The following is a 72,089-nucleotide window of genomic DNA, read 5'->3' on the forward strand; positions in this document are numbered from 1 at the left end:
CTTCAATAAGAGTTCTATTATTTCTTTCAACAACTCCATTTTGCTGTGGAGTTCCAAGAGCATAAAATTCCTGCTTGATTCCTCCATTTGGCTTTTGTTTAACAACTATAGGCTTAATATCTACAGTTCCTTTTATCATTCTTATCATCTCCATAACCTAAGCCCTCTTTCCAGTTTCCACTACTTAATAAATTCTGAGTTGTTCTACCAGAGTTAGTCCAAGTCCTGATAATCTCTCTTTCCTTTTCTAACTCAGTTTTTAGAGATTCATTTTAAGTACTCCATCCCTAACATAGAAAGCATCATCTCTATCTTTCTGAGTTTGATGGAACATGACTAACTCTTTTTCTAAATAATCATTCCTCTTTTTACAAGCAAGATTTTCAGAAGTTAATCTTTCACATGTTAATGTTTGATCTCTATAGCTAATGAATATGGTTTTAAGATATCTTCTCAACTCATTAATATCATCAGTATGAAAGGCATAAGTAGTTTGATGTACCTTTAACTCAGCAGCTTCAGTACTGCTTTCAGCATTTGCCATCAAGGCATAGTTCTCCTCACTTTCAGAATCTGAGGTGTCTGTCCAGCTTTTCTTCTTTGTGACAAGAGCCTTGCCTTTATCACTCTTCACTTTCTTGCAATCAGGAGATATGTGGCCTTTCTCACCACAGTTGTAGCATTTGACATTTGTGTAATCTCCTCTGTCAGACTTTCCTCCTTTGCCTTAAGATTTTCTGAAATTCTTCTTATCAGAACTTGCACCTTTCCTAGAAAACTTCTTTCCCTTCCTGAACTTCCTGTATGCAATCTTTGTGATTCCTTTCACCATAAGAGCACACAACTTCATCATCTCTTCATCAGCATTCGTCCCAGGCAAGCTTTCAGATTCTGAGTCATCATCACTATCAGAACTTGATGACTCAGTATCAGACTTTGTGAAGAGCGCTTTACCCTTGACTTTCCTTGAGGTGGCTGCCTTGGGAGATTCTTCTTCAGCCTTAAGAGCAACTGTTCTTGACTTTCCTCCTTTCCTCTTGCTTCTTTGTTCCGTCTCAAGTTCATGAGTCTTGAGCATCCCATAGATTTCATCAAGAGTCATTTCATCAAGATTATAATTGTCTCTTATAGTTGTTGCCTTCAAATCCTAGCTTTCAAGAAGAGCTAACAGGAATTTAAGGTTTGAATCTTCAAGATCATACTCCTTATCAGCCAGTGATAAATCATTCAAGAGTTTGACAAATCTATCATATAAATCAGTCAATGACCCATTAGCCTTTAAGTCAAAGTGTTCATACTCTTGAGTGAGTATTGTCTTCCTGTTCTTCATAATCGTATCAGTTCCCTGACATCTTGTTTCCAAGGCATCCCATATCTGCTTTGCAGTTTTACAGTTTATTACCCTGTTTGACATTACATTATCAATGGTACTATGCAGTAAGTGTCGTACCTTAGCATCCTTAGCAATTGATGCGATATCTTCAGCAGTGTAATCACTCTTCTCCTTTGGTACATACTTTGCTGCTTCACCTGCAACTGCAACAGCGAGTTTTGTTGGATTGTGAGGTCCTTCCTTGATTCTATCAAGATATTCTGGATCTTTAGCTTCCAGAAATATAGTCATCCTCACCTTCCATATGGGATATTCAGATGGTTTCAATATGGGAACTCTAATAGCCTCATATCGGCTATGGATTTGTGTCTTTGGAGGTTCTTCAGTTTTCATGGGCTTAGTTGGAGTTTCTACTTCAGACATGATTATTTTTGGATCTTAAACTTTTGTGTGTTAACAGATAGGCTCTGATACCACTTGTTAGGTCACACACACTGTAAAAGGGGGTTGAATACAGTGTATAGCACAATCAAATCGAATTCTAATAACACAAGTAACAGAAAAACAGACTTTATTCAAAGCAATAAACTATGTTACAATGCGGAACTGTCCTCTCTCAGTGATGAACAAATATCACGAGAGCTGCTAGGGTTACAAAGAATAATATTCTCGATAATGATAACACTTATAGTGTAAATCCTATGTCTGTGTTTATATACTACACAGTTACAAGATAATCGCTAATTGATATGGAATATAATTCTGCTTCCTAAAATATATCAATCAGATATCTTTTCTTCCAAGTATTTCATTCTTCATAGAATTTCTTCTTCATGCATAACTCTTCTTATGTTTGTCTTGATCTTCTTTCCTTTCAATAAGCCGCCTTCCTTATCGGAACATATCCTTTAAGTCCTGATATTATCTTCTGATAAATATCTCCTGAATCTTAAGTACTGATAACTTAAGTTCTGACTTCAGTATAAGTGTTGATTTCAGTTAAGTACTGATTTGTCCTGTTTAAGTAAGGTCTGAAAACTAAACATAAATCATATTAGTCATGACATTATCAAATATATCTAACAATTTCAACGAGCGGAAGGTGGACCGTGAGTCCTAAAATTTTAAAATTTTAATGCAGTTCTTAAATTATTTTTTAAATGTAAAAGTTGTATCATTAATTGGGTGGTGAATTGTAATTGTTGGGTTATGACTGCATTAATTTGTAATTATGATTGTGTTATGAGCTTGCGTTTATTGGATTGATTGTGGGATTAGTTGTTGATTGAGACGTCGATTTTTGTTTCGACGGGTAGGCCGACGAACAAAGTTGACGCTGCCCGATTTTTTGGAAAATTAGATTCGAAAAATACGGGAACGTATCTTGTAATTTTCCGTAGATACCAGTCGATTGCATATACTTATATATTAATAAATAAGTATTGTACGAAATGTACTCGCATATCGTGACAAATGTTTTGTAATATACCTGACAACCTGTTTTCTAAAATGACGAGTATATGTATCTTCCGAAAACGAACACCAGACCGATTTTCGAGAATGCAAACCCTAATTGTTGCGTGTGATATTATAATATGTATAGCTATGAGTCAGGATTGTTATCGTTTGGGTAGGATTGATATCGAGGATATGTCAAGCATACCTGGTCGTCTAACGTAGGGTATTTCGACTCTGTAGGTTCTAGTCGAAGGACTCAAGAATTGAAATCAAACTAAAGATAACCTAGTCATCAGTCGACAAGTATAGAGAGGTTCCAAGCGAAGGACCTTAGTGTTGAAGTCGGATCCAGGATAATCTGATAGTAAGGCGATAAAGCCGAGCGCCCAAATCAGTCCAAGGTCAATCAGAGATAGTCCTAAGCTCTACAAGGCAAGTACCCCTGACCATTCTTTTATGGTTCAGTATATGTGAATAGCTAATGTTTTAATCTCATAATGGAACAGAAACGTTTTAAGTTACATATCCCATGTAGTTATAAATCACTACTTTAAACCTGTTTTGGGGAAAAGTAACTTCAAAGGGTACCTATCTCGAATGAAAATGATTTGTGAACTGGATTTTCTACGTGTGCTATTAAAATGAATGGTTTTGAAATGAGATAGGTGCAAGTGTTTTGAAAACTGGATAAAATGATCAGATATGGGATATATTGGGGCCAGTGGGCCTATTGAGGTGGCGTAAGAGGCTAATTCGGTTGCACGAATATTTATAAGCGATTAGTCCAGCAGGTCAGAGACTTAGCTAGTCTCTGAGTTCTAGAACAGGTTTATGGGATGGCAGAGGGAGCCGTCTAGTGTTGATAGCTTGATCAGCTATCTTCACATATCCGTACGTATCTGATTTGGCTTAGTGGGTCCCGTAACGGAACAAGTGATTTATACAATGGATTTGGAAATGAAAATGGCATGGTAGAATTATACCCTGGTATTTGAACACAGCACACTACTGAAGTTATTTTTTTACAGAGCATGCTAGTTTTGATATCCAGTTTACACATGTTTTACTTGTTTTCTAACGAGTTACGAATTCAATTCCTATAACTGCTTTACTGTAAATTGTTTTACTTGTTATTCATATAGTGGTACTGCTGAGCAATTGATTTCTCACTCTTGCAGAATGTTTTGTATATGTATTACAGACGCCTAGGAGATTCTTTCTTGGTAGTCAGGCATAGTTCCAGTTCTTTCCATGTCAGGCTCCTCTGAGGTAGTTGTGCTGGACCAAGGATGGTCTGTTGAAATTTTGTACTAAGTTAGCTGTGTCAGGATGGTTTGTTGTAAGTTAGTCTTGTAATAGCTGTAACCTAAGTCATACTTAAACCTGGAAAAGGTATTGGTAAAGGGGTCGTAGTTATGTATTATTAATAATTAGGATTGTTATTATTGTTGTTTGTGATGTCAACTCCTGACCCCGGGGTTGAGGCCATCACATATAGGCCTCATCTTGGGAAAGAAAATGTAGGTGCATCTTCACCCTCCAGTGGTGATAGTTGTCTTTGTCCAGAAATGGAATTTTTACTCCAACATCCTTTTTGTTCATCTTTTTGTTTGTTGTGATCTTTAAACTCTTTGTATTTCAAGAGCTTCCTCTGATACCAATTGTTATTCCCTAACAATACAACAAGAATTACAAGGAGGGGGTTGAATATAATTCTGGCTTATTTTTTGATTTTAAAAAAAATGTTACAAATTAATACATATAACAGTATTTGATTTGATGAAGTGCGGAATAAACAGATAATTCAAATCAAAACACTTAGTAATAAAATACAAGGCTTTAAAACTTTCTGGTGGATTTGAATGTATCCACCAGATATATATATATATATTTATATATATATATATATATATATATATATATATATATCAGAATGAGAACTCTGTGAAGCTTTGAATAGCTCACAGCTGCTTTACAAGTTGAATAAACAAACTACAGAGAAATTATTGAAGAATACAGCTTGATATGTTTCTCTGAAAATAAAATTGCTTCGTTAAAAATGTTCTACTTTCTACTCTTGGTTTATATATCACCAAGTCACATGATAGTAGGACAAGATAATAAAACAAAATATATCTAGCCTAACTCCATGCTGCTTCACTACTCTATTCCAGCATCTTTGAATATCTTCCCATTTGCATGGAAATGGCAATGCTTCTTTTTTCTCAAAATCCTGCTTAACAGGATGCCACATTCCTTTTGCAAACACCCAACCCATGTGACAGTGTTGTCACTGTCAACAGCTATTTTAAATTTGATCATCCATCGGGACTATGTTGGTCATCTGTCGGGAACTTTGTTGATCATCCATCGGGAGTCTTGTAGATCATCTATCGGGAGTCTATCTGCCACCTGACTGTATTTCACTTATACAGAATTACAAGACATCTCATATTTACAATTAGTCAACCTATTCTGCATATCAATCTAGTAGACAATATGACTCAGAGAAGCCTACACAATCTACCAGACTAAAACATGTTGTTTGCAGAAATGTGCTACAGTACTTATTTGTTACATAAGCTACACTCTCGATGGATGTCAAGTTGTCATCCGTCGGGACTATAAAGTTCATCTGTCGGGACTATATTAGATCATCCGTCGAGGGCTACAAAATTTTACTAAGTTAAATCTACTAAGGTGTTTTGTTTGACTTATCATCAAGTTCATAATATATTCCCTAACATGAAGCACTACATTTTGATTTTTCAGGTTCTCCAATAGATATCTGCACTCATCCATAACTCGTTCTAAGTAATCATAACTTGAGAAAGAGCTATGAATTAACTGGATTACCTAGAGACAATCAGACTCGACTATGACATTCGAAACAATATTGTTTTTATCCAACTAAGGGCTTCTCTAATGCCCAAAACCTCTGCTAATTTTAGACATATTTTGTCAAGTGAACACTTCGACATGGCTTGAACAAGATGGGAATAATGATCTTGAACAAAAATGGCATGGATGTGATGGGATGGATCCTTGAATAAAGCTGCATCGACGTTCACCTTAACACTATTTATCAATGGGGGCACCACTACTCTAGACCATCTTCTGGAGTTGTGAAACTCAAGGAGAAATCAAAATTCTTGTCTTGAGTATCCTTCCATTGGTTAAGGAAAGACAACGCTGCATGAACTATTTCGGGAAAACCATTACCTCGTTTCCAGACTATATTATTACCATTCTTCCACAAAAATCAGCAAACTGTTACTTGGGTACAAATGTCCTTCTTTTTGTTCTGATCAAATCTAGTTGAAGCCATTCAACAAATTTCATCGAATGCTCAAGTAAATATATTATCATAAATTTAGATTTAAAATTATATTCTAGATTATTCATGACTATCGAATGTCATATATAATATTATAAATTTTTTAAAATTTATTATATTTTGTTCAAGAAATAAATAATAGTATATTCAAATAAAATAAGACATTTTTATTTTTAATATATATAAAATAATATAAGTAATTGTTTTATTATTCAAAATAAAAATTAAAAAATAGATGGATGCAGTGATCGAGGTGAAGATATTGGGCGGTAATATTTACCCCCCCCCCCGAAACCCCCTACTAAGACAAAAATAATGGAACACTCTCTCTTTTTCAAACACTCTCTCCACACAGCCGCTCTTCAAATACACTATCTCTTGATACAAAACTCATAATCGAAGAAAGAGAATGATATTTAAATACACAAACATACAAAATTTATCCAGATTAGGAATACTAACTTTTACATATTTTCAATTTTTAGGCGATTATGGTTTCATAATTTGGGGCTTCTGCTATTGCCTTAAATAAGTAATATATACTAAATACATATAGCTCTATTACTTTTCATATTTCTCTAATTATATGGTATATACATAAATATTTCTCTAATTAATTAGTTCTGTGTATATAGTTTAGGATCTTTCCATTTCAATGGATCTCTGCTGAAGGCGATTTGGTCTAAGGTGTTAGATCTTTGTTGGGAATAAAAGCTATTGAGGTAAAACTAGGCCTTGTTCTCTGTTTTCTTCTGGGTCTGGTGATGTATTTATGTATAATAATGTATTTGTATGTATGTTTTTGTCTTGGGTCTTTATGTACATAAATGCATATTAATATATTCGTATGTTATTATTATTTATTTATGTATCTGTATTTATATTCTTAATTTTCGAGTTCAATTTCGGGAATTAAGTCTAAACCCTTGATGGGATAGTATATCGGGATAGTTTAATATGACCGAGAGATATTCTTCTTTTCACGAGAATGATCAGGACATGTATTTGTATTTTACACAAAAATGAACACATTATCTAATAATTTCTAAACATAAATAATAGGAAATGATGAAATGATAAGTGAAGAAATGAGTTATAGTTGAAAGTGCAAAATCTACTCTCAAGTAAGTCCGTGTTACTTTTACATATTATTCTGGTATTAATTTTCTCTCATACTTATCCTTTTGTGTGATTAATCAAAATTATATTATGCACACCTTTTGTTTTATCATGTAGTTGGGAACATTTCTAAACTTTATCTCATCGATCTTCAGTATCAAATGTGTTTCAAAATTCATTTTCTCGGTAGCTGTATTATGCCATGTTCATCAGTTATTGTGAAATTGAAGATCATTTTCTTGTCTTTCTGTGATATTTTTCTTAAATAATCAAACTTCATGTACAATGTATCAATTAAGTGTGCTACAATCACACCTGGTATGCGTAATAAGATATAGAAGCAGTGTATTTAATTTTCTTGTATGACAGATTGTCTACAACTTGTTAGATTTTCCATAGTTAATAACAGTTCAATATCCTTGGTCCCATACTTAAGGAGTAGTCCACACATATACATATGAAATTAAATTAAGTGAAAACCAAATATCTAGCCGAGGACAATTTAATTTAGTCATTTATTCCAAGAAAAGATAGTAAATCATTTTTCATGAAATCTAATTAAGTCATTTCTCCTAAACCTTAATGTCTTTTGCCTCTGTCTTTCCTTATAACCATCAAATTTCAGTTGCAAAATAATTGAACGTTATTTTAGAACTAAAAATACTCTGTACATTTAACATGTGAACTGATAGATAATCCTGTCTTCTGGTTGATAGGTGAAAACCGTATAAAGGAGTTTGACTCGAAACAAATGTGAAAGAGTCTGAATAGGACTATTCGCAATATATTAAATGGTTAATGAATTTCCTGTTGAAGTCGAACCTTAATTCTTCTTTTTCCTGCAAATAGTTTAACTTTTTCATTTGTCATTTGTTGAACGATATCATTTTTATCAATTACAAGAACAGTTTTCTGCAAACCAATCACTTGAAAATATATACCTCAACTTGTTCAAAGTACGACAAAGCCAATTTCTTATTATGTGTAGAATTATTTGCAAGTTCCTTTGATAGAGAATGGTCAAGAAATATCTAACAAAAAGTGCTGCATGGAAAACAAACGATGGTCTTCCCAACCACATCTCTCTCTTGTCCATATTTTGAATTTAAAATTTATGTAAAATACGTCTTCATACCCGCTACAACAACAACAACAATTTCCTCGTGAAATTAACTTAGAATCTTACTATATTATACATTGTTACTTTTTTGCTCCTGTACTTTTGTATCAACTACTTTGGTCGATTATGTTTAGGTGATTATTGTGTAATAATTTTGATATATATATATATATTGGAGTTATGGTTGATGATTTGACGCGGCTATGTACTAAGTTGGATGTGAATTGGAGTTGTGGTTGTATTATTGGAGTTGTGTTTTAATATCATGTATTATGTTATGGGAATGTTGTGTATGGGATTGTTAATTGAACAAGGCAGATATTTCAAATTCTATATAATTAGTCGCTGCATTATTATATTCTAGTGTCACATATTTATATATCATAGTATTACATGAATAAAAGCTATTGTGGTACGATTAAAACACAATATTAAATTTACAATATAAAACATAGAGTGTTATATTAGTCTGTGTGGGTCCCACATATGGTTCCCATTTATGCAAAATAATTTCAACTTAATGTACCATTGACAAATTGTTACAATTAGCCATTACAGTGTTTCATCAGGGTTTTATGGTAATACTTTTCTCTCTATTAAAATAGACAGCCAAAGTGTTACATCATGGGGCCTGATGTAATGCCCACGGGTTTAATGCCCCCTAGTGTTACAATAGACCTATTATTATGCTTTTTTGGCCTATTATAAAAGTAGAGAGGCATTGCATCAGGCTACTTATGGTGTAGTGAGCAAACCATTATCTCAGTTGACTTCTTGTAAGTGGTGGAATATGAACTTAATGTGACTTTGGTGAATAACAAAATTTTAAAAATTTATTATGTAATGTTAAACCGATCCCATATAAGTAAAAATCCATGTTAAAAAGGACCAATATCGAGAAATATACTTTATAAGTGATGTTATTGGCTCGAAATCGTTTAAGTGGGCTTGACTCGCCTCCTTTAGTTTAACGAACTGAGTTCGGCCAAAGGTTTCGGCTCGTTTAACTAAATGAGCCTGCTCGACTTAACTCGTGGAATTAAACGATCTGAGTTCGGGTTGAGATTTATGCTCGATTAAGTATAAAATTACGAGCTGGCTCGCCCGACTCGTTAAAAACAGATCGTTTAGCTTAACAAGCCGACTCAACTCGGCTCGCGAAATTAAACGAGTCGAGTTCAAGGAGAGGCTTAGGCTCCATTAGTTAAATGAGCCGGCTTGGATCAATTCAATTAATATCGTCTAGAATAATACCCGACTAGAAAGTCGGCTTGCTCGGTCTGAATTACAGTCCTAAGCCCATGTATCTTCTATTCGTGTAAAAACTAATCTTATTATACGGGTTCACCGTTATGTTATTATAGTTTTTTTTTCTGAATAAAATTTTATTACTCATTTAGTCATTCAAAAAATTACAATTTTAAAAAAAAAAACATTATTCCTATACACTAAATATATGAAATTTTTTAAAAGAACAATGGAGTAGTAAATTGCATTAAGAAAAATTTAGCAATATTCTTATCTTGTGTCCATGAACACACATTTGAAAAATTAATTGAGATTGCAAGTAAACAACATTTTATATAGAAAACAAAACAGATAACGATGAAATAAACAAAGGATATTTGGATCTCACAATGTCTAAAATACAAAAATGCAACAACGAATTTCGCAAACTTAAAAAGGAAATAATTGTTATTTGTTCTCAAATCCGAAAATGCATATAAAATATTAGAGGGGAAATTTTAATTTTCGATCCTCATGACCGCGTTACATGTTTCCTTCAAGTTCTCCCAATGGCGAAGTTCTCAATTTTGATGACCCCAATTTTGAATGCTTGCACTGCCATCCACACACCCAACTCTCTGATTTTCATTATGATTCGAAGGCTGTAATATTCACAAAAATCAAACTATAAGTCTATCATACCTATAGAAGAGTGGTAAACTTAAAAAATATAGGGCATTTTAAAGTGTTAGAGGTTAATACTGTCAAAAAATGAAAACGGAAAATTTGCTACTTAGGTAAAAAAATAACATACCACTATGTTTTGGGAAATGGAGAAAGCATTATAATGAACCTCAGAATTGCTCAACAATTTTCCATATGTATTGATGTCTGAAACATATGACTCGAGACCATTTACGCTCACATTAAAGGGAAGTCCCCTGAAAATATTTAAAAAGTTATACAATATCACACAAAATAACATAAAGGTAAGTGAAATATACTTTGTAAAAACTGTAACTTACTGATCTATGCTAGCATTTGGACGTACGACTGAGTATCCATCTCCTTTGTTTTATTCATAACAGATTCATATAGAGTTTGAAATTTGTTAGGCAAGATTAATAAAAAACTAATATTTTTTCAATAAAAATTAAAATTAAATTTATATCAAAATTACTGGTCATGTATTGTTTGACTAATATCTGCACGAGGAAATAAATTGATGAAAAAAATTAATCGGGATCTCTTACTTGCAGTTTCTTCAGTCAATCTGTCAGATGACTTTTTTACCCTCACTTTCTGTATTAAAAATAAACTATGTCAAATAGAAAAATAACACAGCGAATTATAATTTATTAAAATTATCATTGAACAATTACGTCGTACATAAATTTTTTATGGTAATGGAGCCTAACCTGCAGGTGACTCTTTATTTGGTCCACATTCATCCCTCTGACATTCATTTCTTGCAAAATGCGACTTGGGGTGGCAACTACCAAAAAGTTATCGTTAAATAAACAAACATGAATGCCCTTTATTGATACATGTTTTACTAATTAAAAGAAGTAAAACATTATAATGAATTGTAATTATTATGTTCACATAAAAACATTCTAATCTCACAAACACATATTAGATTATTTGGTACATACCAGATAGTCCACCAAGTTTTGTAACTGCCTTGAGAAATCGTTCATGAAGCTCTACAGTCCAACGTATGCGTGGTTTGCCTCTATTGAATAAAGAAGGTTCCAATTCCACAACCAGAACATCGTGTCCCCTTATCCTTTGTTGTGCTTCTCGCAACTGTTGTTGGATATGATTTTGTTGAATAACCGAAGGTCTACACCCTTGAATCATTGGAATCATGTTTTGAGGATGATTGGAAGCATTTTCACTTGAATGCGACATTATTATTGATTTTTTTATAATAATTATATCTTTCATTGAGATTTTTGTTTATGCACCTTCTAGCCTACTTATATACATTGAAAAATTCAAGATGCTTAAGAGATAAGAAACACAACACAATGAATAATTATTGGCATTTTGTGGCCCACATGATATATACATATTATGGAATATCTGTTAGGAATTTATAATAAATGACTATATTTATTTTTCAAGGATCTTTTTCAATATTTCAAAAAGAAGAAAAACTTAATATACTTCTACCGAGGAAAACAAATTCTTTGAAATCCATGAAACTCATCGAAAAGAAGTGGATCTAATGATTGGTCCATAGACGTATACGAATTAGTGAGCTTTAACCAATATATATCATGAATATGAATTATTCGCTTTAACCAATATATATCATGATATTGCACATACGATAGGATCATCTCATACTGTACAAGCATCTAAACTACTAGATGTCCAGTCCAAGCCCATACTTTCACTTATAATTGACTAAATTTGAATCATATTAAAATCAAAAAAAAATGCATACCCGAAATACGTCTATGTTTAGGGTAGTATGTCAGAGACTCTAAAATTACCAATTCGATGTTGTTGAAATAATTCAATACTATAGTTGTAGGTTGTGTTCATAAAGATGAGGTCATGTGTTCCTTGAAGATCTACGAAATCTAGATGCAAGAATTGGTGAAAATTCGTAAAATGATTCCTAAAAAGAAGAAGGTTGTAGTTAACCCATAAAAGACAAAAAAATAGGAAGAATGTTGTGGTTGGAAAGACTAGTTGGTTTTAAAAAGAAGATATGAGAATCTTTCAATCTAGAAGTTAATAATGATTAGCAAAATATAAGACAAATTATCTCACCAACTTATAGAGAACAAAAGTTGTAGGTAATTAATATACATTTCCAGAGAGTCTAAACACATAAAATTATGATAACCAAAGCATCATATACATAGTTTATCAGAATTAGAACATATAAAAAAAAGGTACGAAGCACAACATCGGGTATAAAAGATAAAGAGATTATGCATAAGAACATATACAATGTTCAAATAAAAACAACTATTTGTATGTTCTTAGTACATGTCCTTGAAACATTGTAATAACCAAGTACTAAAAAAACTTAGTGGAAAATTATGATTTGACATTATTTGTCTTAGAGGTATGTATAAGTAATGGTGAAATCACACCACAATATTTTAATAACTGAGTTTGTATAATTAAGATAGTTCGAATAGATTCACATGACATATATATTTGCATACTTGTAGTTCAAACTAACACCAAAACTAATAAGGTAGTAAATTTCAACAAATTAATAAAAGAAATTTAAAGAAACTATGGATCAAGTCATTCGTTAATCCCAAAATTAAAAATTATCAGACACACACACGCATACACACACAAACATATATATAAATATATATATATATATTGATAAATATCGAACAAACACTTATATCTTGTAGAACCCATTAAAAAATTCAGTAAAATAATATAAAAAATTAAATGTAAGGTTGAGATAAATTTTATTACTTGATAGAACTCTAAATCTAGAAAAGGCCTACCAAAGAGATTTCATGTCACTAAAACAGAGAAATAGTTAACAAAAATCTTCAAAATAGCTAAAAAATATACAAATATCTATCATGGACACAATAATAAATTTATTACAAACGCAAAATTTATATTTAAAAACACCAAAAAAAGTCTTTTTAAAACAAATTTTTTAAACAAAAAAATTATTCGTAGAGGATAATAAAAAAACCTATTAAACAAGTGGTTAAATATCAAATAGGTGACTGACTATGACCAATAAAATCAAATAGGTCACTCATTGAAAATTTGACTCTAATTGATTATCAATTAACTTAATTTGGTCATTCTGCTAAAGACAAAAATTCAAGTTACCCACAATTGAAAAAGATTAACATAGGAGGGTAGAGTTCATACTGGGCAACAATATGGTTATTGAAACTTAGTATTTGCATAACATAATCATATTAAAATATGTTTTAACTCTTCGAAACCTCAAAAATAATTTAAGGTGGGATAACTAAAGTTTGTGTTCATCATGATTATGTGAACTAAATAGAAAAATTTAGTCATATTAAATTAATTGATGATGAGTTCGAGTCAAATTTGCGAGTGACCTACTTGATTTTTTTACGCACAGTCGGTCCCCTACTTGATATTTAACTATTAAATAATTAGCTTGTAATATTCAAATATTATACTAAAGACATGACACAAATTATCTATTCATGTTTTTAGTACATCTTTATAACCAAAAGAACCTCAATTCATTTTCAAACCTTACTACAAATCATATTACCCTTTTGAGAATTAAAACTAAAAATAACGAGAGAGTACTCGGACTCGACTTCTATCAAATAAACACATTACTATATTTGACATAAAATATAATAAGCCAAGTTCAATATTTAGTAAACATGATCAAGTAAAACAACTTATCACTTAACTCCTCTACTTTTGATAAATAAAAATTTATTATTGTTACCTCCTTACAAGAATTTGGCGTAATTGTTGATTCATCTTTTCGGTCTAAACAAGAAAATTTTGTAACACAAAATAAAGATACGTCTCAATATAAACCATAGTTCTACCAACTTCTTCCCCTACACCGGGAAGTCATCCGAGCCAACCAAAAGAAAAATCTAAAAATGCACCCCAAATTATTTAATGATAACTATAAAATTTCACTCAACATCACGACTAAGAAACAAAAACATACTAAATCAAAAAATTCTTAGATGGATAGAATTTTTATGTTTCTTAGCTTGCAAAAATACACAAATAAGCGTAAAAAAAATATGTTAGTCATTAGCAGTTGTAATTTAGACTAAACATAGAATTATGGACTAAGCAATTTAATAAGAAATTAAATTAATAAAATGTGATTTTGATAATTTGGATGAGTCATGTTAATCGGATGTCAATTCCTTAGCGCTACCTGCGATTCATTCTTTACCGTGCACGAACTAGAAGATAAAAGAACCTCAAATTTCTGGTGCTCGAAATCAATAAACTATAAGAATGTTTATTCTATTATTATAATATAAATCATAAATTGATCTACCAAGTTTGGGTAATGTAAATAGATTTTTGGGCTTGTCAATCAATATAAGAATGATATTATATATTGTAGATTATATCAAGAAGGGAAAGAAAATATTTGTCCATATATATTTACTTTAATTTTCACCTCATCGTTTACATGATGCAAGAATACGCTCCCAAATGATAATCAAAGTGCACTAGTATCAAACAAGTTAATATGGGTTTCAAGACAGGATTAGAATTAAAGGCCCAAAATATGAAACTGAAATATAGTAAGAAGCTATTAATTAGAAAATTTTCAATATAATTATTGAAAATTATTATATTTGACCATTCCTTTAGATTTCTAAAAAAATCATAAAATAATAATGGTGATCCCGATACTACATACTCGACACAATTATCTTTTGGATTGAACTTGTACCTGGTGACAATCATCTTAACATGAAAGATCATTAGTGGACTAATCATTGGACTAGGCTCTTTTGACCAAGTTTCAATGAAAGTACACAAAATATAGAAATTTTGATTGTCCGGGTTTGCCTTTTTAAGGCCATGCGCAACAAACTGATTCATGAGAGTAACTAGAGATCAACCAAAGTTCATAGTTACGAACAAACAACTACTCTCGTATAGGTAAATCCTCAAAGATACTTGTGACAGATGATGTCTGATAAATTATGCCTTTATACTTATTATAAGTATAAACTCGGCCTAACCATGCACGTTATTGATCACTTAGTCACCACGAGAATAAAGAAGAAGAATGTACGAAGTACATATTCTCGGAGTGAAACTCTAATATATAAATAAAGTTTCTTATGCAGACCACTAGTCCAGCTTGTTCATACCTTCATTTGAAGAAGGGTTCCTACTGTTGGTGACTACGTTATAGGTTTACAATCATTCCCTTGATAAATCTACCCAATGCTTTATGTACAAAATGTAAGAGTCAAATATTTTGATATCACAAGAATGCTTCCCAAATCTTCGGCTAGTCTTTAACAATTTCATGTGACAATGAGCACAAACACCAGAACTAAAACAATATTTTATGGTGATAGGTTTTCTTGTACCGCATTTACGATATGTTATTAAGAGCTGCAAAATTTAAGTACACCAAATATTTCCTAAACACTTTCATGTCTGAAGATATATAAATAACAAACCTATCATAATATTAGCAATAACGATAATGATTTTAATAGGAACATATTCTCTTTTACCATGTAACACACAATAAAGTTTAACAAATGAAAAAATCTACCAAAAATTTTATGTAGCTCAAGGAAATTTCACTTTATTCTAAACTTATGCATTTATACAGAACTCGATCTGAGCTGCATTGGTTAGTATCTTATCACAAATATATCATTAACAAGCCACAACATATAAATATTACACACCCAGGTTTCTTACGAATTACACTACACAAAAAAACAAAATCCGAATGTACAAAATCTAAAACATGTACATGATTTTGAGATTTTTCCAGAATGGTAAGATTCGTTAAACACAGATAAGCAATGAATAGAAAAAACTAATAAATGTGAGCTGCTAGAACAAAATCAGCCCTGATCACACTAGATTTAGACATTTAAGATATCAAGACACGGTAAATTAGTAGCACAAAACCAATTAACGCAGAGCTCGAAAATACCTTTCCATAATGATATTGCTCTTAATTATCCAAAAAATACTCAATACATTAAGAAATTTCAAAGTCTATATACATCTTATTAATCTTATTTTCCCAAATGGCGTGACACGATATTAATAAAGCTTGTTTTAATTTTTTGGCATATATGTACGCACGTGTGGTCTCATCTAATCATTAGAAAATTATTAGGAATGTTACTATTTATGTACGTTACACATAAGCAATTGGAAAAAAAATCAGGAAATAATATGAGATATCCAGCCTTTTTTTAGTTTACATATGAGTGGTGCTAGAGGAATCAAAATAACTCACAAAATAGTTCTAAAAAATGCACAGGGCTCGTATTTACACTTGTGGACGTGAGTTCTTTACATTTATAAGAAAATAACCAAAAAAATAAACACTTCATATTTTGAAAATTTATTTTTGGAATTTACTCTCTAATATTGCTTATTTTCGCAAAAAATGATGTATATATTGATGGTGAACATATTTTAAATTGAACAAATCATCGAACCTTACAAAAATTAATAAAGGGGTTAAATTTCAAAGTTCTCCCTGAAGTGAAGAGCTGATCTAGGAGGATTTCGATGTTAATTGATGGTGTAATTAAACTCGAGAACAACATATGAATAATCATGTCGAGCACTGTATGAACACGCTGTTGAGGAGATATAATGGCATGATCACGCTGCTGGATTACATGACCCTGCCAAAACAACAGTAGCTTTTTGGTGGCAAGATGGAAGATATTACATGCCCATGCTCAAAGCTGCATAATTATGCTGCTTTTAATTATTATTTATTTTAAATTAGGATTTATTATTATTTTATTTTAAGGTTATGTATTCTTATATAAACAATATCATGATATAACAAAAAATAATCTTTTATTGAAATCAAAAATTCTTAGGAGTTTCCTTTTTATCTTTGTTGTGGATATAAGAAAGCCCTAGTAAATATTTAAGGTTTTCCTTATAGTCCAAGGTATTAAAGGAATTTCGTGTAAGAGTTCTTGCGAGTATTAACGCTTGCTTTTTCTACCCTTCCGCGCTGCGTCACTTGGTATCAAAGCTAGCTTATATCATGTCTTTTAGTTACCTGATTCATTATGAGAAAATTAATTACCAAAGAAGATCTTTGAGAGCTGGTTACAATGGCTTTTACCACGACTCTCAAGGCTTTGACAGACAGGAAGACTATGATGACCGTCAACATGAATAACAATGACAAGCAACGTAGAGATGAAAGAGAAGATAGAAATCGAGTCCATCGGGGTGGGAAATATCACATTGGTGAGAATTCTGACTTGGCGTCAAATCTGGGTAATCGACTAATGATATTGTAAAGAAGGATATACCATTATTTTATGGGTCTTTTGGAGTTGATTAATTTATGAGTTGGTATATTGATGTCAATAAATTCTTTATGTTAAGGATGTTCCTTAGAGAAAGCAGGTGAAAATGGTGGTTATCGTGTTAAAGTGTGTTGCTTTATGTGATTTGGTGGGATAAGCTGGTTATCCATAGGAAGAGGCAATAAAACGAAACGATCAAAACATGGCGATGAATGAGACTTTCGATGATGAAGAAGTTTTTACTAGTGAATCATGATTATAAGATTCATAAAGAGCATAAACAGTTGAATGATACAGTTCAACTTCATGAACCCGATAATGCTTACAATGTGTTTGATATTTGTCCTCAACCAAAACTAGGTGCTTATTGGGTTGCAAACATGAGGATTATATAGTAGAGCATTATGGACTTAAAGATAATGTGTTTGATGAATTTTCTCAACTAAAAGAGGATAATCTATTGAATAAAGGTTGAAGAAGAAGGTGAGACAAGTAGTGAATATTTTGTGACCTCTCAAGTGGGCGTAAATGATACAGTGATAAAAGAAGATAAGAATGAAGATGTAGAAGTATACGTTAAAGTAAGACTTGAGAATGATAATGAAGATGAGAATGAGGGTGATGCTAAACATATTGTTAAAGGTGTGCAAATATTATCCTTGAACACTTATACATCACTGAAGGTAGATGATTTGTAACATTAGATCTTAACTCAATCATTATGTGAGGTGAGTCCCCAAACGCTCGACATTATGGTAGATTATAAAAATATGAGAAGTTGGACATGATGTGTGTGTTTCATGAAAATAAATTGCTTTCAAAAAGTTATGTAGCATCGTTTAATGTTTTTTGGGATAATCTATTAGTTGACATAAGCACAAGTACAAATTATGTGGCTGAGATTACTAGTTTGAAGTACAAAGATATTATTGTTTCTATTAATTTGATGTGGAAACATGTGAGTTTAAGTAGGTCGTATCAATGTAATCTAAATTTATGTCACAAAAGTAGAGAGAAAATAGTTGATTTCATAGATAATGATGAGAAATATGTTTTGTATCTGTTGGAAGAAAAGGATGTCTTGAAGCAACCATATGAATGTGTAGTGTCTTTTGATATAATGTGTGATTTTTCTAATGTCATTGTTCAATATTTGAATAGAAAGTTCATAGTGTACGACTAATTTTATCTTATTAGTTGTTATAATTTTTCTCAAATAAACCTTAATTTTATAGAATAATATTAAAGATCTCATCAAAAATTTACAACAGCTTGCCAGACAAAAGCTAAGAGAAAAAAGAACAAAGGCAAGTGAGTATACCTATAAATGGGATATGAACGATAGAAGCTACCTAACAACTCTACATATATAGTCTTTTTTCTATCCTTCTACCTGACCTGACATATAAAGAAATACTTCTAGGAGTTGGAGATCAACTATCTCTGATCAAAAGAAATGGAATTTCTTAGTTCTTAACTTTCGAACCTGGCACCGCTTCGCGTCTGTGGCATTTTCTCCAGGAAGCCTTTCCCAGTAGTGTCGTCCTCCCTACTAGTTATATAGGCTGGTTATCCCTTGCTACGATCGGTCATAAATCAGAACAAAGGACAAGTAATAAACATAAAACCATCCAATTTGGGTCAGTATTTGTTCGAAGAAAATGTTTCACTGATTCCACACATCTAACCAAAAAATCCTTTTATCTTTCAACTTTTTTATCTTCCCACTTCCCGACTAGCATCCCTTTCTACTATGCATTGATCGAACTCTAATTTTGTTCTTGAGATGGTTAATCATTGATAGTTTGGGTTGAGTTTTGTGATGATTTCATGTCAAAAAGTTATTTTGGACGAGAAAGTTAAGTACAACAGTTAAATAGGGAATTTACCTAAAAAGATTCTACCATGAAAAGATAAAAAAGAGACATATGATGCTTTGATTTTAGATGAGAACTCGGGGTCGAGTTTTTTTGACATAAATGAGTCTGATGTAAGAGGTTTTTTGGTGCACACCGAGGGTATAATGAGACGCGAGAAGAACAAAAGAATGATCATGTTGACGACTACATGATCACGCTACCGAGGATGCATGATGACCTGATCACACTGCTGGACTACATGATCATGCCAAATTGGTAAAAGTTTTTCTGGAAGATTAGAGATTGTGCATTATCACGCTTAAATACTTCAAGATCACGCTACTTTTCATTATTGTCTATTTTTAATTAGAGTTTGTTTTTATTTCATTTCAGGATTTTCTATCCATATATCACAATATTTTGATGTAACACATTATTTTGAAAATTTTGTTCTTGTTATGAAGAACGATATTAATAACGCCGCGCTGCCTTCCAATACTCACAATTTTTTTAATCTCGGAATAATTTTGAAAAAATAATATATACATTTTTATGTCAATAAAATATGTATTAATAATGATTATATATATAATTATCATTATCACTACAAATTTTATTGATATAAAAATGTATATATTACTTTCTCAAAATTATTCTGAGATAAAAAAATTGTTAAATGACGTCAGCATAAAAGAATTCAAATTGTGTGTGTATATATAGGGAGGGAGAGAAAGAGAGACACACACATACACGACTTCATTAAATGACTAAACTCAAATTTTTTGTTAACTCTCTCAATAAAGTAGTTCTGATTTTTTATATAATCGTACATGAAACACTGCGTCGTGAAATTATAAATATACAATTTGTAGTATTTTCCTTTGAAAATCTCTCATTATATAAAAAAAATCTATATTATATTATTTCTTCTATGTGCGAAGCACGGGAAATATTATTAGTTCACCCCTACTTACTACATGCAGTTATTTTAAATCTCGGTGAGTTGCTAAATTTTTTATTTATGAGGTGGTAGCTGCTATTTTATGTTACTATTGGGGTTGTGAATCACCTTACATCATACGCCATAAGTGGCCTGTAGCAATACTTTTTGAAAAGCATTCTAAGCATTTTGTTGCATTAGGTAGGAAATTTCTAACCTATTGTAACACTATTAATTTAATGTTACAATAGTTGTAAAGTTAGGGTTGCATGGGAGTGCCAGTGTTGCACAACATGTAACACCAGTACCTCGTGTTACATTAGGTACTTTTTTTGCCACCGAAAGTAAAGATTTATTACTCGTAAAAATCCTTACAAAGCATATGATAAAAAGCAGGGTGGACATTCTCCACTTCCCACTTACGTTCAGCTACTGAACAACTATATCTCGCTAGATAATAAGCTACACTATTCACGGAATGCTTAAAAGAGCGAAGCACTACATTCTGGTTTTTTAAGTTCTTCAATAGATGCCTGCATTCATCCACAACTAGTCCTAAGTCAGAATAACTTGAGAAAGAGCTGCGAATTAACTGGATTACCTGGAGACAATCAAACTCGACTATGACATTCAAAATAATATTATTTTTATCCAACTAAGGGCTTCTCTAATGCCCAAAACCTTTGCTAATTCTAGACAAGTTTTGCCAAGTGACCACTTCGACATGGCTTGAACAAGCTGGGCAGAATGATCTCAAACAATAATGGCATAGTTGTGACGGGATGGATTCTCGAATAAAGTTGCATCAACGTTCACCTGAACACTATTTATTGGTGTGGGGAACCACTGCTCTAGACCGTCTTCTGGAGTTGTGAAACTCAAGGAGAAATCAAATTTTTTTCCTGAGCAACCTTTCATTGGTTAAGAAAGGACAACGCTGCATGAACTACTTCGGGAGCACTAATACCTCGTTGTTTCCATACTATATCATTACGATTCTTCCACAAAAATCAGCAAACTGTTACTTGGGTGCAAATGTCCTTCTTGTTGTTCTGATCAAAAACTAGTTGAAGGCATTCCACGAAGTTCATCAATTGCTCAAGTGACGAGGGAATTACATTAGGTACTTTTAAAAATAAATAAATTTAAAAGTGAATATATTATCATAAATTCATATTTATAATTATATTATAGATTATTCATGACTATAGACTGTCATATATAATATAATCATTTTTTTAATATTTATTTTATTTTGTTCAAGAAATAAATAATAGTATATTCAAATAAAATAAGACATTTTTAATATATATATATATAATTATATAACTAATTGTTATATTATTTAAAATGAAAAATAAAAAATAGATGGATGCAGTTATCGAGGTGAAAATGTTGGGCGGTAATATTTTCCCATAAACTAAAACACATAAATGAAACTTCCCCCCATAAGTAATATTTTATCAAACACTCTCTCTCTCGAAACAGTCGCTCTTCAAACACACTATCTCTCGATACAAAACTCATAATTGAAGAATGAGAATGATATTTGAATACACAAACACACAAAATTTATCTCATTAGCAATACTATCTTTTGAATGTTTTCAATTTTCAGGCGATTACGGTTTCATAATTTGGGGCTTCTGCTATTGACTTAATTAAGTGTTATATACCAAATACATATAGCTCTATTACTTTTTATATTTCTCTAATTATATGGTAAATACATAAATATTTCTCTAATTAATTAGTTATATGTATATAGTTTGGGATCTTTCCATTTCAAAGGATCTTTGTTTAAGGCTATTTGGTCTTAGGTGTTAGATCTTTTTTGGGAATAAAAGCTATTGAGGTAAAAGTGGGCTTTATTCTCTATTTTCTTTTGGGTCTGGTGATGTATTTATGTAGAATAATGTATGTGTATGTATATTTTATATTGGGTCTTTATGTATATAAATGCATATTAATGTATTTGTATCTTATTATTATTTATGTATGTATTTGTATTTTTATTTTTCAAGTTGAAGTTTGGGAATTAAGTGTAAACACTTGATGGGATAGTATATCGGGATAGTTTAATATGACCGAGAGATATTCTTCTTTTTAAGAGAATGACCAGGACAGTTATTTGTATCTATGCAAAAATGAACCCATTATCTAATAATTTCTAAACATAAATAATAGGAAATGATGAAATGATAAGTGTAGAAATGAGTTATAGTTGAACGTGCAGAATCTACTCTCAAGTAAGCCCTTGTTGCTTTTACATTTGACTTTGGTATTAATTTTCTATCATATTTATCATTTTGTGTAATTAATCAAAAATATATTATGTGCACCTTTTATTTTATCATGTAGTAGGAAATATTTCTAAACTTTATCTCATCGAACTTCGGTATCAAACGTGTTTCAAAATTCATTTTCTCGGTAGATGTATTAGGCCATGTTCAACAATTATTGATGAAGATTGAAGAGCATTTGCTTGTCTTTCTGTGATATTTTTTTTTAAATAATTGAACTTCAGGTACAATGTAGCAAATACGTGTGCTACTATCACACCTGGTATGTGTTATAAGATCTGTAAGCAGTGTATTTAATTTCCTTGTATGACAGATTGTCTACAACTTGTTAGATTTTTCTATAGTTAATAAGAGTTCAATATCCTTGGTCCCATATTTAAGGAGTAGTCTACACATATACATATGAAATTAAATTTAGTGGAAACAAAATATCTAGCTGAGGGCAAATAAATTTAGTCATTTATTCCAAGAAAAGATATCAAATCATTTTTCAGGCAATCCAGTTAAGTCATTTCTCCTAAACCTTAATGTCTTTTGCCTCTGTCTTTCCTTATAACTATTAAATTTCAGTGCCAAAATAATTGAACGTTGTTTTAGTACTAAAAATACTGTGTACATTTAACATGTGATTTAATAGATAATCTTTGCTTCTGGTTTAGATGAAACTTGTATAAAGGAGTTTAACTCAAAACATATGTGAAAGAGTCTGAATAGGATTATTCCAAATATATTAAATGGTTAATGAATTTTCTATTGAGGTCAAAGTTTAATTCTTCTTGTTCGTGCAAATATTTTAATTTTTTCACTTGTCATTTGTTGGACGATTTAATTTTTAACTATTACAGGAACAGTTTTCTGCGAACCAATCATTTGAAAAAATATACCTCAACTTGTTCAAGGCATGACGAAGCCAATTTCTGATTATGTGTGGAACTTATTTGCAGGTTCCTTTTCTAGAGAATGGTTAAGAAATATCAAACAAAAAGTGCTGCATCGAAAGCAAACGATGTTCTTTCCAACCACATCTCTCTTTTCCATGTTCCGAAGTTAAAATTTATGTACCGGGCATCTTCATACCTGCAACAACAACAACAACAATTTCCTCATGAACTTAACTTAGAATCTAACTATAATTATACATTCTTACCTTTGTGCTCCTGAACTTTTGTATCAACTACTTTGATCGATTATGTTTAGGTGATTATCATGTAGTAATTTTGACATATATATTGGAGTTATAGTTGATCATTTGAGGTGGATATGTACTAGGTTGGATGTGAATTGGAGTTGTGGTTGTAGTATTGCAGTTGTGGTTTAATATCTTGGATTATGTTATGGGAATGTGGTGTATGGAATGGTTAATAGAATAAGGCAGATATTTCAAATTTTATATAATTAGTTGTTGCATTAATGTATTCTAGTGTAACATATTTATATATCAGAGTATTACATATATAAAAGCTAATATGGTACAACTAAAACACATTAGAGTTACCATATAAAACATAGAGCGATACATTAGTCTATGTGGGTCCCACATATGGGGCCCATTTATGCAAAATAATTTCAACTTAATGTAACATTGACAAATTGTTAAAATTAGCCATTACAGTGTCACATCAGGGACCTATTGTAATACTTTTCTCTCTGTTATAATAGATAACCAAAGTATTAGATCAGGGGGGACTGATATAATGCTCACAGGTGTAACCCCCCCCCTATAATGTTATAATACACCAATTATAATGCTTTTCTGGCCTATTATAATAGTAGAGAGGCATTACAGCAGGTTACTTATGGCATAGTGAGCAAACCATTATCTCAGTTGACTTATTGTAAGTGGTGGAATATGAACTTGATGTGACTTTGCTGAATAACAAAATTTTAAAAACTTATCATGTAATGTTAAACCGATCCCATATAGGTAACAATCCATGTTAAAAGGACCAATATCGAGAAATATACTGTATAAATAATGTTATAGGCTCGAACTTGTTTAAGTTGGGTCGACTTGGCTCCTTTAGTTTAGCAAGTTGAGTCGGCCAGAAGTTCCGGCTCGTTTAATTAAATGAGCCCGCTCGACCTGACTCGTGAAATTAGATGATCTGAGTTCGGGTAGAGGTTTAGGATCGATTAAATATAAAATTCTAAGTCGGCTCCCCCGACTCATTAAAAACGGATCGTTTAGCTTAACGAGCCTAGCTTAACGAGCTGACTCAACTAGGCTCGTGAAATTAAACAAGTCAAGTTCAAGGAGAGGCTTAGGCTTGATTAGTTAAATAAGTCGGCTTGGATCAATTCAATTAATATCATCTCGAATAATGCCCGACTAGAAAGTCGGCTTGCTCGGTCTGAATTACAGCCCTAAGCCCATGCATCTTCTATTCGTGTGAAAACCAATCTGATTATACGGGTTCACAGTTATGTCATTATAGTTATGGTTTTTTTGTAAATAAAAATTTATTACTCATTTAGTCATTCAAAAAATTACATTTTTTAAAAAAAGCATTATTCCTATACACTTTAAAATATATGAAAAAATTAGAAAAACAAAGGAAGTAGTAAATTGCATTGAGAAAAATGTAGCAATACTCTTATCTCGTGTCCAGGAACACACACTAGAAAACTTAATTGAGATAACAAGTAAAATAACATTTTATATTGAAAACAAAACAAATAATGATGAAATAAACAAAAGATATCTGGATCTCACAACGTCTTAAATCCAAAAAATCTAACAACAAATTTCACAAACATAAAAAGGAAACTTAATTGGTCTTTGTACTCAAATCTGAAAATGCATATAAAATATTATAGGGGAAATTTTAATTTTTGATCCTCATGACCGCGTTACATGTTTCCTTCAAGTTCTCCCAATGGCGAAGTTCTCAATTATGATGACCCCAATTTTGAATGCTTGCACTTCCATCCACACACCCAACTCTCTGATTTTCATTTTGATTCGGAGGCTGTAATATTCACAAAAATCAAACTATAAGTCGATCATACCTATAGAAGAGTGGTAAACGTAAGAAATATAGGGCGTTTCAAAGTGCTGGAGGTTAATACTGTCAAAAAATGAAAATGGTAAATTTGCTACTTAGGTAAAAAATTAACATACCGCTAGGTTTTGGGAAATGGAAAAAGCATTATAATGAACCTCAGAATTGCTCAACAATTTTCCATATGTATTGATGTCTGAAACATATGACTCGAGACCATTTACGCTCATATTGAAGGGAAGTTCCCTGAAAACATTTAAAAAGTTATACAATATCACATGAAATAACATAAAGGTAAGTGAAAGATACTTTGTAAAAACTGTAACTTATTGATCTATGCTAGCATTTGGACGTACAGCCGAGTGTCCGTCTCCTTTGTTTTATTCATAATAGATTTATATATAGTTTGAAATTCGTTAGGCAAGATTAAAAAAAACTAATATTTTTTCAATAAAAATTAAAATTAAATTTATATTAGAATTACCGGTCATGTATTATTTGACTAGTATCTGCATGAGAAAATAATATAAAGAAAAAATTAAACCAGAATATCTTACCCGCAGTTTCTTTTGTCAATCTGTCAGATGACATTTTTATCCTCGCTTTCTATATTAAAAACAAACTAAGTCAAACAAAAAAATAACATAGCGAATAATAATTTATTTAAATTATCATTTAACAATTATGTCGTACATAAATTTTTTATGGTAATGGAGCCTAACCTGCAGGTGACTCTTTATTTGGTCCACATTCATCCCTCTGACATTCAATTCTTGCAAAATACGCCTTGGGGTGGCAACTACCAAAAAGTTATCGTTAAATAAACAAACAAGAATGCACTTTATTAATAAATGTTTTAATAATTAAAAAAAGTAAAACGTTATAATGAACTGTAAATATTATGTTCACATAAAAATATTCTAATCTCACAAACACATATTAGATTATTTGGTACATACCAGATAGTCCACCAAGTTTTGAAACTACCTTGAGAAATCGTTCGTGAAGCTCTACAGTCCAACGTACGCGTGGCTTGCCTCTATTGAATAAAGAAGGTTCTAATTCAACAATCACAACATCGCGCCCACTTATCCTTTGTTGTTCTTCCGACAACTGTTGTTGGATATGATTTTTTTGAATAAATGAAGGTCTACACCCTTGAATCATTGGAATCATGTTTTGAGGGATGATTTGAAGCATTTTCACTTGAATGCGACATTATTATAGATTTGTGTTGATAATAATATTATCTATCATTGAGATTTCTATTTATGCACCCTCTAGCCTACTTATATACATTGAAAAATTCAAGATGCTTAAGAGATAAGAAAAAAACACAATGAATAATTTTTGGCTTTGTGTGGCCCACATGATATATTTTGAAAAAACTGAGCAAAAAGTATTGTTTATACTTTTTTACTTATTAGGGAATATCTGTTAGGAATTTATAATAAATGACTATAATTATTTTTCAAGGATCATTTTCAATATTTCAAAAAGAAGAACAACTTAATATACTTCTACCGAGGAAAACAAATTCTTTGAAATCCATGTCACTCATCGAAAAGAAGTGAATCTAATAATTGGTCCGTAGTATTATACATATTAGTGAACTTTAACCCATATATATCATGATATTGCACATACGATGTGATCATCTCATACCGCACAAGCATCTAAACTACTAGATGTGCAGTTAAACACATATTTTCACTTATAATTGACATGATTTGATGTTTAGGGTAGTATGTCACAGACTCTAAAATTACCAATTCAATGTTGTTGTATTCATAAAGATGAGGTCGTGTGTTCCTTGGAGATCTATGAAATCTAGATGCAATAATTGATGAAAATTCATAAAATGATTCTTAGAAAGAAGAAGGTTGTTGTTAACCCATAAAAGACAAAAATTTAGGATGTGGTTGGAAAGACTAGTTTGTTTTAAAAAGAAGATATGAGAATCTTTCAATTTAGAAGTTAATAATGATTAGCAAAATTTAAGATAAATTATCACACCAACTTATAAAGAACAAAAGTTGTAGGTAATTAATATACATTTCCAGAGTCTAAAATTATGATAACCAACGGATCATATACGTAGTTTATCAGAATTAGAACATGAGGATTATATTAGAGCATTATGGACTTGAAGATAATGTGTTTGATGAATTTTCTCAACTAAAAGAGGATAATCTATTGAATACAGGTTGAATAAGGTGAGACAAGTAGTGAAAATTTTGTGACTTCTCAAGTGGGCGTAAATGATACAGTGATAAAATAAGATAAGAATGAAAATGTAGAAGTATACATTAAAGTAGGACTTGAGAATGATAATGAAGATGAGAATGAGGGTGATGCTAAACATATTGTTAAAGGTGTGCAAATATTATCCTTGAACACTTATACATCACTGAAGGTAGATGATTTGTAACATTAGATCTTAACTCAATCATTATGTGAGGTGAGTCCCCAAACGCTCGACATTATGGTAGATTATAAAAATATGAGAAGTTGGACATGATGTGTGTGTTTCATGAAAATAAATTGCTTTCAAAAAGTTATGTAGCATCGTTTAATGTTTTTTGGGATAATCTATTAGTTGACATAAGCACAAGTACAAATTATGTGGCTGAGATTACTAGTTTGAAGTACAAAGATATTATTGTTTCTATTAATTTGATGTGGAAACATGTGAGTTTAAGTAGGTCGTATCAATGTAATCTAAATTTATGTCACAAAAGTAGAGAGAAAATAGTTGATTTCATAGATAATGATGAGAAATATGTTTTGTATCTGTTGGAAGAAAAGGATGTCTTGAAGCAACCATATGAATGTGTAGTGTCTTTTGATATAATGTGTGATTTTTCTAATGTCATTGTTCAATATTTGAATAGAAAGTTCATAGTGTACGACTAATTTTATCTTATTAGTTGTTATAATTTTTCTCAAATAAACCTTAATTTTATAGAATAATATTAAAGATCTCATCAAAAATTTACAACAGCTTGCCAGACAAAAGCTAAGAGAAAAAAGAACAAAGGCAAGTGAGTATACCTATAAATGGGATATGAAAGATAGAAGCTACCTAACAACTCTACATATATAGTCTTTTTTCTATCCTTCTACCTGACCTGACATATAAAGAAATACTTCTAGGAGTTGGAGATCAACTATCTCTGATCAAAAGAAATGGAATTTCTTAGTTCTTAACTTTCGAACCTGGCACCGCTTCGCGTCTGTGGCATTTTCTCCAGGAAGCCTTTCCCAGTAGTGTCGTCCTCCCTACTAGTTATATAGGCTGGTTATCCCTTGCTACGATCGGTCATAAATCAGAACAAAGGACAAGTAATAAACATAAAACCATCCAATTTGGGTCAGAATTTGTTCGAGGCTTTTCTAGAGGATTAGAGATTGTGCATTATCATGCTTAAATACTTCATGCTCACGCTACTTTTCATTATTGTCTATTTTTAATTAGAGTTTATTTTTATTTCATTTTAGGATTTTCTATCCATATATCACAATCTTTTGATGTAACACATTATTTAGAAAATTTTGTTCTTGTTATTAAGAACGATATTAATAACGCTGCGCTACCTTCCAATACTCACAATTTTTTTTAATCTCGGAATAATTTGGAAAAAATAATATATACATTTTTATGTCAATAAAATATGTATTAATAATGATTATATATATAATTATCATTTTTAATACAAATTTTATTGATATAAAAATGTATATATTATTTTCTAAAAATTATTCTGAGATAAAAAAATTGTTAAATGACGTCAGCATAAAAGAATTCAAATTGTGTGTGTATATATAGGGAGTGAGAGAAAGAGAGACACACACATACACAACTTCATTAAATGAATGAACTCAAATTTTGCGTGAACTCTCTCAATAACGTAGTTACGATTTTTTAAATAATTGTACATGAAACACTGAGTCGTGAAATTATAAATATACAATTTGTAGTATTTTCCTTTGAAAATCTCTCATTATATAAAAAAAATAAAATCTATATTATATTATTTCTTCTATGTGCGAAGCACGGGAAATATTATTAGTTCAGCCCTAATTACTACATGCAGTTATTTTAAATCTCGTTGAGTTGCTAATTTTTTTTATTTATGAGGTGGCAGCTGCTATTTTATATTACTGTTGGGGTTGTGAATCATCTTACATCACCACAAGCCACTACGCCATAAGTGGCCTGATGCAATACTTTTTAAAAAGCATTCCAAGCATTTCATTGCATTAGGTAGGAAATTTCTAACCTATTGTAACACTATTGATTTAATGTTACAATAGTTATAAAGTTAGGGTTGCATGGGAGTGTCAGTGTTGCACAACATGTAACACCAGTACCTCGTGTTACATTAGGTACTTTTTTTCCCCACCAAAAGTAAAGATTTATTACCCATAAAAATCTTTACAAAGTATATGATAAAAAGCAGGGTGGACATTCCCCACTTCCCACTTACGTTCAACTATTGAACAACTATATATCGCTAGATAATGAGCTACACTGTTCACGGAATGCTTAAAAGAGCGAAGCATTACATTCAAGTTTTTTAAGTTCTTCGATAGATGCCTGCATTCATCCACAACTCGTCCTAAGTAAGAATAACTTGAGAAAGAGCTGCGAATTAACTGGATTACCTGGAGACAATCAGACTCAACTATGACATTCAAAATAATATTATTTTTATCCAACTAAGGGCATCTCTAATGCCCAAAACCTCTGCTAATTCTAGACATGTTTTGCCAAGTGAACACTTCGACATGGCTTGAACAAGCTGGGCAGAATGATCTCGAACAATAATAGCATAGCTGTAACGGGATGGATTCTCGAATAAGGTTGCATCAACGTTCACCTTAACACTATTTATTGGTGAGGCGCACCACTGCTCTAGACCGTCTTCTGGAGTTGTAAAACTCAAGGAAAAATAAAAAAAATTTGCCTGAGCAACCTTTCATGGGTTAAGAAAAGACAATGTTGCATGAACTACTTCGGGAACACCAATACTTCGTTGTTTCCAGACTATATCATTACGATTCTTCCACAAAAATCAGCAAACTGTTACTTGGGTGCAAATGTCCTTCTTGTTGTTATGATCAAAAACTAGTTGAAGGCATTCAACAAAGTTCATCAATTGCTCAAGTGACGGGGGAATTACATTAGGTACTTTTAAAAATAAATAAATTTAAAAGTTAATATATTATCATAAATTCATATTTATAATTATATTCTAGATTATTCATAACTATAGACTGTCATATATAATATAATAATTTTTTAATATTTATTTTATTTTGTTCAAGAAATAAATAATAGTATATTCAAATAAAATAATACATTTTTAATATATATATAATTATATAACTAATTGTTATATTATTTAAAATGAAAATTAAAAAATAGATGGATGCAGTTATCGAGGTGAAAATGTTGGGCGGTAATATTTTCCCATAAACTAAAACACATAAATGTTACTTCCCCATAAGTAATATTTTCTCAAACACGCTCTCTCAAACATACTATATCTGGATATAAAACTCATAATTGAAGAATGAGAATGATATTTGAATACACAAACACACAAAATTTATCTCATTATCAATACTATCTTTTGAATGTTTTCAATTTTCAGGCGATTAAGGTTTCAAAATTTGGGGCTTCTGCCCTTAATTAAGTGTTATATACCAAATACATATAGCTCTATTACTTTTTAAATTTCTCTAATTATATGGTAAATATATAAATATTTCTCTAATTAATTACTTCTATGTATATAGTTTGGGATCTTTCCATTTCAAAGGATCTTTGTTTAAGGCTATTTGGTCTTAGGTGTTAGATCTTTGTTGAAAATAAAAGCTATTGAGGTAAAAGTGGGCTTTGTTCTCTATTTTCTTTTGGGTCTGGTGATGTATTTATGTATAATAATGTATGTGTATGTATGTTTTATATTGGGTCTTTATGTATAAAAATGCATATTAATGTATTTGTAAGTTATTATTATTTATGTATGTATTTGTATTTGTATTTTTATTTTTCAAGTTGAAGTTTGGGAATTAAGTGTAAACACTTGATGGGATAGTATACCGGGATAGTTTAATATGACCGAGAGATATTTTTCTTTTTACGAGAATGATCAGGACATGTATTTGTATTTATGCAAAAATGAACCCATTATCTAATAATTTCTAAACATAAATAATAGGAAATGATGAAATGATAAGTGTAGAAATGAGTTATAGTTGAAAGTGCATAATCTACTCTCAAGTAAGCCCTTGTTGCTTTTACATTTGACTTTAGTATTAATTTTCTCTCATATTTATCATTTTGTGTAATTAATCAAAAATATATTATGTGCACCTTTTATTTTATCATGTAGTTGGAAATATTTCTAAACATTATCTCATCGATTTTCGGTATCAAAACGTGTTTCAAAATTCATTTTCTCGGTAGATGTATTATGCCATGTTCATCAATTATTGATGAAGATTGAAGAGCATTTGCTTGTCTCTTTGTGATATTTTTCTTAAATAATTGAACTTCAGCTACAATGTAGCAAATAGGTGTGCTACTATCACACCTGGTATGTGTTATAAGATCTGTAAGCTGTGTATTTAATTTCCTTGTATGACAGGTTGTCTATAACTTGTTAGATTTTTCTATAGTTAATAAGAGTTCAATATCCTTGGTCCCATATTTAAGGAGTAGTCTACACATATACATATGAAATTAAATTTAGTGGAAACCAAATATCTAGCTGAGGGCAAATTAATTTAGTCATTTATTCCAAGAAAAGATATTAAATCATTTTTCAGGAAATCCAATTAAGTCATTTCTCCTAAACCTTAATGTCTTTTGCCTCTGTCTTTTCTTATAACTATTAAATTTCAGTGCCAAAATAATTGAACGTTATTTTGGTACTAAAAATATTGTGTTCATTTAATATGTTATTTGATAGATAATCATTGCTTCTGGTTTAGATGAAACTCGTATAAAGGAGTTTAACTCGAAACAGATGTGAAAGAGTCTGAATAGGACTATTCCAAGTATATTAAATGGTTAATGAATTTCCTATTGAATTCAAACCTTAATTCTACTTGTTCGTGCAAATAGTTTAATTTTTTCACTTGTCATTTGTTGGACGATTTAATTTTTAACTATTACAGGAACAGTTTTCCGCGAACCAATCATTTGAAAAAATATACCTCAACTTGTTCAAGGCATGACGAAGCCAATTTCTGATTATGTGTGGAACGTATTTGCAGGTTCCTATTCTAGAGAATGCTTAAGAAATTTCTAACAAAAAGTGGTGCATCGAAAGAAAACGATGTTCTTTCCAACCACATCTGTGGCGCCCTCCAAACCCGGGTCAGAAGTTTGGGGTCCACACACACATACCTTATTTATAACCTGCTTATAATAATAATAAAGTTAATAATAATATGCAGTGACCCTACTTACCAACTAGCACGGACCGCAACAGGTTAAAGTATATACACAAGCCACACACACACACTTTATATTACAACGTCCAAATCCCAACTATTCAAATTCAGAACTGGATATTAAACATTATTACAAACTTTTACAAACTTAAACTATCTCAAAAGCTACCAGCTAGCTTAACTCGATCAACCTGGACCCCTAGCTCTCGTGCTAGATTGGGGATCCTTCTTAACTGGAAAAAAACATAAACAACATCGCACAAATGAGCTAACTGGCTCAGCAAGTCACAATGACAAGACTGAGAATGATGATCATTAAGTGAAAAGGATTAAGGTATCAAGTGAACAATGATTAATGATTTAGAATTGGATATTATATTTTTATTTTGAAAACCAAGGTTAGGCTGTTGATCAGTCATGCACTAACCCCGAGCAAGGCACACATCTCTGCTCTAATTACTAGATCCAAGGCACACATTGGCCTAACTTGCTGACCACCAATATGGTCTGACCACGAATCTGGTCCAAAAATTTTATAAAATAATCCAATTCTAACATAATAACAGAATAAACAATGTAAAGCAATAAACAAAATCATAAGCAATATTGGATATTCAATAATGAAATGGTTGCAATCTTCACAAAGAATCAATATGTCAATTTCAAAGAATGGCTGTTAGGTAATGAAAGAATTGGATAATAAAGGAATCAAAGTTTCAAGGTTGTAAGGATTTGGTCTTTCAAAGCATAAGGTACAATGGTTTGAGTATGTAAGCAATTTGAGTTAGTGTTTAGCATTTAGTTTGTATGTATTTGTGGAGTAGTATCGTATATTTGTGATTCATATTCGGGTATACAACAAGCAATTGTTCAGAAACAATAACGGCTCAAAGATCAATAACTGGAATCAAGGTTTAGGGTTTAGTGCTTCAAAGCACTTGCAATATGAAACAAGACTATTAATCAACTAAAATATATCTCGAGAAAGTTCAGAACACTTGCCTGGCACTAGCTTGCTATACTGCACTAATTTCCAATCACAACCGTCTTACTCCTCGATTATCTGCTTCCCTTTCCTAAGCCTTGCATCTTCTGCTCACATATTATAAGCATCTATCAATAGTCAACTCATACGATTCTATTCGGTATACACTTCTATCTACCCTTCGTCTTACCCAAATCCGATTAACAGACTGAAAGTAACGCTATAAACAAGTAAACACCGAACATATAGACCGCCAGCTAAACAAAAAGTCACTTGTAACATGTAACACATCAAACAATCAATGATATATCATTTATAAAGGAGTCTCGGGTCATAAACAGGCTTTCGAGTATTTAATATGATTTAAACCTTACACAGTTACAAGATAATCGCTAATTGATATGGAATATAATTCTGCTTCCTAAAATATATCAATTAGATATCTTTTCTTCCAACTATTTCATTCTTCATAGAATTTCTTCTTCGTGCATATCTCTTCTTATGTTTGTCTTGATCTTCTTTCCTTTCAATCAGCCGCCTTCCTTATCTGAACGTATCCTTTAAGTCCTGATATTATCTTCTGATAAATATCTCCTGAACCTTAAGTACTGATAACTTAAGTTCTGACTTCAGTATAAGTGCTGATTTCAGTTAAGTACTGATTTATCCTATTTAAGTAAGATCTGAAAACTAAACATAAATCATATTCGTCATGACATTATCAAATATATCTTACAATTTCAACGAGCGGAAGGTGGACCGTGAGTCCTAAAATTTTAAAATTTTAATGCAGTTCTTAAATAATTTTTTAAATGTAAAAGTCGTATCATTAATTGGGTGGTGAATTGTAATTGTTGGGTTATGACTACATTAATTTGTAATTGTGATTGGGTTATGAATTTGCGTTGATTGGATTGATTGTGGGATTAGTTGTTGATTGAGACGTCGATTTTTGTTTTGACGGGTAGGCCGATGAACAAAGTTGACGCTGCCCGATTTTTTGGAAAATTAGATTCGAAAATACGGGAACGTATCTTGTAATTTTCCGGAGATACCAGTCGATTGCATATACTTATATATTAATAAATAAGTATTGTACGAAACATACTCGCATATCGTGACAAATGTTTTGTAATATACCTGACAACCTGTTTTCAAAAATGACGAGTATATGTATCTTCCGAAAATGAACACCGAACCGATTTTCAAGAATGCAAACCCTAATTGTTGCGTGTGATATTATAATATATATAGCTATGAGTCAGGATTGTTATCGTTTGGGTAGGATTGATATCGAGGATATGTCAAGCATACCTGGTCGTCTAACGTAGGGTATTTCGACTCTGTAGGTTCTAGTCGAAGGACTCAAGAATTGAAATCAAACTAAAGATAACCTAGTCATCAGTCGACAAGTATAGAGAGGTTCCAAGCGAAGGACCTTAGTGTTGAAGTCGGATCCAGGATAATCTGATAGTAAGGCGATAAAGCCGAGCGTCCAAATCAGTCCAAGGTCAATCAGAGATAGTCCTAAGCTCTACAAGGCAAGTACCCCTGACCATTCTTTTATGGTTCAGTATATGTGAATAGCTAATGTTTTAATCTCATAATGGAACAGAAACGTTTTAAGTTACATATCCCATGTAGTTATAAATCACTACTTTAAACCTGTTTTGGGGAAAAGTAACTTCAAAGGGTACCTATCTCGAATGAAAATGATTTGTGAACTGGATTTTCTACGTGTGCTATTAAAATGAATGGTTTTGAAATGAGATAGGTTCAAGTGTTTTGAAAACTGGATAAAATGATCAGATATGGGATATATTGGGGCCAGTGGGCCTATTGAGGTGGCGTAAGAGGCTAATTCGGTTGCACGAATATTTATAACCGATTAGTCCAGCAGGTCAGAGACTTAGCTAGTCTCTGAGTTCTAGAACAGGTTTATGGGATGGCAGAGGGAGCCGTCTAGTGTTGATAGCTTGATCAGCTATCTTCACATATCCGTACGTATCTGATTTGGCTTAGTGGGTCCCGTAACGGAACAAGTGATTTATACAATGGATTTGGAAATGAAAATGGCATGCTAGAATTAAACCCTGGTATTTGAACACAGCACACTACTGAAGTTATTTTTTTACAGAGTATACTAGTTTTGATATCCAGTTTACACATGTTTTACTTGTTTTCTAACGAGTTACCAATTCAATTCCTATAACTACTTTACTTTAAATTGTTTTACTTGTTATTCATATAGTGGTACTGCTGAGCAATCGATTTCTCACCCTTGCAGAATGTTTTGTATATGTATTGCAGATGCCTAGGAGATTCTTCCGTGGTAGTCGGGTAGAGTTCCAGTTCTTTCCATGTCAGGCTCCTCTGAGGTAGTTGTGCTGGACCAAGGATGGTCTGTTGAATTGTTGTACTAAGTTAGCTGTGTCAGGATGGTTTGTTGTAAGTTAGTCTTGTAATAGCTGTAACCTAAGTCATACTTAAACCTGGAAAAGGTATTGGTAAAGGGGTCGTAGTTATGTATTATTAATAATTAGGATTGTTATTATTGTTGTTTGTGACGTCAACTCCTGACCCCGGGGTTGAGGCCGTCACACATAGGCCTCATCTTGGGAAAGAAAATGTAGTTGCATCTTCACCTTCCAGTGGTGATAGTTGTCTTTGTCCAGAAATGGAATTTTTACTCCAACATCCTTTTTGTTCATCTTTTTGTTTGTTGTGATCTTTAAACTCTTTGTATTTCAAGAGCTTGCTCTGATACCAATTGTTATTCCCTAACAATACAACAAGAATTACAGAAGGGGGTTGAATATAATTCTGGCTTCTTTTCTTGATTTTAAAAAAAATGTTATAACTTAATACATATAACAGTATTTGATTTGATGAAGTGCGGAATAAACAGAGAATTCAAATCAAAACACTTAGTAATAAAATACAAGGCTTTAAAATGTTCTGGTGGATTTGAATATATCCACCAGATATATATATATATATCAGAATGAGAACTCTTTGAAGCTTTGAACAGCTCACAGCTGCTTTACAAGTTGAATAAACAAACTACAGAGAAATTCTTGAAGAATACAGCTTGATATGTTTCTCTAAAAATAAACTTGCTTCGTTAAAAATGTTCTACTTGCTACTCTTGGTTTATATATCACCAAGTCACATGATAGTAGGACAAGATAATAAAACAAAATATATCTAGCCTAACTCCATGCTGCTTCACTACTCTATTCCAGCATCTTTGAATATCTTCCCATTTGCATGGAAATGGTAATGCTTCTTTTTTCTCAAAATCCTGCTTAACAAGATGCTACATTCCTTTTCCAAACACCCAACCCATGTGACAGTGTTGTCACTGTCAACAGCTATTTTGAATTTAATCATCCATCGGGACTATGTTGGTCATCTGTCAAGAACTTTGTTGATCATCCATCGGGAGTCTTGTAGATCATCTATCGGGAGTCTATCAGCCACCTGACTGTATTTCACTTATACAGAATTATAAGACATCTCATATTTACAATTAGTCAACCTATTCTGCATATCAATCTAGTAGACAATATGACTCAGAGAAGCCTACACAATCTACCAGACTAAAACATGTTGTTTGCAGAAATGTGCTATAGTACTTATTTGTTACATAAGCTACACTCTCGATGGATGTTAAGTTGTCATCCGTCGGGACTATAAAGTTCATCTGTCGGGACTATATTAGATCATCCGTCGAGGGCTACAAAATTTTACTAAGTTAAGTCTACTAAGGTATTTTGTTTGACTTATCATCAAGTTCACAATATAGTCCCTAACATGAAGCACTACATTTTGATTTTTCAGGTTCTCCAATAGATGTCTGCACTCATCCACAACTCGTCCTAAGTAATCATAACTTGAGAAAGAGCTGCGAATTAACTGGATTACCTAGAGACAATCAGACTCGACTATGACATTCGAAAAAATATTGTTTTTATCCAACTAAGGGCTTCTCTAATGCCCAAAACCTCTGCTAATTTTTGACATGTTTTGTCAAGTGAACACTTCGACATGGCTTGAACAAGCTGGGAATAATGATCTCGAACAAAAATGGCATGGATGTGATGGGATCGATCCTTGAATAAAGCCGCATCAACGTTCACCTTAACACTATTTATCAATAGGGGGCACCACTACTCTAGACCATCTTCTGGAGTTGTGAAACTCAAGGAGAAATCAAAATTCTGTTCTTGAGTATCCTTCCATTGGTTAAGGAAAGACAACACTGCATGAACTATTTCGGGAACACCATTACCTCGTTTCCAGACAATATTATTACGATTCTTCCACAAAAATCAGCAAACTGTTACTTGGGTACAAATGTCCTTCTTTTTGTTCTGATCAAATCTAGTTGAAGCCATTCAACAAAGTTCATCGAATGCTCAAGTAAATATATTATCATAATTTGGGGCTTCTGCTATTGCCTTAATTAAGTGTTATATACCAAATACATATAGCTTTATTACTTTTTATATTTCTCTAATTATATGGTAAATACATAAATATTTCTCTAATTAATTAGTTATATGTATATAGTTTGGGATCTTTCCATTTCAAAGGATCTTTGTTTAAGGCTATTTGGTCTTAGGTGTTAGATCTTTTTTGGGAATAAAAGCTATTGAGGTAAAAGTGGGCTTTATTCTCTATTTTCTTTTGGGTCTAGTGATGTATTTATGTAGAATAATGTATGTGTATGTATATTTTATATTGGGTTTTTATGTATATAAATGCATATTAATGTATTTGTATCTTATTATTATTTATGTATGTATTTGTGTTTGTATTTTTATTTTTCAAGTTGAAGTTTGGGAATTAAGTGTAAACACTTGATGGGATAGTATATCGGGATAGTTTGATATGACCGAGAGATATTCTTCTTTTTAAGAGAATGACCAGGACATGTATTTGTATCTAGGCAAAAATGAACCCATTATCTAATAATTTCTAAACATAAATAATAGGAAATGATGAAATGATAAGTGTAGAAATGAGTTATAGTTGAAAGTGCAGAATCTACTCTCAAGTAAGCCCTTGTTGCTTTTACATTTGACTTTGGTATTAATTTTCTATCATATTTATCATTTTGTGTAATTAATCAAAAATATATTACGTGCACCTTTTATTTTATCATGTAGTTGGAAATATTTCTAAACTTTATCTCATCGAACTTCGGTATCAAACATGTTTCAAAATTCATTTTCTCGGTAGATGTATTAGGCCATGTTCAACAATTATTGATGAAGATTGAAGAGCATTTGCTTGTCTTTCTGTGATATTTTTCTTAAATAATTGAACTTCTGGTACAATGTAGCAAATATGTGTGCTACTATCACACCTGGTATGTGTTATAAGATCTGTAAGCAGTGTATTTAATTTCCTTGTATGACAGATTGTCTACAACTTGTTAGATTTTTCTATAGTTAATAAGAGTTTAATATCCTTGGTCCCATATTTAAGGAGTAGTCTACACATATACATATGAAATTAAATTTAGTGGAAACAAAATATCTAGCTGAGGGCAAATTAATTTAGTCATTTATTCCAAGAAAAGATATTAAATCATTTTTCAGACAATCCAGTTAAGTCATTTCTCCTAAACCTTAATGTCTTTTGCCTCTGTCTTTCCTTATAACTATTAAATTTCAGTGCTAAAATAATTGAACATTGTTTTAGTACTAAAAATACTGTGTACATTTAACATGTGATTTGATAGATAATCTTTGCTTCTGGTTTAGATGAAACTTGTATAAAGGAGTTTAACTCAAAATATATGTGAAAGAGTCTGAATAGGATTATTCCAAATATATTAAATGGTTAATGAATTTTCTATTGAGGTCAAACTTTAATTCTTCTTGTTCGTGCAAATATTTTAATTTTTTTCACTTGTCATTTGTTGGACGATTTAATTTTTAACTATTACAGGAACAGTTTTCTGCGAACCAATCATTTGAAAAAATATACCTCAACTTGTTCAAGGCATGACGAAGCCAATTTCTGATTATGTGTGGAACTTATTTGCAGGTTCCTTTTCTAGAGAATGGTTAAGAAATATCAAACAAAAAGTGCTGCATCGAAAGCAAACGATGTTCTTTCCAACCACATCTCTCTTTTCCATGTTTCGAAGTTAAAATTTATGTACCGGACATCTTCATACCCGCAACAACAACAACAACAATTTCCTCATGAACTTAACTTAGAATCTAACTATAATTATACATTCTTACCTTTGTTCTCCTGAACTTTTGTATCAACTACTTTGATCGATTATGTTTAGGTGATTATCATGTAGTAATTTTGACATATATATTGGAGTTATAGTTGATCATTTGAGGTGGATATGTACTAGGTTGGATGTGAATTGGAGTTGTGGTTGTAGTATTGGAGTTGTGGTTTAATATCTTGGATTATGTTATGGGAATGTGGTGTATGGAATGGTTAATAGAATAAGGCAGATATTTCAAATTTTATATAATTAGTCATTGCATTAATGTATTCTAGTGTAACATATTTATATATCAGAGTATTACATATATAAAAGCTACTGTGGTACAACTAAAACACATTAGAGTTACCATATAAAACATAGAGCGATACATTAGTCTATGTGGGTCCCACATATGGGGCCCATTTATGCAAAATAATTTCAACTTAATGTAACATTGACAAATTGTTAAAATTAGCCATTACAGTGTCACATCAGGGACCTATTGTAATACTTTTCTCTCTGTTATAATAGATAACCAAAGTATTAGATCAGGGGGGACTGATATAATGCTCACAGGTGTAACCCCCCCCCCATAATATTACAATACACCAATTGTAATGCTTTTTTGGCCTATTATAATAGTAGAGAGGCATTACAGCAGGTTACTTATGGCGTAGTGAGCAAACCATTATCTCAGTTGACTTATTGTAAGTGGTGGAATATGAACTTGATGTGACTTTGCTGAATAACAAAATTTTAAAAATTTATTATGTAATGTTAAACCGATCCCATATAAGTAAAAATCCATGTTAAAAAGGACCAATATCGAGAAATATACTTTATAAGTGATGTTATAGGCTCGAAATCATTTAAGTGGGCTTGACTCGGCTCCTTTAGTTTAACGAGTTGAGTTCGGTCAAAGGTTCCGGCTCGTTTAACTAAATGAGCCTACTCGACTTGACTCGTGAAATTAAATGATCTGAGTTCGGGTTGAGATTCAGGCTCGATTAAGTATAAAATTATGAGCCGGCTGAAATTAAACGAGTCGAGTTCAAGGAGAGGCTTAGGCTCCATTAGTTAAATGAGCTGGCTTGGATCGATTCAATTAATATCGTCTAGAATAATACCCGACTAGAAAGTCGGCTTGCTCGGTCCGAATTACAGTCCTAAGTCCATGTATCTTCTATTCGTGTAAAAACTAATCTTATTATACGGGTTCACCGTTATGTCATTATAGTTTTTTTTTAGAATAAAATTTTATTACTCATTTAGTCATTCAAAAAATTACAATTTTAAAAAAAAAGCATTATTCCTATACACTAAATATATGAATTTTTTTAAAAGAACAATGGAGTAGTAAATTGGATTAAGAAAAAATTAGCAATATTCTTATCTCGTGTCCATGAACATACATTTGAAAAATTAATTGAGATAGCAAGTAAACAACATTTTATATAGAAAACAAAACAGATAACGATGAAATAAACAAAGGATATTTGGATCTCAAAATGTCTAAAATCCAAAAATGCAACAACGAATTTCGCACACTTAAAAAGGAAATAATTATTCTTTGTTCTCAAATCCGAAAATGCATATAAAATATTAGAGGGGAAATTTTAATTTTCGATCCTCATGACCGCGTTACATGTTTCCTTCAAGTTCTCCCAATGGCGAAGTTCTCAATTTTGATGACCCCAATTTTGAATGCTTGCACTGCCATCCACACACCCAACTCTCTGATTTTCATTATGATTCGAAGGCTGTAATATTCACAAAAATCAAACTATAAGTCTATCATACCTACAGAAGAGTGGTAAACTTAAAAAATATAGGGCGTTTTAAAGTGTTAGAGGTTAATACTGTCAAAAAATGAAAAAGGAAAATTTGCTACTTAGGTAAAAAAAAACATACCACTGTGTTTTGGGAAATGGAGAAAGCATTATAATGAACCTCAGAATTGCTCAACAATTTTCCATATGTATTGATGTCTGAAACATATGACTCGAGACCATTTACGCTCACATTAAAGGGAAGTCCCCTGAAAACATTTAAAAAGTTATACAATATCACACAAAATAACATAAAGGTAAGTGAAATATACTTTGTAAAAACTGTAACTTACTGATCTATGCTAGCATTTGGACGTACGGCTGAGTATCCATCTCCTTTGTTTTATTCATAACAGATTCATATAGAGTTTGAAATTTGTTAGGCAAGATTAAAATAAACTAATATTTTTTCAATAAAAATTAAAATTAAATTTATATCAAAATTACTGGTCATGTATTGTTTGACTAATATCTGCACGAGGAAATAAATTGATGAAAAAAATTAATCGGGATCTCTTACTTGCAGTTTCTTCTGTCAATCTGTCAGATGACTTTTTTACCCTCACTTTCTATATTAAAAATAAACTATGTCAAATAGAAAAATAACATAGCGAATTATAATTTATTAAAATTATCATTGAACAATTACGTCGTACATAAATTTTTTATGGTAATGGAGCCTAACCTGCAGGTGACTCTTTATTTGGTCCACATTCATCCCTCTGACATTCATTTCTTTCAAAATGCGACTTGGGGTGGCAACTACCAAAAAGTTATCGTTAAATAAACAAACATGAATGCCCTTTATTGATACATGTTTTACTAATTAAAAGAAGTAAAACATTATAATGAATTGTAATTATTATGTTCACATAAAAACATTCTAATCTCACAAACACATATTAGATTATTTGGTACATACCAGATAGTCCACCAAGTTTTGAAACAGCCTTGAGAAATCGTTCATGAAGCTCTACAGTCCAACGTATGCGTGGCTTGCCTCTATTGAATAAAGAAGGTTCCAATTCCACAACCAGAACATCGTGTCCCCTTATCCTTTGTTGTGCTTCTAGCAACTGTTGTTGGATATGATTTTGTTGAATAACCGAAGGTCTACACCCTTGAATCGTTGGAATCATGTTTTGAGGATGCTTGGAAGCATTTTCACTTGAATGCGACATTATTATTGATTTTTTTTATAATAATTATATCTTTCATTGAGATTTTTGTTTATGCACCTTCTAGCCTACTTATATACATTGAAAAATTCAAGATGCTTAAGAGATAAGAAACACAACACAATGAATAATTATTGGCATTTTGTGGCCCACGTGATATATAAATATTATGGAATATCTGTTAGGAATTTATAATAAATGACTATATTTATTTTTCAAGGATCTTTTTCAATATTTCAAAAAGAAGAAAAACTTAATATACTTCTACCGAGGAAAACAAATTCTTTGAAATCCATGAAACTCATCGAAAAGAAGTGGATCTATTGATTGGTCCATAGACGTATACGAATTAGTGAGCTTTAACCAATATATATCATGAATATGAATTATTTGCTTTAACCAATATATATCATGATATTGCACATACGATAGGATCATCTCATACCGTACAAGCATCTAAACTACTAGATGTCCAGTCCAAGCCCATACTTTCACTTATAATTGACTAAATTTGAAGCATATTAAAATCAAAAAATAAAAATGTATACCCGAAATACGTCTATGTTTAGGGTAGTATGTCAGAGACTCTAAAATTATGTTGTGAATATGTTTAGTACTTGATGATTACCTAAATAAAACATCTAAGAAGATTTTACTTAGTGAAATAATGTAGCACTCGACGGATAAGAATTATAGTCCCGACGGATGATTAACTTATTATCCATCGAGTGAGTAGCTTATGTAATAATAAGTTTGTAGACAGTGTTGTATGCACCTTTGTATAGAATCTGTAGTAGCATATAAGTCATGTTGACTTTAACTAGATATGCAGAATAGGTTGATCAACTGTACATAAGCAATGTCTTGTAATTCTGTATAAGTGAATTGAAGTCAAGTGCCAAAATATCTACCAACGGATGCTTAACAAAGCTCCGACGGATGATCAAATGACTATCAACGGATGTTTAACATAGCAGTCGACGGATGATCAATTAAGTCATTGACGGATGATCTGAAAGTCGACAGATGATTATATCAAGATTCAAACATCAGTTGAACAGTGAAAGCTGACACACAGCCGTTGAGTTGGATACAAGTACACTGTGGAAGCTCATTAACTGGGTAATAGAGGACGAAAAGCAGCAAAGATCAAGACTGTTAGATTTTATATTTGTTCAGTTCTTTTGACTTTGTAATCTTGGTATTATATAAACCAAGAGAGTAGCAAATAGAAAAATAACTGAGAGAGCTAAGAAACAACAACAGAGAAATCTTTGTAATCACTATCTTTAGCATTTCCTGTGTTCTTAGCAGTTCTATTTGTGTAAGCAGCTGTGGCATTTTTGCACACAGAGTCCTCTCGATATATTAAATATATCTCTGGTGGAATTGTTTAAATCCACCAGAAAGTTTTTAAAGACTCTTGTTTTTAATTACTTATGTTTTGATTCATTGAAGTTTACATTCCGCATTGTGCTAATCAAAACAAATATATCCATAATCGAGTTGAACATTTTTATTTTAAGAAAAAGGTTCAAGAATTCCATTCAAACCCCCTTCTGTAATTCTTGCTATATTGTTAAGGGACTAACAATTGGTATCAGAGTAGGCTCTTAATCAACAAAGAGTTTAAAGATCAAAACAATTCAGCAAGATGAACAAGAAAGATGTTGGAGTCAAGATTCCTTTTCTTGGTAAAGACAATTACCATCATTGGAAGGTAAAGATGCATCTTCATATGCTTTATCAAGATGAGGCCTATGTGGACTGCATAGAAAGAGGCCCTCATGTTCCAATGAGAGCTGCAACAGGAAATGAACCATCTGTTCTAAAGCCAAGGCATGAATGGTCTGATCCTGATATTGAACAAGTCAGGAAAGATAAAAAGGCCATGAACATTCTGTTCAATGGTGTTGATGCAGACATGTTTGATAACATCATCAACTGCAAGACTGCCAAGGAAGTTTGGGACATAATACATAATCTGTGATGGTACTGAGCAAGTAAGAGAAAATTAAATGCAGCTCCTGATTCAGCAATATGAGCATTTTCACAATGAAGAAAGTGAGTCACTCACTGACATTTTTAGTAGATTCCAAAAGCTACTAAATGCTCTTAAATTGCATGGAAGAGTCTATCAGACTAAAGACTCCAATCTGAAATTTCTCAGATCTCTTCCAAAGGAATGGAAACCAATGGCAGTCTCATTGAGAAACTCACAAGATTATAAGGAGTTTACTTTGGAGAGACTATATGGCATTCTGAAGACCTATGAGCTTGAGATAGAGCAGGATGAAAGAATGGAGAGTGGAAAGAAGAAAGGAGGATCCATTGCACTAGTGGATGAACTGGAAAAGGAGAAGGAAGTGAAGATGGAAGTTGTGGAATCAACTTCAAAGGCCTGTGAAAGCAAGGGTAAAGGGCTAGCTGCAGAAAGTGAAGATTCATTGAGCCAAGATGACATGGAGGACATTGATGAGCACCTAGCATTCTTTTCAAGAAGATTTGCCAAGCTCAAGTTCAAGAACTTTGGAGCTGCCAAGCCAAATAGAAACATGGTGGATAAATCAAAATTCAAGTGTTTCAAATGTGGTTTGGCAGGGCATTTTGCAAATGAGTGTAGAAAGTCATATTCCAGTAAGAAAAGATTTGAGTCTGTGGATTATAAGCAAAAATACTTTGATCTACTCAAACAGAAGGAAAGGGCTTTTATTACACAAGAGAATTACTGGGCAGCTGATGGTTTGGATGAAGATGAGGATGTCAGCTATGTCAATCTAGCCCTTATGGCCAAGTCTGATGAAACAGAGACAAGTTCCTCAAGTAATCAGGTAATCACTACAAACCTTGCACATTTATCTAAAGCTGAGTGTAATGATGCAATAAATGACATGTCTACAGAATTGTATCATTTGCGTGTTACACTTAAGTCCCTTACTAAAGAAAATGCTAAAATCAAAGAAAACAACTTGTTTTTGAGTGAGAGGAATAATGTGCTTGAGTCTCAGTTTGTTGAGTTTGAGAAACTAAAAATTGAGTGTAGAATTGCTAAGGAGGAATTGACTGAGTCCTTGAAAAAGGAAGAAATTTTAAAGAAGCAGCTCGATCGTGAACGGGAGGTGATTAAAGCATGGAAAACATCCAGAGATGTTCATGCTCAAATCACCAAGGTTCAAGGAATTGAGTCTTTTTGTAATGAAGCCTGGAAAAAAAATAAGGAGAAACTAGAACCTATTTTGGTAGATAGATTGCTGACAGATGTAGACTCGATGGATGATGAGATCTATCCGTCGGATAACAAAAAGTATTATCCGTCGAATGATAAAAATCCTCATCCGTCAGCTGTGAGCAAACCCATTAACAAAGCCAAATTAACCAAGCTAAATGAAAAGTATGGGTCTGTTTCCAAGAACTTTGTTTTAGGAGAATCAAGTCAAGCCAAGAAAGGGAAGAAGGCTAATGTTGGTCACATGACTGTCAAACAGTTAAGTGACAGACTTGCAAAGATAGAGGTAAAAACAGAGACTAAAAGGAAAAACAATAGGAATGGTAAAGTAGAGATTAACAAACATAATAACTACACACCTGACAAATATGCTCCTAGAAAAATCTGTGTCAAATGTGGTAGTGTAAATCATTTGTCTGTTAATTGCAAATCTGCCATGCCTACTCCCATGTCTGTTCAGCCTCAATTCTCTAACATGAATGCCATGGCTCCCATGCCTGTAAATGCTATGCCTACACAGAACATGAATGCACAGTTTGCTAATATGCCATTTGCACCTAATCCATATTATGCTGCATATAATATGCCTCAAATGTCATTTAGCATGCCTTACTGGAATAACATGTTTGCACCAAGCATGCCATTTCCTATTAGCCATAACATGCATGATAATTCTGTTGCATCTAGTAGTTTCAAAGGCCCAACCCAAATGACTAAGGAAGAATCTGAAATTCCTAAGTCAAATGAGTTAAGACCTAAGAAACAGAAGAAGAAAGCTAACAAGGCAGGACCCAAGGAAACTTGGGTACCAAAATCAACTTGATTTGATTTTGATGTGTGCAGGGAAATAGAAGGAATCTTTGGTACTTGGATAGTGGTTGTTCAAGACACATGACTGGTGATTCTACCCTGCTCACAGAGTTTGAAGAGAGAGCTGGCCCAAGTATCACTTTTGGAGATGACAGCAAAGGTTATACTGTGGGATATGGCTTGATTTCAAAGGACAATGTCATCGTTGAAGAGGTTGCCTTAATGGATGGTCTCAAACACAATATGTTGAGTATCAGCCAGCTTTGTGATAAAGGCAACTCAGTAACCTTCAACAAAGAAACCTGTGTTGTGATTAATAATCTAAACAACAAAGTGGTTCTCACTGGTGTGAGAAGAGGAAATATGTATCTTGCTGACTTTAACTCAACTAAAGCAGAATCTGTAACTTGTCTTCTCAGTAAAGCAAGTCAAGATGAAAGTTGGCTATGGCACAAGAAACTATCTCATTTGAACTTCAAGACCATGAATGAGCCGGTAAAGAAAGAGCTAGTTAGAGGCATTCCTATGGTGGAGTTTACAAAGGATGGACTGTGTGATGCCTACCAAAAAGGGAAGCAGATTAAAGCATCATTCAGGAAGAAACTTGATTCAGCAATTGAAGAGCCTCTACAACTGCTTCACATGGATTTGTTTGGACCAGTCAATAAATAGTCAATCTCAAAAAAAGATTTTGCCTAGTAATTGTAGATGATTTCTCAAAGTTCTCTTGGACCTATTTCCTAAAGTCCAAAGATGAGGCTAGTGAAATCATCATCAATCACATAAGGCAAGTTAACAATCATCCTGATTTCAAAGTTAGAAGAATCAGGAGTGATAATGGAACTGAGTTCAAGAACTATGTCATGAGAGCATTTTATGAGGAAAATGGAATCTTGCATGAGTTTTCAGCATCAAGGACTCCACAACAGAATGGAGTAGTGGAACGAAAGAATAGATCTCTTATTGAAGCTGCAAGGACAATGCTTGAAGAATCAAAACTACCAACATACTTCTGCGCTGAAGCTGTAAACACTGCATGCTACACTCAGAACATCTCTCTGATTAATCAAGCAAGATGCATGACACCTTATCAATTGTTCAAGAACAAGAAGCCAACTCTGAACTTTCTTCATGTCTTTGGCTGTAAATGCTATATTCTGAGAAATCAAACTGATCAAAATGGGAAGTTTGATGCTAAAGAAGATGAAGGAATTTTTGTTGGATATGCTGTTGGTAAAGCATATAGAGTCTACAATCTAAGAACCAACATTGTTGTTGAATCTATACATGTTGTGTTTGATGATAAAAAGATTGAAGGACTAAAAGTTGGAGATTATCATGAGAGCCTCAAATTCGACAATGTTGAGATGGTCAGTGATGAAAGTGATGATGAGAGTGATCAAGAAACAGTGTCTAAGGATAATGCAGAAAAATCTACCACAAATGAAGCACAAAACTCAACATCCGTCGAGTTACATAACGCTTCATCCGTCGGAAGGCAATCTGTATTATCCGTCGGAAGACAACCTGCCTTATCCGTCGGTACTCAAAATTCACCATCCGTCGGGTTATCAAAAGGAGCAGGAAGTCAAGGCAGATCACCCATAGAAAGCACCCCAATCTCAAATCAAAAATCCACAAACTCAGGGGGAGTTTCTAGCAATCAAAACTCAATCACACATCAAGACAATATTGAGGTCTCTTCATCTAGGGCTAATCTACCTCAACCAAGAAAATGGACAAAAGATCACCCCTTTGAACTGATTATTGGTGATGTTTCTTCCATAGTTCAAACCAGGAGAGCAACTCAAGAAGAATGTCTATACAGCAGCTTATTGTCTAAGGAAGAACCAAAGAAGGTAGAAGAAGCCTTGTTAGATCCTGATTGGATTGTAGCTATGCAGGAGGAGCTAAACCAATTTGAAAGGAATAAAGTATGGAAGCTGGTACCCAAGCCTACAGGAAAGAATCCAATAGACACCAAATAGGTATTCAGAAACAAGATGGATGAAAATGGCATAGTAGTAAGGAACAAAGCAAGATTGGTTGCTAAAGGCTATTGTTAGCAAGAAGGAATAGATTTTGATGAAACATTTGCTCCTGTTGCAAGACTTGAAGCCATCAGAATCTTCTTAGCCTATGTAGCCCATGCCAATTTCAAGTTCTATCAAATTGATGTCAAAAGTGCCTTTCTGAATGGAGATTTGGAGGAAGAAGTGTATGTAAGTCAACCTCCTGGATTTGAAGATCCAAATTTCCCAGAGTATGTCTATTATCTACTGAAAGCACTTTATGAACTGAAGCAAGCACCTAGAGCCTGGTATGACACTTTATCAAAGTTCCTTTTGAAAAATCACTTCACAAGAGGTACTGTAGATAAAACTTTATTTTTCAGAAATGTGAATGGCTCTAGCATTCTTGTTCAAATTTATGTAGATGATATTATTTTTGGCTCTACAGATGAAAAACTTTGTAAAAAGTTTGCCAAACTGATGCAAAGCAAGTATGAAATGAGTATGATGGGAGAACTAACTTACTTTCTTGTTTTACAAGTTAAGCAAGTTAGTGATGGAATATTCATTAGTCAAACTAAATATATTTTTGATCTTTTAAATAAGTTTGATCTAATGGATTGCACATCTGCAAAAACTCCCATGGCCACTGCAACTAAGCTTGAACTAAACACTACTAAAAAGTCTGTGGATATTTCAAGTTATAGAGGCATGGTTGGCTCACTTCTGTACTTAACAGCTAGTAGGACAGATATAATGTTTGCTACATGTTTGTGTGCTAGATTTCAGGCTGATCCTAGAGAGTCTCATTTGATAGCTATTAAGAGAATTTTCAGATATCTCAAAGGAACACCAAACCTTGGCATTTGGTATCCTAGAGATTCTGGTTTTGATCTAACTGGTTATTCAGATGCAGATTATGCAGGTTGCAGAATTGATAGAAAAAGCACAACAGGAACCTGTCAATTTTTAGGAGACAAGCTTGTGTCCTGGTTCAGTAAAAAGCAAAATTCAGTTTCTACTTCTACAGCTGAAGCTGAATATATTGCTGCTGGCAGTTGCTGTGCACAGATTTTATGGATGAAAAATCAATTGCTAGACTATGGTTTGCAAGTTGAAAGGATTCCTATTTTCTGTGACAACACAAGTGCAATTGCCATCACTGAAAATCCAGTGCAACATTCAAGGACAAAGCATATAGACATCAAGTACCATTTCATAAGAGAACATGTAATGAATGGTACTGTAGAGTTACATTTTGTTCCAAGTGAGAAGCAACTTGCAGATATTTTTACCAAACCACTGGATGAATCCACCTTTTCTAGGTTGGTAAGTGAGTTAGGTATGCTTAATTACTCTTGAATTTATCTGAATTATTTTGCAAGTTGAAAGGTAGCCAGAAATTTAACTGATTTTTAGTCTTGGATGAAAATTTTGGCTAATTCAAAATTTGCATCTCGACGGATGACCATTATCCATCGAGTTGAGTCATCCGTCGATATACAAATTGTAAATAAAAATCAATTACTTTTCTGGAGTATTTTAAAGCTCGACGGATATCAACTTATCCTCATCCGTCGAAGTGTCTAAATCTTAACCGTTAATTCCTTGAACATTATCCATCGAGTATACTTACAGTTTGTAAGCATTACACGACGGATAATGGGTAGAATTTTTACAGTTTATTTTAAACCGGCTATTTTAGACAATTTCTATTGGGTAATTTACTTCTCTTTATTATCTTTATCAGTTGATTTTGAGAAAAGTATAAAAGCTTATTTCATTCTAATCATTTTCTTTTATCATTCTCAAATTCAACTGTGTTACTTCATTCTCTCTCAAGTAAAAATCCTCTTTCTCTTCAAGCTTTTCTTCTCTAATAATGGCACCCATAGTTAAGATCATGTCATAGACTGGGTTCATCTATGAGAAGAACAACTTCACTGCCTTGGTCAATAAGGGGATTCAGCAATCTGAAGATTATCATAAGATGATGGACTTTGTAATAACCCCAATTTTGGAAATTTTTGAAACCCTTATGAATAGTGTTTTTGCTGAATGGGAAAACTTTTCATGCCACACTATGTAGGGGTTCTGGTATGGATATTCTGAGATTTTATTAGTACTTTTATATGGGATATAAGTGTATGTAAAGATCGTCAGAATCCAAATTCCGAACACTTTGATTTTCCCGGAAATCCACTAGATACGGAAAGAATTGATTATAAGGTAACAGGATAAAAAGGATTTAAATTAAAGAATTATAAGAGAGGATCATAAAAGGAATATAATATATTGAGAAAGATTAAGGGAACCTAAGTAATAAGATCCCGGGTATGATCCCTCAAACGATAAACGAAAATGAAAGTTAAGCGAACCGTATAACAGATCAGCGGTTATTAGGCAAATAATTAGGAAGTTAATCAAAGGGATTAGAGAGGATGATGTCACCCAACCAATGAGAAGAGGACAAGGAGGGGAAGATGACATCATAGCATGACATAAGCATGACATGGGAAGGAAGGAGATATGGTTGAAGTAGAACCACACAAAGTTAAGGCTAAAAAGGTAATTAACCAAAACAAAAACAAAATTACATCCACCAAGCCAAACAAATCATTTCATCAAAACAAAAGAAATCTATTTCTCTTCAACAAAAGCTTGCTCTCGGCTTTTTACAATTTTAAAGGAAAGGATTTTCAAAATCCAAGATCCAAGCCTCCTAAATTGGTAAGATAATTCCCTAGTGTTCCTTATGCATAGATATGGCTATATTATAAGTTTAAGCATCCCATTCATTCTCTATCTTCTCCAATAAATCAATGAAGAAGACAATGAATAGTGATTTCAAGGTTTTTAACTTGATTTTCTTGCTTTTCCTTTAAGATCCAAGCTTTCCTAAGACTCCTCAAGGCTTCCTAAGGCTTCTTAGCTACTCACACCACTTCAAGGAAGGTATATCATCTCCAAACCCTAGCTTTAATTTGTATATTAGGTTGATTTTGGTTGTTAGAGTAAAGAGTAGCTTGAAACTTGTTTGTTTAAGAGTTTGGGTTGGAATGGTGGTGATTGATTTGTTGAAAACTTAAGATTTGGTTAAAGAATGTAGTATAGTTTAAATTCAAGTTTTAGGAGTAAGTAAATGGATTATAATGAGTTGTTTTGGGGCTGTTGTAATGTACTTTGGATGTAGTTTGGATTGGGTTGTGAATTGGGGTTGAATTGTGGTTGTTTTGAGTTGGTTTAAATTTGGGAAATCGCGTAAACATAGCCGTCGTAATGTCCGATTTACTTTAGACTGCTTTTGTTCATAACATTTGGACCCGAGAACTCCATGCTAGGTTTTGACCATTGCCATGTTTAGATAGTTCATGTTATGAGCTTCGTTTTGATATGTGGTTCGTTTGATTCCGATGAACGGTTTAGGAGAAACGGCCATTTTAAGTAACGACGTTTCGCGAACGAAACATTACCCCTCGCCTTACTTTGAAACATAGGTTAAAGACCTTAAAGGACTAATTGAAGTATGAAACCTTTATGTAATGTGTAATAGGAAGTTGGTAAGACACTTACGAAAGAATCGCCTTAAAACTCGTAATGGTTAATTTATTAAAAATAGGGGAGCCGAGGGTACTCGAGCGACTTAAGTAAATCGTTAAGCGCGAAAGCGAACGTTAGGACTCTAAATGGTTAAAGTCTAGTTTCTTAAGCGACCGGGGTTTAATTCCGACTTATGTTGTTGTTCATAGGTTATCGGACCCATTCTAAGCTTAAGTCTATCCGGGAGCACTCAGGTAAGTTTTCTACCCGTTATACTGTTGTTGTGATGTATACACTTGTATATGCATTATCTTGTAATAGATGCATGATGGTTATATTAGAAAATTCTTGCGATATATTGTAGCATGTGATATGGTACATATGCATTCCTGTTTCGTATTCTTTCCATATATATCTGTTGGTTCAGTTGATAATACCTATGCTAGAGAATAGCGGTAATTTGCATATATCCTTAGTATAGGGACCCAAAGGTGAAAACATTTTCTAAAACCGGGAGTCGAGGATTCCGAGTAGATTTTATATATATATATATATATATATATATATATATATATATATATATATATATATATATATTTATATATATATATATATGGTTATAGTTTTCAAAACTATTAATCGAATAAGGTTTATTCGATAACTTTATTTTATTAATGAATATTATCTTGAATATTCATTCGAGGACTTATGACTCCTTTATATTATTTATTAAATATTACTTGGATATTCATTTGAGGATGTATGACTCCTTTATTTTATTTAATGAATATTATTTATAATATTCATTCGAGGTATTATGACTCCGCTTATTATTTATTAATATTCTTTATTTTATTAAAGAATAATGTTCGATAATCAAACTTACTTTTGATATTCAAATAAAGATATTACTTTTGTATAAGTATATCTTTGATTATTTATTATTCATTTCAAGTATAAGTTTTAAAACTTCTACTTCAATTATTTTTATAAAGATTATTCTTTATGGGAATATTATTTAAATAATAATATTCAGATATTTTCTAATATATTGGGACTGATTTATTTTATTAAATCAGCATCACCCCAAACATTCTTAAAAATGTTTGCGAGTCTTCAAAATGATTTTTAAAAGTTACAGCGGATCCCAAAACTCATTTTTTTTTTATTTAAGATCCTCCTTTCGAAGGGGATTTAAATACTCGCTCAAAACCTGAGGGATCCGGCTCTGTGGTGTGTTTTATATTCGCAACAAGGTTGCTGTTTTGATAAATGAATTGATTACTTACCCAACACTCGGGAAGTAAAATTCTTGGAACAAGTTAATCCATTAACAGGCATCGCCTGGGAAATATCGGTGAGTTCTCCTTTCCAAATAGATACGACTTCTTGGTGGAGCCGTATCAACAAGTTTCTACTTGGGAAAAGTGGGGACGAGCTTTACGTTTCAGAGTCATGGATTTCATCTGAACTAGGAGTGGCGTAAGTGGCCGAGTAGCGCCGGCCCAGCCTTATTATATTGGCCCAAATGGCCTGGAAGTTCCGCTAAGGCGGTCCATTCCTTAGGAGTTCAGTGTTCGGTTGACAAGTAAATCCGACAGGTTCTCCTCTACATGTAGAAAATGGTGGGGTTGTACTACTACGACTGATCATCGTAAGTGGTCTTCCTGGCGCGGCAAACTCCCGTAATGAGTTCATCATCCAATTGGATATTTCTGCAACAATACCCAGAGCACTTCGATAGAAAGGCTACGATTGGGCGATTGTTGAGTGTTGGCAGGGTCAAGTTTTCAAAATGATGTTTGCATCAAATGAAGTATCTCGTAACTTCATTTTATTTTGGTGATATTTTAAAGATTTAATCTATTCAAATCTGGTCTTGTAGTCTCATCTATGTGATGAACTTTTAAAACTAATTATAACTTGAACAGTGGTAGTTCAAGTAGTATTTGGAAAAGATATAAGTATATTGGAGTATCTTGTAACTTCATCTTTTAAACTTATATCTAGTAAATGATTATCTTATGCATGACAAAGATTTTCAGAAAAACGTTGAGACAAGGTTAGATATATGAGATCACCTTGCAACGATATTTTTATACAGTTATACACTGGAACTCTGTGTGTATTATGCATGGAAGAGGACTTCCAATATTTTGAAAAGTATATATGTATATATATACTGAATATTTTGCGACTTCATCGCATTAAGATATCAACTTGGTTCATTTCTTCTTAACCAAGACTTTCTTGAGTACTATGAGAATGCTCATATATTGTAAATTATTATACATATTATTTCGGTGGGCTTGTTGCTCACCCTTGCTTTCTTCTTTCATCACACAACATCAGATAGATAAGATGAACAGGACCAAGCTCCCAATTCGCAAGCGGATAGGAAACATTCCGCAGCTTTCGGGAAGCGTTGAGGCCGCTGTAGCTGAGGTAGAAATTGCCAATAGGCTTAGTTTTCAACTAATGATGTACCAGACTTATGTATATTATGAATTGTAATAATGGCAAAGAAATGTAAATTTATTCAGAAACCTGTTTAAGGTGCATTGGCATATAATTGTGGAATAAAACGACTTGTGATTATTTTTGGATATTCATCTCTGAGGCTATAACTTGTGGTGTGTGTTTATTGTGGGGTCACAGTACAGAGTAGTTGATTATTTATTAAGATTGGGTGTTATTAAGGGAAATGGAACTCGTGACAACCCGGATCCCCGACCCCGGATTTGGGGGTGTTATAGAAGTGGTATCAGAGCGAAGCGTTATAAACCTCAGAGATGATGTGACGTAAAGATAATAAGTTCACTAAGATAATAAGAACTCTTGCCAAGTTCATAGTCGGGCTACCTAACGTAGTACTGACAGTTAAAACCCTTACGGGAACCCTTATAAATATCATGATAGTAACATAGTTCGTTCTCGTATAGGGCAGCGGGGCACCGAACCCTGAGGTTCAGGAGCATCAGCATGAGGATATTTTATTACAAGTTGGAGATCAAATTGTGAATCCGATGGAGTAGGGTCCCTAATGAGGGACCGGATGAGATTCATATTGAGAATGTTGCGGTAGAGGATGTTATTCCGGAAAGAATTGTGGCTGAGGAGGATCTCATGGAGGATCCTGATGAGAATGAAGAGAGGACCGCTGAGGAATTGATGACCGTAGTCAGGGCGACTACCAGAACAAGAATGGCCGCGAGGGTGGCACTAGAGGATGAAGAGTTACCAAGGGCACAAAGGTTAATGAGGGCAGAAGGAGTGGGGCCTTCCACGACCCCAATTATACCAGTATCAGACCCTCTTCTAGAGGTTCCTGTAGACATCCATGAGGTTCCACCGATTCCTGTTCCCTCCCCTGTATAGAGCCCAACACATACTGAGGAAATGCCACCTTTATCTCCTGCACCATTGTCACCTGATACCGTGCTTGGTTATCCGTTTGGATCTCCTGGGTCTGCGCCACCTGCACCCCATGGACTGCTAGGTGCTACCACTCAGGCTTCTCTTATCGCCAATTATCATATGACTTTGGGTGGCCTGTCTGAGGCCCGTAATGTTAGGAGTGATCTGTTGGACCGACTTACTGCACCGAGGATTGAGGGTGGGGTACTTCCGGCAGGATTAGCTCATAGCATGGAAAGGATTGAGGTTACCACCCGTGTTACAGCTAGAGGCCATCTTGAGGGTCAGATTGATCCAGCTCTACTTGCAACTATCCTAGACCTCATCACCGCTTTAATGGAGCAGGTTAGGGATGTCGTGCGTGCCCGCATTTCTTGATCCATAATAGTGTGCAGAGTCTGAACAATCTGACAAGAATTGCATGCAGCACCGCTTTTGGAGGATTAGCCTAAGTTATGGATGATTAGTTTTAATGATTAGATGATTATCTATGGTAGTACTTTTGGGTTATAAGCGATCAGATCAAATGATGTAATTCTCTTTAATATGTTCAGTTGTTGTACCCTCGAACAAATGGTTATGTACATATCCGTTAATTTCAGTTCAGATCAGTTTGTTTGTGATAAGATCACATTGTTAATTGCACTATTAATACTTAAGAGAGTGTCATGAAGTTTATCGAACTTAAGAATTCATAATTTGCAATCGTGCAAAGACTAAACGAGGGAAAGACTTAAGCAAAGTAAGTAAGACAAATATCCAGAGATTCTCAAAAAAAATTCCAAGTAATATGCCCCCACAAGGAATAAGATTAGGGTCAAACCTTGAATGTGATAATCAGGGAGGTCGCAGTTAAGATATAAGGAACCCAGAATATAATAAAGTGAAAAATGAGGATTTTAAATTAAAAGATGACCCCAAATATGGGGAGTAGGAAGAAATATTTAGACTAAGAAAACAAAAGTCGAGCGAGATAAGGAGACCCGAGACGGTACTCCTATACGGAAATTCATGGACCTGTCTAAACAGAACATATACTTTATTCCCAACCACCACCTTGAGGGAAACAATGTAGTGGGAAATTCTTTCAGGACCTTTAAATCGCTAAGCTCTCAGTGTTCCAAGGAACAAGTTGACCCAGTCGAGGCAAGAGCCTGGCTAAAGGAAATATAGGAATCATTTGAGATTCTAAATGATTGACGAACCACAAAAGACTATTTTTGTCACTTACCCTCCTAAGAGAGAGACCACCCGCTGGTGAAAGGCCAAGGAAGGCACGAAGCAAGAGATTATAATAAACTAATTTAAGTTCAGTCAATTATTTTCAGGAGAGTAATTCCCAAAGATAAGGAGATAGTGTAAAAGCTTTAGAGCCAGAACAAAGGCAGACGAGTATGATGAATTATGAATCAAAGTTGTAAAAGTTGTCAAGATTCGTTCTGAGGACACGAATCCAGAATGACGGGATGTATGAAATCAATGCTTATGTTGTGTTGGTTCATGAAATAATGATAAGAGAAAGGAAAATAAAAAGGAAACTGAAGTGGAAGGGAATATAAAGGCAAGAGAGTTTGAGGAATGATAAGGGAGTTGGGTATGAGGAAACCCTAAAGACTCGTGGTAATAGAAATAGAAAAGTATGTGATCGTCAGGATGAGGGTGATTCACCATGAGTTAAATTGATGGTTGAAGGTATAAGAGATACATATGTTTTATCCCCTGTAAGTTGGGAGGATTCGAGGAAACCTTGAGATAATTCGAAGGATAAATAATGAGACGCAGATAGACTGAGGAGACAAGGAAGTAAGAAATTAGGAAAATTGGATGAAGGAAGTGACCTTCAAGAATGTGAAGTGTAAGACCGGTGGCTTGATACCCAGAAAGGGAGACGCCCGGTATGAAAGATATCCCAACATTGAGATGACTGTTGAGATAAACAACAAAAGTAAATACGGAATTATTAAGAAAAAGTTCACGTGAACACGACCAATATCTTCCAGAACATCCATGTTATCATTACCAAATCAGGAAAGAAAAACGGATGACCATTGTTATCTTTTGGAGGCCATGTGGATTGACCTCAGTTTGAATAAGGATGCTATTGTGAAACTGGTATAGACTATCGAGGTGGGAATGATTGAATAAGATAATCTATCAAGGATATATGACTTGATTTATCCATGGAAAGATGCATGTACCCTTTTTAAGGTGGAATTAAGGATAGAACATCGGTAACTTAAAATGAATCCTAGGGGAATGCATAAAGGTTGGCATTTCACCCTTAATAGGGATAGTATGAGTTTTGACAGTATGAATTGGAAAGGATTAAGGTAATAACAACCTTTAAGGATCAGTGGAGAAATTTTTCAGAAGTATATAGACAATGATTCTGGTATTAGTAAATGGTATTTTGATATGCCCTGTATCTAGGGAATACAGGAGGAACGATTCAAGGATAACCCTAGAGGTTTTACAAGGAGAAAGGTAATATTCAAAATTATCAAGAATAGAAATTATGATAAAGGAAATGTGACATAATTATAATCATGCCAAGTGGGGCACGTGTTAAACCACGAGAAAGTATGGATCGAACCAGTAATGGTCGAAATTGTTCAGGGCAATTAGGACTTAAGATAAAAGATGTTCTAATTATGATTGAGAGTCAGTCGTGACAGTGATTAACCTCTAAAGACTGAGGCAATAACTTATGGAAAAATGGTGATATTTTTTTTTTCTCACCAGATTTTAAGGAAAACATCTTCACATAAGCAGTGATTGAAATGAGGTAGAAAATTTATTTGGAGGTGGTTAAAATGACATTGACTATAAGGAAATTTTACTATCAGGAAAGGCCAAAGAGGTGGCCGACACTTTAAGTGTAAGAGGACAATTACCGGCGCTCGTGCCAGAGGAATACAGTGATAATGGTTGAAGCCGTAAAGGTTGTATTATGGTTTGAAAGATTGACATTCCTTCTGATGACTGTGCAATACCCAACCGTAATAGTAGTTTGGTAAGGTTTAATTTGTGTAATCGCCATGAGCGGGCTATTTATCTTAGAAGATACTATCTTGAGATAAGCCAGGACCATGTTTCAAAAAAAAAGGACTAGACGAACCCTTGAGTTAAGTCTTCTATTTAAGGCATACGATTAAGAATGGTATTTACCTGCTATCGTTGCTTTGACTGAAACTCTTCCGTAATTTTATCTACTTCATGTCATGAAAGTACGTCAGAGTTTGGAGTGTTCTTCATGAATTATGATTGGTGGTTATGTTAACTCCTTAGAAGTATTTTATACGACATATATGGACTCCGTATGGTTAGATATTAAGATTTCATGGAAAGTGAATGATGATAGTAGGTCAGTGGTGGACCATAGTAATGCAGCAATGATTCTGCGAGTAATGAGCTGATTACAACCGTGAGAGTTGTATTGGGATGGATGTGAGATTGAGTACCACTAATTGGGTCGTGGTGGCATATAAGTTATCATTGATAGACTAATTAAGTAGAGTATCTACCTATTGAATATTTATTCCCTCTTATGAAAAGAGAGTCGTATTACTATATGAGGAAGGTTGCGGTGCAAGCATAGGATTCTAGTAACGATGATGTCTAGAATGAGATCCCAGATTCGATTTTCGATATCGAGGGAGTTTCAAAGGTGATTGTGTATAAGCTCGAGGAAGAGCATGGGTCCCTAGAATGATGGACGGAATAGCAAAAAATATTTAAGCATGCAAAATGCGATGCGATAATACTTGATGTTGATATAAATACATATATGTTTTGTTCTACTATGACAAACCTCTATAGTTCAGAGGTAGGTTCCAAGCCAGATATTTTGTGGCAGTATATTTTTTCATATATACAATTCTCTTCAATTCGTTCTTTTCTCTTCTTTTCATTTCATATAAACTGAGAAGAACAACCCTTCCAGAAGGGGAGGTATTGTCGAATGACTATCTATCTGTGTGATAGAAGCCGAGTAGGATACCAGCTATTGTTTAATTGCTTGTGAAGTACTAAAGGCTGGCCACCTTCTGTACTAACTATGCAATAGAACAAGTGTTCATGATCATAGTGATCTCTCAATAAATTCCTTTACTTCTATATGATTGATCAAGCTTCCAAAGATAGAAGCAACTGAAAAAGGAGTAGTAAAGTGGTGGTAGTATTCGGAATGGAAACACATTCGTGATAGTAAGGTTGACGTGGTTATTAAAAGGTTATAGAACGCTAACGAGCAGAAGTATAACCAGTATAATATTAGGAACGGAAGGTAGTAGTGATTACGAACTGGAAAAGAATGGGTATTGAGAAGCAAAAGCTCTAATGCTAAAAGTTATAATGAGAGTCTGTGCAATAGACTTGAAAGAAATTGGAATGATCACTTAACACGGATTGAGTTTCTTATGATAATAGATCATATGTCAGGTATCGAGATGTCGTCTTATGAGATTTTTGAGGGAAGACAATGTCGATCCCCCTTATGTTAGGATGAAGTTGTAGAGCGCAAGATGCTCGGACCCGCAGTAGTCCAAAGGACCAAGGATATAATAGACCTAATCAGAGGACGGCTGGTAGTAGCCCAAGATGGACATAAGAAGTATGTTGATTTGACACGAAAGGACAAGGAATAGGAAGTAGGGGACCTAGTGTTGTTAGAGGTATTTCCTTGGAAAGGAAGGATGAGGTTCAGAAAGAAATGAAAGCTAAGTCCACGAATTGTTGGACCCTTGGATATATTAAGACGTATTGGGAAGATAGCATATGAGCTAGCCCTAACCCCGAACATGTAGCAGGTCATAACGTGTTTCACGTATCAATGTTAAGGAAGTGTAATTCAGATCCAGATAAATAGGGGCATATGAGCGCATAGACATGCAACCCGACGTAACGTATATGGAGCAACCAGGAAGGGTTATAGAGTGAAAAGGAATAAGTGCTTAGGAGAAGGATTATCAAACTAGGCAGAGTTTGGTGGTGGGACCACAATGTGGGAAAATTTACTCGAGAGTTAGAAAGTGCAATGCTAAGAGAGTATCCCTATTCATTTTCTATCTGATTCCGGGATGGAATCCTTTTAAGGAGAGGAGACTGTAATAACCCCAATTTTTGGAAATTTTTGAAACCCTTATGAATAGTGTTTTTGCTGAATGGGAAAACTTTTCATGCCACACTATGTAGGGGTTCTGGTATGGATATTCTGAGATTTTATTAGTACTTTATATGGGATATAAGTGTATGTAAAGATCGTCAGAATCCAAATTCCGAACACTTTGATTTTCCCGGAAATCCACTAGATACGGAAAGAATTGAGTATAAGGTAACAGGATAAAAAGGATTTAAATTAAAGGATTATAAGAGAGGATCATAAAAGGAATATAATATATTGAGAAAGGTTAAGGGAACCTAAGTAATAAGATCCCGGGTATGATCCCTCAAACGATAAACGAAAACGAAAGTTAAGCGAACCGTATAACAGATCAGCGGTCATTAGGCAAACAATTAGGAAGTTAATCAAAGGGATTATAGAGGATGATGTCACCCAACCAATGAGAAGAGGACAAGGAGGGGAAGATGACATCATAGCATGACATAAGCATGACATGGGAAGGAAGGAGATGTGGTTGAAGTAGAACCACACAAAGTTAAGGCTAAAAAGGTAATTAACCAAAACAAAAACAAAATTACATCCACCAAGCCAAACAAATCATTTCATCAAAACAAAAGAAATCTATTTCTCTTCAACAAAAGCTTGCTCTCGGCTTTTTACAATTTTAAAGGAAAGGATTTTCAAAATCCAAGATCCAAGCCTCCTAAATTGGTAAGATAATTCCCTAGTGTTCCTTATGCATAGATATGGCTATATTATGAGTTTAAGCATCCCATTCATTCTCTATCTTCTCCAATAAATCAATGAAGAAGACAATGAATAGTGATTTCAAGGTTTTTAACTTGATTTTCTTGCTTTTCCTTTAAGATCCAAGCTTTCCTAAGACTCCTCAAGGCTTCCTAAGGCTTCTTAGCTACTCACACCACTTCAAGGAAGGTATATCATCTCCAAACCCTAGCTTTAATTTGTATATTAGGTTGATTTTGGTTGTTAGAGTAAAGAGTAGCTTGAAACTTGTTTGTTTAAGAGTTTGGGTTGGAATGGTGGTGATTGATTTGTTGAAATCTTAAGATTTGGTTAAAGAATGTAGTATAGTTTAAATTCAAGTTTTAGGAGTAAGTAAATGGATTATAATGAGTTGGTTTGGGGCTGTTGTAATGTATTTTGGATGGAGTTTGGATTGGGTTGTGAATTGGGGTTGAATTGTGGTTGTTTTGAGTTGGTTTAAATTTGGGAAATCGCGTAAATATAGCCGTCGTAATGTTCAATTTACTTTAGACTGCTTTTGTTCATAACATTTGGACCCGAGAACTCCCTGCTAGGTTTTGACCATTGCCATGTTTAGATAGTTCATGTTACAAGCTTCGTTTTGATATGTGGTTTGTTTGATTCCGATGAACGGTTTAGGATAAACGGCCGTTTTAAGTAACGACGTTTCGCGAACGAAACATTACCCCTCGCCTTACTTTGAAACATAGGTTAAAGACCTTAAAGGACTAATAGAAGTATGAAACATTTATGTAAGGTGTAATAGGCAGTTGGTAAGACTCTTGCGAAAGAATCGCCTTAAAACTCGTAATGGTTAATTTATTAAAAATGGGGGAGCCGAGGGTACTCGAGCGACTTAAGTAAATCGTTAAGCGCGAAAGCGAACGTTAGGACTCTAAATGGTTAAAGTCTAGTTTCTTAAGCGACCAGGGTTTAATTCCGACTTATGTTGTTGTTCATAGGTTATCGGACCCATTCTAAGCTTAAGTCTATCCGGGAGCACTCAGGCAAGTTTTCTACCCGTTATACTGTTGTTGTGATGTATACACTTGTATATGTATTATCTTGTAATAGATGCATGATGGTTATATTAGCAAATTCTTGTGATATATTGTAGCATGTGATATGGTACATATGCATGCCTGTTTCGTATTCTTGCCATACATATCTGTTGGTTCAGTTGATAATACCTATGCTAGAGAATAGCGGTAATTTGCATATACCCTTAGTATAGGGACCCAAAGGTGAAAACATTTTCTAAAACCGAGAGTCGAGGATCCCGAGTAGATTTTATATATATATATTTATATATATATATATGGTTATAGTTTTCAAAACTATTAATCGAATAAGGTTTATTCGATAACTTTATTTTATTAATGAATATTATCTTGAATATTCATTCGAGGACTTATGACTCCTTTATATTATTTATTGAATATTACTTGGATATTCATTTGAGGATGTATGACTCCTTTATTTTATTTAATGAATATTATTTATAATATTCATTCGAGGTATTATGACTCCGCTTATTATTTATTAATATTCTTTATTTTATTAAAGAATAATGTTCGATAATCAAACTTACTTTTGATATTCAAATAAAGATATTACTTTTGTATAAGTATATCTTTGATTATTTATTATTCATTTCAAGTATAAGTTTTAAAACTTCTACTTCAATTATTTATATAAAGATTATTCTTTATGGGAATATTACTTAAATAATAATATTCAGATATTTTCTAATATATTGGGACTGATTTATTTTATTAAATCAGCATCACCCCAAACATTCTTAAAAATGTTTGCGAGTCTTCAAAATGATTTTTAAAAGTTAGAGCGGATCCCAAAACTCATTTTTTTTATTTAAGATCCTCCTTTCGAAGGGGATTTAAATACTCGCTCAAAACCTGAGGGATCCGGCTCTGTGGTGTGTTTTATATTCGCAACAAGGTTGCTGTTTTGATAAATGAATTGATTACTTACCCAACACTCGGGAAGTAAAATTCTTGGAACAAGTTAATCCATTAACAGGCATCGCCTGGGAAATATCGGTGAGTTATCCTTTCCAAATAGATACGACTTCTTGGTGGAGCCGTATCAACAAGTTTCTACTTGGGGAAAGTGGGGACGAGCTTTACGTTTCAGAGTCATGGATTTCATCTGAACTAGGAGTGGCGTAAGTGGCCGAGTAGCGCCGGCCCAGCCTTATTATATTGGCCCAAATGGCCTGGAAGTTCCGCTAAGGCGGTCCATTCCTTAGGAGTTCAGTGTTCGGTTGACAAGTAAATCCGACAGGTTCTCCTCTACATGTAGAAAATGGTGGGGTTGTACTACTACGACTGATCATCGTAAGTGGTCTTCCTGGCGCGGCAAACTCCCGTAATGAGTTCATCATCCAATTGGATATTTCTGCAACACTACCCAGAGCACTTCGATAGAAAGGCTACGATTGGGCGATTGTTGAGTGTTGGCAGGGTCAAGTTTTCAAAATGATGTTTGCATCAAATGAAGTATCTCGTAACTTCATTTTATTTTGGTGATATTTTAAAGATTTAATCTATTCGAATCTGGTCTTGTAGTCTCATCTATGTGATGAACTTTTAAAACTAATTATAACTTGAACGGTGGTAGTTCAAGTAGTATTTGGAAAAGATATAAGTATATTGGAGTATCTTGTAACTTCATCTTTTAAACTTATATCTAGTAAATGATTATCTTATGCATGACAAAGATTTTCAGAAAAACGTTGAGACAAGGTTAGATATATGAGATCACCTTGCAACGATATTTTTATACAGTTATACACTGGAACTCTGTGTGTATTATGCATGGAAGAGGACTTCCAATATTTTGAAAAGTATATATGTATATATATATACTGAATATTTTGCGACTTCATCGCATTAAGATATCAACTTGGTTCATTTCTTCTTAACCAAGACTTTCTTGAGTACTATGAGAATGCTCATATATTGTAAATTATTATACATATTATTTCGGTGGGCTTGTTGTTCACCCTTGCTTTCTTCTTTCATCACACAACATCAGATAGATAAGATGAACAGGACCAAGCTCCCAATTCGCAAGCGGATAGGAAACGTTCCGCAGCTTTCGGGAAGCGTTGAGGCCGCTGTAGCTGAGATAGAAATCACCAATAGGCTAAGTTTTCAACTAATGATGTACCAGACTTATGTATATTATGAATTGTAATAATGGCAAAGAAATGTAAATTTATTCAGAAACCTGTTTAAGGTGCATTGGCATATAATTGTGGAATAAAACGACTTGTGATTATTTTTGGATATTCATCTCCGAGGCTATAACTTGTGGTGTGTGTGTTTATTGTGGGGTCACAGTACAGAGTAGTTGATTATTTATTAAGATTGGGTGTTATTAAGGGAAATGGAACTCGTGACAACCCGGATCCCCAACCCCGGATTTGGGGGTGTTACAGACTTCGTGCACAACTGCAAGTTAAGTTTTTCCATGCTGGAATCACCCACAATTTATTGTGAAGTTGTTGAGGAGATGCGGACAACAGCAATCTACAACTCTACTGACAAAACCATCACTCTAACCATCAAAGGTAATGATTTCTGTATCAATAGTGATGTAATAAAAGCATGTTTCAAGATTCCTGATGATAATGAAACTGCACCACACACTGACACTAATATTGTCAATATGCTCAATTCTATTCACTATGCACTTCCTACTGCAAAACTAAGTGAAATTAGAAGACTAGGTCTTAGGAAGGAATGGAGTTACTTGTGTGATGTAGTAACTAAAGTCTTTTCTGGAAAAATCAGTAATTTTGATTTTGTGTGCATTTCCATGCTTAACATGCTATACATGCTAGTTACAGACAAATATTACAATTTCAGTGACCTTGTTGTGTATGAGTTAGGTTTTAAACTAGGTGACTTAGCCAAAAGAGGAAAGAATATTTACTATGCTAGATTTTTTATGCTTTTGGCTAACCATCTTTGTCAAGAGATTGAACTTGAGAACCCAAACAACAAATTAGCTTGTTGGGTTCAAGAGAGGAGAATCATTGCAGACTTGAACAGAGCCAACCATCACAAGGATGTGCCAATGTTCTATTTTCCTGTAATGCTGACACCTCAGGTAAGTGAGGTAAGTTCATCCAGACCCTCAACTATTCCAATCTCTTCTATTTCTTTGACTTTAGGCATAGCTATGGCAACTGTGACAATGACCAAACAGTTGTCTACCAAAGCTGCCAAAACAACTGCAATTTCTAAATCCAAATCAAAGAAAACCCCCTCTGGTATCTCTCAAAAGGTACCAGTTCAAAAAACTACCAAAGCCAAAGAGGGGAGTGTGAAGGAGGGTAAGATAGGTGAGGAATGGGGTGAACATCAAAGAAACCCCAAGGATAAGGTTAGAGACTTGAGTGAATCCCAGCCTAGCCACACTGCAGTTTCCCAACAAACTGTAGTGCTTAAAAAGGATAAAAGCTCACTTCTAGCTGCATCCTCCCAAAAGGATGTGGCTATTGAACAAAGCTCTCATCCAAGAGCACAGGCCAAGAGGGTTAGGGACACAAGCTCACACCAAACCTACACTAGAAAGAAGAAATCCAAAACAACTGGGGATGCACAGGACACACACTTAGTGCAAACTGGTGCTAAAGACACAGTCCCTGCACCTTCTCAAATTCAGATTGATGTGGCTCCAATAAATGTGGAGTCACAGCCAAAATCTCTCATAATAGAAGCCACAAAAACACAATACTCACCAACTAACTTACTGGAAATGGACATGATAAACACTTCAATTCCTGATTCCTTTTCTTTAACTCTGTTGGGGAAGCCAAAATCTAGTGCAAGTGAGCATCATCTTTTAGATGATTTGTTGGCTCACTTGCCAATTCTTTCTGATTCTATTGTGACATCTGTGCCTCAAATAACTTCAATCAACACAGAGTCAACAATAGTTTCTCTTCCCACCTCACTCATTTCTACTCTCTCGATGGATATTGCTCATCCGTCGAGTAGTGATTGTATCCCGACGGATAAGCTTAACAGCAGTTATCCGTCGGATAGCTTTACCACTCACCCGACGGATATCACTAATCCGTCGAGTGTCTCTGTACAACTTCAAAATTCAATAATTTCAAGTGCAGAAGATTTGGTGGTAATACAATCACTCTTAGGACTGAGAGAGGAGAGTGCATTGAGTGAGAGGCTGGGTTGCTCCCAGGCAAAAGGAGAGGAAAAGAGTGAATCTCAGCAATCCATTCATTCAGGATTGGCAAAAGTGGGGGAAAGGAGTCCCACCTTAGTAGGTGAAGGTGAGGGTGTGAGGGTGGGGAGCCAGGGTGAGACCCTGATGCAAAAAAAGAGAGAATATGAAAGAAAGGCAGGTACTGGAGAAATAAGGATGGAACCAGCCTGTTATGGATAGAAAACGAAAGTTATTATATGCTGTATTTATTACTAAGATTCGGGAGCTCAAGGCCTTTAATGGCTGCTCTCGTGTTTCGTGGCTCGATCTGCCTTTACGAGATGCCTACGTATCTCTGTGTATTAGAGAATCAAGCCAAAAAACGTAGTTCTGATTGGTGGGGGTGAGACCCCTTATATAGATGTTGGGAGTCCTTGAATTGGACTTGGTATAGGAGACTTGGTGGGCAAGTCTCATAATTAGAATGGACTTTGGGGTCCTAGATAGTAGGAAACTGATTCCTTATCCTTTTAGGTCCCCTTAAGGCTAATCTATAAGGATTTATATCCTTATCAGGACTCTACTCAATAGCTGATTTTTCCCTTATTAATTAATTACGAATTTAATTAATAATCAGGGCTTTTGGGCCTGTTTCTTTTATTCCACCAGACATGATCTGGTCCATCAGGCTCAACCTTTCTGGTCTTAATACCATACACCTTCTTATTGGGTCCAGCAGCCCATTATTAATAAAATCAGGACTTATTTATCCCTATCACAGCCATTGCTAGTGAGTCAATGATTGTGGATGATGCTGAAAAGGAAAGACAATTTCAGCAACATTACAAAGCTGTAATTGATAACATTTCCTTGGATGCTGACACTTTTACTCACCCTGTTTCAGCCTATCAACTATTGGCTGCTCAGGGCAATGTGGAGGCAGAGCAGACTTTGAATCTAGTGCACACCACAGAATCTCTTCAAAGAGATAAAGCTGCTGTGAACAGAATGCCTTCTCAAGCTGGATAGCCATCTGAAGAATTTGGAGTAAATTCTGATGATGATGACTCTGGTTCTTTGGATGGAAGCATGAACTTAGGGGGAGCTGAAGGCCCAAGTTCTGCTTTAGGTTTACCTGAATGGGCATGGGCAAAGGAATTTACACCAGGGCAATTTGAGGTGTCTTTGGTAAAACAAGTGATAGCTATTCAGCAGGCCCTTCAGGAAGCTTCAGATGCTGGTACCAAGGCTGTTCTTCAAGCTCACCTAGACTCTTTATATTTAATGAAGATCCAACACTCAAGACAGAATCTCAGTATGGATGAATTGAAAAAGGAGATAGCTGACTTAAAGATATATAACTCTGAGAAGCTGGATTCAATAATGCCTTATGGTACCATGCATGATCTATTACTAAGATTAAGGAGAGAATCAGATTCTGACAAGAAGATAGCCAAGCTGGAGAACAGAGTTCAGGTTATTGAGAATTCAGTGGCTCTACTTCTTCAAAATCAACAGACGCAGACAAATCTTCTTATGCACCTGGCTAAAGAACAAGGCCTAACTCCTCCACTTGATGATAACAAAAAGGGGGAGAGAGAATCAAGTAAGGGGGAGAAAAGACCAACTGAGGGGGAGAAACTTCTAGTTCAAATCAACAAAGTAATTGTACCTTCAATTACTATCTCCAAGCCACCAGTTGCAAATGGTATAGATCTTATAAATGCAGCAGCAGCAAATTTGAAAGATGCTGATAAAGGAGAGTTGACTCTGATCAACTGGAAAAAGATTGATGAGGAAATACAACAAAAGTTTCAATTAGTCAAGGAACCAGATCAGTCAGCCATCCATCACTCTCATATCAAGCCAATCAATGTGAATGAGATGAGCATGAACTATCTGGAGAAAGGACAATCTTCCTGCATCAAGACTACAAAGGCTGAGATAATTCTTAAACCATGGGCAAACTATCCAAAGTTATATTTGAAGAACCCTATGGATTCTGTGTATGAGACACCCAAGCCTGATGAAAAGAAGCTTCTTTCAAGATCTATTCTCCTCTACAAAGATCCAGTTGATTCAGCCTCAAGAAAGAGAATTGCAAAGATATTCAGAAATGGGAAGGAAATTTGTGTGGTAGCTGGACATCCACAATTTGCTCATGCAAAGGAAAAAGAAAAAGCCAGATTGAAGCAGGAAAAAAGGTAAGCTGCTCTAGATGCAAAGAAGTCTAAACAAAAGAAAGAACAGTTTGCTATCTTGGCCAAGCTACAGGCTGTGAATTCTTCTCAACAAATTCCCTCTCAACCATCTCAAGCTACTGAATCAGAGAAGAAGATTGAAGAACAGAAATAATCCTCAAGAAAGAAAGAACTGGCTAAAAGAACAAAAAGAGAGTTGGATGTTGTTGACAAGGAATTGGAAGATCAATTTCCAAAGGAATCTACTCAAGCTGAAACTCAAGCATCAAAGCCCTCTGTGGTGTTTGAAGACATAAGGGTGGTGGACCCCTACAGGAACATACATGGAGAACCTATTATGCCAAAGGATGAGCCAATAGAGTGGGATAAATTACCAATTCCTGACTTCAACTTGCCAATTCTTACTAAGCCAAGAAGGACAAAATTAAGGGCAGTCAAGAGAGTGAAGTTGTCACCTCTCAAATCCAAGTCAGTAGTCAAAGCTCAACCCAAGGTCAACAGGGGAGACTACCTGTACTTGTGTGACATCAAAGAATTCTCAGATCTAAACCTTTATCTGGAGGAGCTGGATGAGGTAAGGGCAATTGATGCATACAGAAACCTACCTGAAAGGTTGGTGTTCAAGTACAAAGGGGGAAGGGAGATTCAGTGGCCTCTTCACAGGATACTTCAAGAAAGCCAAGTTGTGTTGATCAAAATCTATTCATCCTTCAAGAAAAACTTTGGGTTCAATGTAACTGCAAGAAGATTAGTATTGAAGAAGATTGAAGTGCTAAGGAGTGTTAGAGCCAAAGATGCATTACCCAAAACTCTTATCATCCCATACACAGGGAGAAGAGTGCATTGAAGGCCCTACTGGCTGATGGAATTCATGGATGACAAGGGTGTGAGAAGTTTCTTCAGATTAGAAGACCAATTGAGTATCTCTAGCAATGAGACTCTCTTAGAAATGAAAGAAATGTTATATCTCTCAGAATCTGATGAATTAGAATTCCACAGACAGCTCCAGAATCAAATTGAAGAAAACAACAGAAAGCTTGAAAGAAGATCCAGACCTTCAAGAAACTAGAAAAATCTGCTCAGACTAGAGGAGCATCTTGAACTGACTGTGAGCCAAACCTTGTACATTTTTGTTTAAATTGAAGCACTTTCAGTTTTATCTACTTATCTTTAAAGATATATGTTTAGGATGTTTTGTCATCATCAAGTATCTCTTAATTTATGGCTACAATTCCAGTAGACATAAATTGGGGGAGATTGTTGTGAATATGTTGAGTACTTGATGATTACCTAAATAAAACATCTAAGTAGATTTTACTTAGTGAAATAATGTAGCACTCGACAGATAAGAATTATAGTCCCGACGGATGATTAACTTCATCGAGTGAGTAGCTTATGTAATAATAAGTTTGTAGCACAGTGTTGTATGCACCTTTGTATAGAATCTGTAGTAGCATATAAGTCATGTTGACTTTAACTAGATATGCAGAATAGGTTGATCAACTGTACATAAGCAATGTCTTGTAATTCTGTATAAGTGAATTGAAGTCAAGTGCCAAAATAGCTACCAACGGATGCTTAACAAAGCTTCGACGGATGATCAAATGACTATCAACGGATGTTTAACATAGCAGTCGACGGATGATCAATTAAGTCATCGACGGATGATCTGAAAGTCGACAGATGATTATATCAAGATTCAAACATCAGTTGAACAGTGAAAGCTGACACACAGCCGTTGAGTTGGATACAAGTACACTGTGGAAGCTCATTAACTGGGTAATAGAGGACGAAAAGCAGCAAAGATCAAGACTGTTAGATTTTATATTTGTTCAGTTCTTTTGACTTTGTAATCTTTGTATTATATAAACCAAGAGAGTAGCAAATAGAAAAATAACTGAGAGAGCTAAGAAACAACAACAGAGAAATCTTTGTAATCACTATCTTTAGCATTTCCTGTGTTCTTAGCAGTTCTATTTGTGTAAGCAGATGTGGCATTTTTGCACACAGAGTCCTCTCGATATATTAAATATATCTCTGGTGGAATTGTTTAAATCCACCAGAAAGTTTTTAAAGACTCTTGTTTTTAATTACTTATATTTTGATTCATTCAAGTTTACATTCCGCATTGTGCTAATCAAAACAAATATATCCATAATCGAGTTGAACATTTTTATTTTAAGAAAAAGGTTCAAGAATTTCATTCAACCCTCCTTCTGTAATTCTTGCTATATTGTTAAGGGACTAACAAATTACCAATTCGATGTTGTTGAAATAATTCAATACTATAGTTGTAGGTTGTGTTCATAAAGATGAGGTCATGTGTTCCTTGAAGATCTACGAAATCTAGATGCAAGAATTGGTGAA

Source organism: Apium graveolens, chromosome 10 (assembly GCF_009905375.1).
Source record: "Apium graveolens cultivar Ventura chromosome 10, ASM990537v1, whole genome shotgun sequence".
Classification (NCBI taxonomy): domain Eukaryota; kingdom Viridiplantae; phylum Streptophyta; class Magnoliopsida; order Apiales; family Apiaceae; genus Apium; species Apium graveolens.